The 72,089-nt window shown below is 35.7% G+C and overlaps 1 protein-coding gene across 1 annotated transcript; it reads left to right on the top strand.

Annotated features, from left to right (window-relative positions):
* Positions 1 to 59,299: 59,299 nt before the first annotated feature.
* Positions 59,300 to 70,807, top strand: Lrfn5 (leucine rich repeat and fibronectin type III domain containing 5). Its single transcript, XM_035445875.1, has 3 exons — positions 59,300 to 60,684; positions 63,228 to 63,940; positions 70,701 to 70,807. The coding sequence occupies exons 1-3, from the start codon at positions 59,300 to 59,302 to the stop codon at positions 70,805 to 70,807; spliced, it is 2,205 nt and encodes a 734-aa protein (XP_035301766.1).
* The last annotated feature ends 1,282 nt before the right edge of the window (positions 70,808 to 72,089 follow it).

The following is a 72,089-nucleotide window of genomic DNA, read 5'->3' as shown; positions in this document are numbered from 1 at the left end:
ATGTGCACTAAAGTCAAATGTCAACAGCCAAATCCAATTCAACTTACTTTCCAGGCATATCATAACCAAGTGCTTGAAGTTTAAATGTGAGTAGATGCCACTCAAAGCAGCAAGAAAAAAAAAAACTAAGAAACAACTCAAAGGTTTCCCAATTCATCTGGCATCAAATGGCTCTGAGAAATTATTACAGGGAAAGAGAGACTCATGTGAGATTTTCAAGAAAGAATCATAGTACATAAGGGAAAAATACAAACCTCCCAGCAACTTTGCTCACAGGAACTGTCCTTATGCATGAAAGAAAGATATCATGGTGTCCAAATGAACTAAAGTGGGGAGAATATAGCACATCAGACCTGTCCAATAAGAAATTTTAAGGCAGTTATTTAATTGTTTTATTTGGATTGTTAAAAAATATTTATACAGATAAAGCCAGGAAGTAATAAATCCATAAACACTGTACATATGACATTCACATCTTTAATATTAAGACTGAAATAACTATGTTAAAATACTAAAAGATTAATAACAGAAGAGAAAAATGGGGCATCAAAATGTCAGAATGAAGGCGGGGATACCCTCCTTCATTGATTAAAAAGCTTATTGTATAAGCCAAGGACCAAAATTTTGATTCGAAGGGTTCATGAGTAGCCATAGCCAATGTCCTGCATCTATGATCCCATCACTGTACTGTAGACACATGAATGCAGTCACACTCTCAGATACAAACATACATACACACACACACACACACACACACACACACACACACACACACACACACACACACACAAAGACACACATGAAAACAATGCTTTTAAGTATCAAAACAAGCTAAAGACAAGGTTAAACATAACATTTTATTTTAATTGATATTGTTTGAATGTATATGCTCTCTGCATTTCTGTGTTAAACCAAACACTTGGTCTCCAACAAGTAACCCTAATTTGAAAGGTTCAATAACTTCTGGGAAGGGAGACATGGCTTTTGGAGGAGGATTTCTTGAGACAGGGTTTTCATTGTTATAGCCTAGCAGCCATATTTCTTATTAGAACTCTCAACTTTCTGATCTGCCAAGATCAAAAAAAATATTCCTAAAGCCCCATCTGTTATTTGGATGACCTGTTTCTACTCCCTCACCTTCCTTAAAACTGAAGTAAATATCTAAAAATGTACATAGTTTACAACAAAATCACTTGTAATCTGAGGCATTTAGGCTGAAAGAAAAAAACATGAAAAAAAGCAGACCACAGACAAAATAATAAAGGAAAGTAGGAATTATCACATTATGCCACATATAAAAGGTTTAATCAAAATAATTAAATACGAAGGCAGTAAGGAAAATCATTTTATCATGACACAGGCATCAATTCTTCAAGACAACAGCACTGTCACTATTATAGGAAGGCTTACATAAGTAAGTAAATATGACTAGAATAGAGACCATGGTGTACTAATATTAGGTAAATTGTTGTTTAGCCTTTGTCGGTGAACTGATATCCAAAAAATCTAACAAAAAAAAACTAATAGTTGTTTCAAATTCAATGGCATCCTAAATCATTCCAAAAATTGAAGAACTAAAAGAAATTCTTCATAAGCATTTCTAAAAGGCAAACCAAAGGAGATTTCCCTCATATTTTTCATATGGTCAATATTTCACTGGTTAAAAAAAAAAAAACTAAACAAGTGCAAAAACATAAGTGGAAAATTTTTAAAGTGAAAAGTAAATGTGCCTAGTACATTATCCACAGAAAAAGCAACTAGAAAATTACAAATGTAATTAGCTAAGATTCAACCCAAAGAAGAATGATGGTTCATATGCAAATGTATATTTATGGTATATTGACAGATTGAGGTACAAATAACATAATCATGTTGTTTGATGAAATTCAATGTCCCATCATGATAAAATTCTCTGTGTGAAACCCATCCAGGAGGAAGACACTTGGTAAAATTAGTGAAGAAAAGAAGAAACATTCTTCTCTAATGTCTCTGACAAGTCAAGAAAGTTCACTTTCAGCACAGCTTTTCAACATAGCACTTGAAAATGGAGGTCAATAGAAAGAACTGAAGGACATCCTAGAGAGACAGGCAGAAATCAAACAGTCACAGGTTATAGATGAGATGATCTCATCTGTAAAATGTCCAAAAGCCTTCATTATCAACTGTGAAGTCATATTTGATGAAGCTTTGTGGACAAAATAAAAAGGGACAATAATTTTCAATAAATAATGATAATTACATTGATAGTTACTGGTAGAAGAAATTTCATCTTATATGAAAGCAAACTAAATATAAATTAAATGTTTTAAAGTAAGATCTGAACTTAGAAACTAAGTTTAGAACTTAGAACTAATAAAACATGAAAAATAATTTAGGAAGACTTTTTTTGAAAATACTTCTAAAATCTACAATATGGTAATAACAAAGACAAATGAAATTACTAATAAAGTAAAAGTTTATGTGCAAATAAGGGAAAAATAATGGACAGAGTGTCAAGTCATATTACGGAATGGAAGATCACCCATGTAAACTATAAGCCTGATAAGAAAGTGATTATCTAGAAAGTTTAAGAAACTCAACTCAATGTCAAAAACATTCTAAAATATTTGAAAAAAAATTTCATTTTATTACATGTGTCTCCAAGGAAAAGTTCTTAATAGGTACTGTTTAAAATATTTGTCTTCATTAATTGTTTTGAAAATGAAAATCAAAACTAAAAGGAGCTGTTGCCTCACTCCACCTACAATTGTGAAAAAAAAAGATAAATAATAACACTGTTTGTAGAGGATATGAAGAAAAAGACATTGTTCCACATTGAAATTTTTCAACTGTGGGTGGTAAAGTGAATTAATATAACCATTTTGGGAAATACAAATGTTTCCCTAACTTTGAGAGCCCATCCCACGTGAAGGGTTACACTCTGGCCCTGGACACATGGGGAAGGGCCCAGGCCAGCATAGGAAGACTTGGTGGACTTTGCAGAGCCCCCGTTGAGGGCCCTATCCTGCCTGGGGAGTGGTGGGTGGATGGGGTGGGGGGTAGGCTGGGGGTGGGGAGGAGGGTTGGGGGTGAGGGGAGGGAGAGGGAGAAGGGACTTGAAATAAGCTTGTTCCCTAACTAAAACTAATAAAATAAAATAAAAAAAGAAAAGAAAACAAATGTTTCACTAAAAGTAAGAATATAAATATTAGATTATTATATTAATCACTTAGTACACACACACACACACACACACACATACATACATACATACATATATATATATATATATATATGTCTATCAGAAATCCCTAGTAGTTAGATTTATATTTTAATTACACACATAACACAGATATATATATATATATATATATATATATATATATATATCTTCAGTTATTCCAACTGCTTAGTATTGCCAAAGGAAATGAAATTGGTGCATTGAATAAAATCTGAATTATCAATTTTATTGTAGCACTATGACTTCATAATGAAAATTATGTATGTATCTGTCAGCTAATGAGTAGGTTGACACAAGTGGAACACACATTAAATACAGTCTACTTAGTCATCATCAAAATCTTATTTGCAATGAGGTATATGGAATTGGATAGTATTTTATTGAGAGAATGTGCAAGGCACAGAAAGGCAAACATTGCATATCTCAGTGATGTGGTTTCTAATGAAGTTGTTATCATAAATGTTGGTAGAATGATAGATAAAGGACTAGAAATGGAACACTGAAGTGATTTATCTAGAGATTTCAAGTAGCAGCCACTAAATTATAGTTTTATGAGAGAAAAGTATTCTGGTATATTTTGCATATTAAGGAGAATAAAGATAAGAAAAACATCTGTATAATATATGTCATATCATTTATACTTTTTTAATAATCACTACAGGAAAATGATATATACATAGATATAATATATAAACATTATATATTAACTTAAAATGTTTATGGAGATAAATACATTTTTCCTGATTTGAACATCATTGATGTTTATATGTATAAAAACATGTTAATTTTCCTCATTGCAGTATAAATTTTAATGTGTCAATTAAAAATGTCAGTGTAGAAATGTAAAAATCTCCAGTAGTTAAATTTATTTTATGATTACTTTCAGACATGCTATTCCTAAATGACATTTGGCACCAGAGCTATGAAATGTCTTCTGTTATTATTTAATCATATCTTTTAAATATTTCAGTATAGCATGCACAAAATCTCAAAATTAAAGATGTAGAATGTAAAATCTTTTACTGGAGCTTAAGTGCAATTTAAAATAGCCCTTAACAATTATAAGGCCTCTGGTACAGCACTCCCGGGCATAAATATTTTCTGTGCTCATAAATAATGAATACTGTTTTCCATCCTCATTCCCTAAGTAGCAAAATTTGTAACACTGCCATTGCATTATCGTATACCCCAGTGGAGAGAGCCAAAAGAGCCATTTCTAGGGCTGGAAGGCAAATTAAATATTTCTTAGTGAAAAACCCTGTTCTTTTATTTTACACAATTAGCTCTTATTGGTATTAAATGTTGTAATACTATGGAGTTTATTTGATTTATTAAGCCTGAGGTAGAATGATCTGGGATTCAATTAAAAAGCGATTTTGAATTATAATATGAACAGGATAAAATGTTTAGTTTACTTATTTAGCATTAAGGTCTATATTGTATTTAAAATTATTGTTACTTAGAATATCTGTTAACATGGTACAGAGACAACCTAAAGAATAGGAGAATATAGGGCTACACTATATTTCTAGCAATAGGTTCATGCCTAAAACACATGAGAAACACCAAGAATGAAACAGAAAAAATAAGCAAATAAAAAAAATGGTTTAGTTTTAAAGTGGGCAATTGGGAGATTTCTAAATAGAAATATGTTTTTTGGATTATCCATTACAGCCTCTAAACTGTAATATTAAGCCAACAATATGGAAATAAGGCATTTTCCTTCACAGTGACAAATAGGTAACTTCTTAAATAATAAATAATCATGCAGCAATGAATAAGTAAAGGAAGCAAAAGCAAAATAAATAAGTCTATTCCTGAAATCTGATATTTTTGTTAAATGCTAGAGAAAGTTTACAACAATGCTATACCATCGTGCCCATATTGAAAAGCTAACCTGAATGTTTTACTCCTGGAAACACAGTTACCTATTGCATAAGTGCCATGGTCACTGATGCAAACAACTCAGGATACTGTTAGGACTCTAGAGAGGAATCACTTCACTTCTCCTTTCCAGATTTTTTATCAGTATGCACATGTGATTATGTCCTTAGAGTGTTTGAACATTTATATGTTTTGCTTCTTCCAGTCATGAAATATTTTAAGTATATATTCATATTTTCAACAGACCAGTAATTCATTTTATATAGTTGTATTGATATACAGCTAGTACTAATACATATAATTTAATGATATGAATATAGCTTACAAACCATTCCTCTTCATAATATTGAACATTTTTACTGTACTGGCCTTTAGGAAGTCTTGTACTTCTCTTTTTAGAGATGTGGATTCTTTTCTGGTGATTTTTGAAAGAGTAAACTTTCTAATTATGTAGCACAGAAGTGAGTTGGAGCAATGTTAGTTAATCAACTTAGGCTATTTCTGTATCTTTGTTTGTATGTTGTTCTTTTGTTAAATAGTCAGTTTTTAAAAAGTCACATTGTATAGATGTAGTCTTAACAATAATAAAACAACTGAAATAAATCCTAAGAGCCATTACACTTTATTTTATTATCTACACTGGTGTGGTTACTTATATCATTTGCCATGAAACAATAGAAATGTAACATAAAAAATGTGCTGTTTGGGCTAGAAAGGCTGCTCAACATTTAGTAATACCGGCTGACCCTAGTTCAAATCTTAGAAACCATGTCACACAGACGTCAGCCATCTGTTACTCAAGCTCCAGGGATTGGAGTTTGACCTCTGACCTGCAAGGCACTTCTTTCCAAGTGCACAAACACACTACTAGATGCGTGTATCTACATACAATTCAAACAATAACTTTACATGTGCTATTGAAACTTATTTCAAGTGTATTTTCACTGATATCACAATTAATATGAAATCACCCTGGTTTTATTTTTTAGTCATCTATATCAGTAAACATTGATAAACATAAATCCTCTATTATTTGGTGTTTTTGTTTGACTAGACTTAAATAGAAAGACATTATGTTGCCGATTAAAGCCAAATGTGTAGCATATTGTATATGGTTGTGGTAAAATATTATTTTTAGTTGTGTGACTTTTGTTTATGCTGTATTTCTTTCACTCAGTGAAGCTATGTTTCTTTTTGTATCTAAAACAACTGATGGCTTAATAAAGATCTGGATGGTCAATAGTGAGGCAGGAGCAAAGATAGGTGTGGCTGGTGGGCACAGAGTATAAATAGAAGGATAAACAAGAAAGAAGGAAAGAGCAAGAGAAGAAGGAGAGGAGGGCATCAGGGGCCAGCCACCCAGCCACCCAGCCACCCAGCCACCCAGCCACCCAGCCACCCAGCCACCCAGACACCCAGACACTCAGACACCCAGACACCCAAGACACCCAGCCAGCCAATGAATAAGAAGGAAAGTAAGATGGACAGAATACAGGAAAATAAAAGCCCAGAGGCAAAATGTAGTCTGGATAATTTGAGAAATGCTGGCTAGCAACAAGCCCAAGCTAAGGCCAGACATTCATAAGTAATAATAGTACTCTGTGTGTGATTTATTTGGAAGCTGGGTAGTGGAGCCCTCAAAAGGGCAGAGAGTAAAAAGACTAAAACTTCACAACACATATAATGAAACACTAAAATCTGGGCAAATATCTTCCAATTTGAAAAAGAGTGTTTTGTGAGTCAGTGCATACACTGTTCAGACAATTGAAAAGTGATGATGTACATCCTCATTTCATTTTCTATTTTTTACATCAGTTCCTTATATTTTTTTATGATGTTGTCAAAAATAGTGCTCATTCCAAATTCTGGAAATTTTATATGATTTCTTCTTAGGTTATGGTCCAACATTAAATATTTCACTTATTTTTAGTTTTTTTTTTTCAAAGAGAGAGAGATGTATGTTTCATTTTCTTCTAATACTTGTACAAAGGTGATTTTCCCATCAATGTTTACTGAAAGCACTTCCTTTGTTTGAAGTATATTCTTGGCACTTCAGTTGAAATATAGTTTTTGTAGATCTACTTTCTACTTCTGGGCTCTTCATTCTATTTTTTCATTTATATATTTTAATTTATCCCAGCCCTACACTATATTATTGCTACAGTTTAGAAGCAAGTCTTTAGGTCAAGTACTGTGATGTCTCCTACTTTGCTCTTAGCTGTTAGTTGTTTATTTTTATTTCTATTCAATTCAAGTTTTAAGATTGTTTCTAATTCAAGTTTCTTAAATATTGTATGTATGATTTCACTTTAGATGATATACATTTTGTAAATATTTTCAAGTCTATAGCCTGTTACAACTTCTGATGATGTATTTGACAGGCCAAAATGTTGATTATGATAAAATTTGATTTGTCACTTGTATATCTCACAAAGAGTTAACTTTTGCATCTTGTTTGTATCTTTGTGCTTCTATCATAAATACCCTGTTTGGGATGCTTTGCACCCTGCAGAGGCGCTCCATGTATGCTTCACTTTAAATCACTGCTTATATATGTTATTGGGGATAATGGATATTCATATTTGGACATATTAACACCCTGTTGTTAAGTATTGTCTATTGCAAAAACCTTCATTTCAGCTGTAGTAGGAGTTGTTTAACTTTCTTTTTTCTTCACTTACATCCTCTATATGATCCTCTCAATCTCACTGCTCACATTTGGTGTTGGGCAAGACAGTTCAGACTTTTAGACCATTTAAGAAAATTAATTTAAGTGTATCAAATTGATTAAGATAAATATACAATATGTAGAAGAAGTTTCTTTCAGCCTGGTCACACAGTCTTTCAGCCCCAAATAAACAAACAGATATTATATAAATTATATCCATTTTGGCTGATGGCTTAGGCTTCTTACTGGCTGCCTCTCTCTTAATTATTAACCCATAACTACTAATCTATGTATCACAACATGACTTTATTTTACTGGAGAATGCACAAGCATCTTACTTTCCCAAGAGTACAGGGCATCTTCCTTGCAGCTTCTCTCTTCATCCTCTCCCCAGAATTCTCCTCATCTGGTAGCCCTGCCTATACCTCCTGCCTGGTTAATCGCCAATCAGTTTTTTGTTGATCAACCAATAAAAGAAACATACATATAGAGTGACATCCTTCATCATCTCCTCTTTTCTGTCTAAATAAAAAGAAATATTTTAACTTTAATATAGTTAAATTGTATATAAAAGCATTTATCAAGTAAGAATCAGTTAACAATATTTAGTCGATTAACATTTGGCAAATTTAAAGAAAATATTCTATCATCTATCCTATCTTTGTGAGTCTAAAATTTTATGTGTAAGTTATCTTCTATCATAACCAAGGAAAAACATAACAATAACTGCCTGTCTTCAACTCCATCAAAGACCTCAGAAGGATAATATATAAACTCTAGAATTGACAGAGACATCTCATTTCCTTTGCAGTCACCCAAAGTTCCTCTGTAAAGTTCAGGCATCCATCTTCAGCCTATAGGCCATAGGGTCTGGCATATTTCTTAGCGAAGCAGGTAATTTGAAACTGTTCCACCTGTTTCGGCAATTTTGTCAGACATTTTTCTCTGTGTCCTGTAGAATGTCTGGCAAACTCTTTCATGAAGCAGGAAACCTGAATGACTGTTCCATCTTGTTTTGACAAGTTCAGCAGTCCACTCTCCTGTGGGTGCCTCATGCCACTTAATACAGCATACAGTCAAACTGTCTAAGCAAGAGCAGTTTCTTGCCCAAATGTCTAGTCTTACCACGTCCAAGGCAAACTCCATAGTGAGTTTCTTAAATGCCAATCTTCCTCTCTGACTTAATTGGTGTTTCCATGAGTAGTTGTGTCTCTTTGTTATGAAAAACCCTATTAAAACACTTTAAAGGTTTTGAAGACTATGTATCCATGTGAAATATATCTCAGTATATCTAGAAAATCTAACTAACATAAATTTTGACCATGATAGGTGACTATTTATCATTTGTATTTAATTGCACATTACACTTTAAAGACCTGTATAAACACAAAACCTAAACAAGAGTAAAAATATACATATAAGAAGATTGACCTTAAATTTTTATCAATAAACCAAAATCCATACCAATGCAAAGTATACATTTCTATATCAAATATCCCTTTGTTCCTTTAAAAAGAGTTTGGCTGTGATCATTAACCATTTATAACCAACACCATTTAAATAAAAAATATTATAAACAATATTTGAGAATTTAGGCATCCTTTTCTCCAAACTGCTGCCTGGTATTTGGAGGGTGCTGTCAATCCCAAGGGGATCCTGAGAACACACAGAATCCTGGCAAACTCCTGGCTGTAGTTGTCTGCAAGGCTGCATTGCCCCAGATGTCTTAGATGTTAGATCATCTGGGTCACTGCTTCAGGGGGTCTTGTTTGATAAAAACCATATTAGTCTGGAAGGAATCCACAGCTTTTTGTCATCAGTGGAAACAAAAACAGAACATATTTTTCCAAAGTAACATGTACTTAGACTTAAATTTTGAAGTCCAGGCATTTTCAAAATATATATGTTGGATTAATCTAGGAACATTTATAATCAAATGTATTTTAGCAGCTGTTTCTCCTTTCTCAGCAGTCAAACAATTCAAAGATAATAACATATAATATCCAGACTCTGTGTGTATTTTTCATCTTTATGTGTCTTTTCTTATTACTCTATTTCATTCACTTTTTAATTTTTTTTGAGACAGGGTTTCTCTGTGTATTTTTGACTATCCTAGATTTTACTCTGTAAATCAGCCTGGCCTTTAAATTACAGAGATCTGCCTGCCTCTGCCTCCAGAGTTCTGGGATTAAATGCATGTACCACCACACCTAGCTACTCTATTTTTAAGGACATTTTCTGTCCTTTTTCTTTTCTCTTCCAAGCTGACATATATTTTTAAGCACTTTTTTTTGTTTTGTTTTTTTGTTTTCGGGACAGGGTTTCTCTTTATAGCTTTGGAGCCTATCCTGGCACTCACAGAGATCCGCCTGCCTCTGCCTCCTGAGTGCTGGGATTAAAGGCATGTGCCACCAATGTCCAGCCGCCTACATATATTTTTAAAACACACTGTAAATCATTCAAATTTTTTTGTTGTTGTTGTTTTGATTTTATCCTTAAGCTGTCTTTACTGTATATCTCTATCTTTTTCTGACAATGACTATTTTATCTTCTAAACAGCATGTCTAAGATTGAAGTGTCTGGTCCTGTCCTATTCCTTGGCTTTCTGAAAGTAGCTACATGGCAGAGTACTGGTGGGAGCCATATTTATTGCCATGTAATTTCTAGGTCCATGCCACCACTAGGAAGCATGCCTCCAAGTGCTGGTAAACACGATTTAATTGTTTGCTAGCAGGGCCTCTTAAAGGAGCCATGCAGTTTTTTGCTGAGACTCTGCTTGTCTCTAGCACATAGAGTCCATCTGAGAAAATTCTGCTACCAAGAAGCCATGCTTGATTTTGTTCTTTTGTTTTTAAAATGCATTTTTAAGCTTTCGTCAGGTTTTACATGGAAATTCTTGCCCCACCTTGAGGGCTGCATTCTGTAGATGGAATTTCTTTCTGCCAAGCCCCAAATAAACATACAGAAACTTGTGTTGATTATAAATTGTTTGTTCAAAGCTTAGACTTCTTACTAGCTATTTAGAACTCTTTATATCTGATTAAATTTTGGATTTGGATTTTGCGTACTTGAATCCATATAGCATATTATGAGGAATTAAGTCAAAGACAAAAAAGAGAAAATCAGGTGTTGAAATATAGTCACAAGATGTGGTGAATTAAGAGAAACCTCAGCAAGTTTCATGATACAAACAGCATGTTTTAAAGTACTAAAACAAAATGAGGCCCCTGTCTAGACAGAGCAATGTGGTGAATTCATATTTCCTAAGGGAGAACAGATGATAATCTCAGGAAAATATGTCATTCATTCTCACAATTAGGAAAAGTGCTGACTACTGGTGTCACAACTCACCATTCAAATTACTGAATATTTTACAATATATAATTCAAAATGACTTTAATGTTCTGATTAAGTTAAATACCTTTATAAATATTTAAAGATAGTGAATAATATCAACACACTATCATTTATTCATAAACTACATGACCGCTAATTACACAAAACCATAGGCTACTAATGTGACTCTGAAAAAGAAAATAAAGCCCCAAATTCAGCATTTGCAAATAACTCTCAATTAAGTAATATTATCATGAACAATTCCAAGCTACTAATACCTAAATAACTCATACATTAAATTTCAGCTATGATTCTCACAGGCTAACAGAAGACAGAATAAGAATCCAATTTCATGTAAACATATTTTGTTTTATGTACATTTTAAATCACAGTAAATAAATAAAGATTAAAATCTGGATTTTAAAACAAAATTAATTACATTGGAAAAGAAATAATCCTAGATATTCTTTTTTCTCTACAATTAGAATATGAAATTGATAAACTTTTGCTTTAAGAAGTTCAGTATATAAGTAGAGAATTTAAAAAAACAAAAATATGATTATGTCCTAACACAGTAATTTGGCTTCTAGAAATTTATCCAAGAAAATTAAAGTAGTGGTACACAGATTTTATCTAATGTTACCATTCATAAGCCAAATATATAATGATAATTATTGTCATTCAGTTATGATGAATGTAGATGATATTTTGAAGACTATAGACCTCCTTGTATGCAATATACATACATATATATCCAAACATATAGCAGTTATATTTTATTATATAATATTTTATTTACTTAACTGACCATATCTTCATTAACTTACAAATGTAAAATTTTATTGAGGCAAATACTTACGACATGATCCAGGCTGTCTTCATATTCTCTATGTAGCCAAGACCTATTTCAAACTCAACTTTTTCATGTGAAAATTATTTACATATTCTATATAAACAGTTTATATTTTCACTTTTCAATATATGCATATGTGCTATACATATTAAACTGAAGAAAATATCCATCATATTAAAACTTATCATTTCTGTTTTTTCTTGTTTCATCCTCATTCCATATAACTTTATAATTTTCAATGTATTATATTCTAAATATCTGATATCAAATTTGACACAGAAATTCGAGGAATGACTCTTGTTCTGTTTAAGTTTGCCAGCAATGGAATTTCAAGTCCCAGCATTATTCAGTGTGCATAGCAGTAGATAGTTTGGAATAGTTGTTAATGACAAAGGAAACTTTCAAAATATTAAAAGCACACACACAAAAAGAGAGACAGAAACAGGCAAGCCAGAGAGAGCGAGAGAGCGAGAGAGCGAGAGAGAGAGCGAGAGAGCGAGCGAGAGAGAGAGCGAGAGAGCGAGAGACAGAGAGAGAGAGAGAGAGAGAGAGAGAGAGAGAGAGAGAGAGAGAGAGAGAGAGAGAACCGTAGTTATTATGATTAAAATGTTTTCTTAAATTCTGGTCTTCCAACCTTTCTGATTTTTTTAATAAAGGATATACCTAAACCAATTTATTAATGTGTATATAAACCAACGTAATCAGTTTCTTTTATTTTCAGCCACTTTGCAAATTACTGTTAAGTAATGAGAAATATTATGTCTACAGGTTTAAAAGTTAAAAGTACCAAAGCATTTGAGTCTCAGAGATATTACATTTTTAGCAGTACTGATTCTGTAAGATCATGTATTTGCAATTTGTTTAGCATCCCTTACATAAATTAATATGCTAACAAATTCTGAAGATGGACTTGTGTTTGATCTTCATGAATCACTGACTTGACACTATACAATTTTGAAAACTACCAAGATCCAAACCATAGTTACATACTACCAAATAGTGGACAAACTGATAAACGAATACTACAGGACTGCTTTTATTATTATCAAAATTTGAGTGTGTCTACACACACATTTACAAACATAAAAGCAAACAAATTAAACATTGATGACCCTTGCTGAAAATTGAGAAAAGGAAGTCAAATTCAAAAGAAAGTTAACTGTATGCCATAAATATAAATTCAAAATTTGATTATATAAATTATTCTAAAGATTAAGATATTATGTGCAAATAGAAGAGGTAATATCTATAGTTTGATCCTTATGCAGGCAACAACAGTTGTCGAAGTGGAAATGCATCAAGTAGCAAAATTAAATTTAATCTATGTATCCTTATAGATTATTCTGTAAGTGATTAAATCATTTTCGTTTCAAGATTTTTGTCTTTATCATGGGCTCTAGGAAAAAATTAATCTTCCTGTTGATTTAGACAGTTGATAAAAATCTGTTTCTTAAGGCTATAGGACTAAAATCATCATTTTTTTCTGTATGTCAAGTGATTGCCACTCCAGCTCCTGGGGCAACTTGTATTCGTATTTTATGATCCTCTACTTCCATCTTTAAATTCAGTGTGGTTGTGATACCTCATGTGTCCCACCTCTCCTGGTACTTCCTGCAATGTCACAGCTGTTGCTGGTCTATCCAATCTTTTAGATCTTTTAAGAGCATGAGATTCTATTAATCTCATGAACACCATAAACCTTAATCTATTTTAAAGTCTACATTTTAATTTTATTTCTAATTTCCTTTTGTCCTATAAAGTAATGAGTTTATGGATTTAAACAAGTAATCTATGCCATTTTTAGGAGTATTGTTATTCTCTCTATTGCTATATTATTCTTTAAATTAAAAAGTTTCCATGAAATTTTTTAAAAGCACATCCATCCAGAATATAGTCAAAAGAAGGTTCTTTTAATTAGCACTTTTCCTAGCACCATATATTTACCTTCTTATTCCCTGGAAAGGATAAACTACCTAAGCCTACTCACAATTCCCATTAAAACTATCTCAGGAATTCCCTATGCATATACTGAATGTAGTTCAAGAAACCCGGTTTACTTCCAAGGAAGTAAAATTTCAAATTAACATTGAAAGGTTCTGAGACATTCTCCAATAATGAAGTTTACATAATTCAATTATTTTGCACTAGCCCAATGTTTTCTAAATATGCCTGAACATGAATGTTAAAGAAACTAGTATCCTGTAAAATCTGTTAACATCATTCATTAATGGTTTTTCATGGTGTATGTATTAAATATAACATGTGTCAAATTGTTTCCTATCATATTTGTTCTCTAATGCCTTACATTCTTCTACTTTATTGAAAAATATTATTGGGGTGAAAATAGTTAAACACAGTTGGGGGCTAAACAGTTAAATACAATGACTGCTCTTGAATAGGATTGAGGTTCAGTTCTCAGCATTTAAATGGTGGTTTAAACCATCTGTCATTCTGTTTCTAGGGATCTGATGCCAAGTTATGGCTTCCACAGACGTTAAGCACACATATGATGCAATATATAAATGTAGGTAAAACAACTATGCATATAAGATATTTTTTAAAACTAATATCACTGCCACTTTCCTTAGGAATTTCTAGAGGGAAACAGTAGAGTGAATCCACATACATCACACACACACACACACACACACACACACACACACACACACACACACACACACACACATATATATATATATATATATATATATATATATATATATACATATATATATAGGACATCCCAGGTCTCATGTTAACTGAGTGGCCCATCATCAAACATTCAGTTTCCGCTAAATTCTAATAACATAAGAGCTATGTTGTGAGATAATCTTTTCGTACACAGTAAAGATGTATCTCTGCCAAGGCACCTTCTGAATGGTTTAATAAAGAACTGCAACTACCTATGAACTAAAGGATAGAAGACACTACCAGGAAGATATAGGAACTCTTGGAATAAGAGACAAGATAATCACCAGCAAGACATAGAGGAAATGGGACACATGGTACTGAGCAGAAGTAATGAGTTATGTGGCAGAATGTAGATTAATATGGATGTGTTTATTTAAGTGTGAAGAACTAGTTGGTAACAACCCTAAGCTAAGGCCAAGTTTGCATACATAATAAGAAGTCTCTATACCACCATTTAGGAACTGGTAGTAAATACAAAGACTGACGGCAAAGCTGTCTCTCAAAGGGAGACTAGTTATCTGTAGAAGATATGGCCATGCTCAAAAGCCCAAAGGACGTTCACGATGATTTTCTTAATGAATCCTGTCATAGACTACAAACAATATCCCTATATGCCACTGATACCTAGAGTACCATGAAGTCAGCTGAATCACTTGGCCCAAGTGGCAGAACAGGCTGTATGTCAATCTGGAACACTGTTCCAGGCACCTCTTAAATCTATTACAATTCTGGATCACTTGTATATGGGCCAGATCCAAAGTGAGGAATGTGCTGCTTCCAAAAATCCAAGTAGGCCCAATGAACATTGAGATTATTTCCTTATGATGGTATGGACCAGAAACAAAACTTACTCTCCACTTTGAAATGAATATTTCTACATTTCTCATGCCACTGTACTGCTAGCAATGCCCCCAAACTAGAAGGTCATGTAATTCTGATTGGGTTTTTTCATATCATCCTGTGATACACATGTAATTTATTAACAAGATGAGAGTGTCTTCAACCCTTGCTCACTTGGCCTACCCAGCATTTCATTAATATGATGGACTAGTGTCGAACTTTGTGGAAGATCTAGATAACCAAGATCCCTTCCAATCACTTTTGACACAAGGGTGAGAAATTCATATGTGCCTTAAGTAAAAATGTTAAGCTATACTGGTCACCTTGTTAGCTAAAGTGAATGTCCTTCTATGGTCCCTATAAATGGGTTTTGAGGGGGGGAAAAACATTTGTGAGATTAATAGTAGAGTTTAAGGTATCAGGAAATGTGTTAATCTTTTCTAGTATGGAAACAACAACTGAAACAACAGTTGTAATTGGATTCACTACTTGATTAAGTTTGTGATAACCAACTTCCACTCTCCCTGGTCTGTCCCTCTCCATAAACCAAATAAGAGGACAAAACAGGGAAGTGATAAGAACCATCAACTCCTTCCCTTTATCTTTCTGATAAAACAGTTTTGCATATTCTTTCCATTCTACATAGGCCAAAAGAAGCACTTAACAGAAATGTGGTGAGAACCTTCAACTACTGCCCCACATCTTTCATGTCCTTGGTTGTGGTAATGATTTTTTGTAAACCTTTTAAGGATGATGATTGATATTCAGGGATCATGATTTTTCCCTAGGTGAGTCAATTTCAGTTTCTTCCATTTGTTCTTCCTCATAATAATCTTCACTACACAGGTCCAGGATATAAATGTGAGGATTTTATGAATTCTATTTTTTTTCTAATTATAGGATGAGTTTGGGACCCACAGGACCCACAATGTACCAGACTAGCCAAAATGCCATTGATCACCTGACCCTGGAGAAGCCCCTATTTTAATTGGAAGGAAACAATGCTTTAAGCAGTCTCTCCTGGAATCAGAGTCAATTTAGAATTAGTGTCAAATAGGCCCCAGAAATTGTGATTATTTCATTTTCCAAAATGTACAATTTTTCAGCCAAAAGTCATAGGTCCTTCTGGGATGTGATGGAAGACAGGTTGATAGTAAAGCTATTGTAGCATGTACTTCCTAAAAGGGACTTGGTCTTTCCTTCATTCGAGTTCTGAATCTGTAACCTGGATCAAATCTCAAAATTGGTTGATGGTCCATTATTCTCTGTTGTTGTGATGAAATGCAAGTTTGATTTACTGCAGAGATTTTTTGCATATGATGATCAAAGAGAAACTTACAGTGCTTCTGATCTATTTCTATTTCTTTCTAGCAACACTATCCTTACTTATCAGGTATCAGAGTCAGGCTATTATTTATGTTGCTTCCCTGTGATACCCATTAGGATAACTGTGTTCTTCCAGCCTTTGATATTTCCTTGCTATCACTTGTCCCCCACTATTCAGAGAACAATTTAAAACCATTAGATTTAGTTCATCCAACTCAACAGTTGTATATCCCATCCGAAGGTCTGTGACAAGGTAAAAAAAAAATAGCTTTTCAGATGTTTTGGTGCCCTCTCTTCCATTTTGTGTTTAATAAAGAGCATTTCTTCTGTACCCTTGCTTTGGGGAGGATTGGGTTTTAATCAGGGAGTGCACTCCAGCACTTCAATCTCCCTGATCGATAAAATCCCTTCATCAAGTCTAAGCCAAGGGATAGCATCCTCTCCGTCTTCTCCTCAAAAGCCCGTATTTTGACAAATACTTCATCCAACCAAATAAATGCTAGGTATCCTTACCTTTGTTAACTCTGGAAACTTCAATATTAAAATTAAAATCTCTCCTTAGTAGTTGTATATCAATAGATGCAGTCTGACCCCGTTTTATGTTTCCTCAACATCATCCCACACCCTTAAAATCAATTTCCACACACCATCCCCAGAATTCTACTTAAATTAATTTGAAGGGAACTTTAGTTCTTCAGAGGTATAACTTGCCTTCTCCTAGACCTCACTTTCTACTTTATTATATGGGGCTTGCCTAGGATTGAGGCAAGTTGCAGGTCTAGAAACAATGTGTGGTCTCTAAAGGAAATCAACATTATCTAGTATGATATCTTTTTCAGAGAGAGACTTTGACAGCTCTACAGACAAAGCAGGATCAATATTCACAGGTCAGGTGGATAGGACAAGATTGCATTATATGGGAGTGCATCTTTTATTAAGGGAGAGGACACTATTTCTTCATAGGTATTGCTCTTGGAATCTAAGAACTCAATGCTCTCAACCTTCTTTGTGAACCCTCACAGATCTGCATCCTAAGATATAAGGTCCCATCTTTTTCCCATCAGTGTCTTCACTTTAACTGCGGATACCCTTCAAGGTTGGAAATTAAATTTGCTTTGCAAGTCAGCTAATAAGGTAACAAGGGCCTACTTAGGCTTGTTTTTTCTACAACTTGAGCTTTGTAGCTGCTGGGCAAAAGATTTTCTTCAGGGCACATTTAGAAACCTTTAAATTATTTACATGCATCTGGAGCTACTCAGTTTTATCACTAAATTCATTCCCTCCTGTTATTTTGTCCAAAGATGCTAAAAGGAACCATCCAGCATCATTATTTTCCTATAAAGTTTCAATGAATGTAGAGATTGTCCAGTTTCCTTCCTCCTCAGTAGAAGTGAATCAGGATTACCAAGTGCATTTATCTTGGTAAAATTTTTATAGTTTACTCTATAGATATTTTTAATGCTCTTTCGTAACAGTGGAGTTTTTATTAGCCACAGGTTTCAGTTGGTTGGAAAACTAGCGTAAGATATCACCAAGTCTATCGTGTGTGTGTATGCATGTGTGTGTGTGTGTGTGTGTGTGTGTGTGTGTGTGTGTGTGTGTGTGTGTGTGTGAGTGTGTGTGTGTGTGTGTGCATGTATGTGCAGGTGCATTAGAAAAAAGAACATTTATATCAGATGATATGATTGAAATTTTTATTCTATTATTTGAAACATAAAAAGCATTAAGATCATAAAAATATCATATTCTACTTATAGTGTAACATTCTGAACTAGGACTCCATTTATGACAACTACCAAAAATGAAATAATTGACAAAAATGTTGAGCTGACTGAGAGACATAAGGGACATGGTATAATTACAACCATATGTAAGTAAGAAAGTGACATAAAAACACATAATAAAAAGTAAGAAACAGAGAATTAAACTACAAGTGTCATGTATAATTTAATGGTAGGTTTTTTTTTTCATATAGTGATGGAAAGAATGTTGTTTGTGAACAAGCATTCCTAGACAAAAGTTAACACAATATGCAAAGGTCAAGTTACCAGTCCCTAAGTGCTTCTGTTAGTTGATCAGAAACATAACTACACTGTAACAATAATAGTCACTGAAGTGATTTTTTTCTTTTCTATTTCTTTTTATTGATTCTGTGACCTCAGTTCATAGAATAATACTCTATGAACTGAATGGGTCTATATTTCTCAACTAAATTTCTTTGGAAATTCCCTTATAAACTTAACCAGAAATGTGTTTCCTAGGTGACTCAGCATTCAAATTTACAATAGAATTAACATTCAGATTTATTTACTGATCCGGTAGGCAATTTAGTTTATGTAAATATACTCCACGATTTATGCATAATATATGCATAATGAAAATATATTTTAAATGATTTATTCAGTTAGTTCACATGATATGGTGGACATAGTCCAACAGCAGTTCATTTCTGAGAAACTGACAACCAAGGACCCATTAATTGTTCAGTCTGTGAGTATAGGTATCCAAGCAGTCATAGCCTAGTATAAAGGTCCAGAGTGTTCCAGGAAAGCCATTGGTCTTCAATTTATGTTGGAAGTTCAGGAAAGCTGTTTCTAATTACAGGAGAGGCATCAGCAGCAGCAGCAGCAGCAGCAAACAATGTAAATTAAATTAACTCTGCAGCAAGAGGGGAGGCCAAGTCAGCAAAATGGCAAATAATTGTCATTATTTGGTACTTTTTGTTAAACTGTGGTCTGCTACCAGAATTTAAGACCCACAAAATTTGGTTGGGTCTTCTAGTTTTGATTAAGGCATTCACTTCTATTTCTCCTAGATTTTTCACAAGGCAACCTAACCTATTAAAAAAGAAATCCAGAATTCAGGCTGCCTGCCCAGATGATTCTATGTTACGGCATTTCAAACCAATCATCACAGCAACTTTATCTCTTTTTACTGCCACTAAACCATAGAGATTGACACTTTTCACAGATGGGAAATCCTAGGTAAATGAATGTTTCCCAAGCTAGTAGTTGATCTAGAACCCTAAACCTTGTTGTAGATATTCCCTCATAAAACCAAGATTTGGTTTTCCTACTTAAACTTTTTCCTAAGTTTTTCTTGACTGCTCAATGTCACTGAGATTTGTTCAGTTATTTGAAAATAAGTCATTCTGAAAGTTCTCTTCCCTCTGAGTATCCACGAGGTTACACCTTGTTTCTCCTTGAGAATAGTGGTTTGCCAACCAAATTCTGAAACCCCAGTTATCTTTGTATGCTGGCTTTCTTTTCTCTATCATTGGCTGAAGCACTATTCATTTTAAAGAATCCCTAGAATCCTTTCAGATACTTTACCCACTTCTTGCTATTTTCCAGACAGGTCTCATTCCCCTATCAGTGTGTGTGTGTGTGTGTGTGTGTGTGTGTGTGTGTGTGTGTGTGTGTGTGTGTGTATTTCAGTTGCTCCCAGAGAATTATTTTGTGTATGCTAGAATCCTTAACCCATCCTATCAATAAACTCTATACTACATTACTTACTTACTATGGACCACTAAACTTGAAGTTACTTTTAGCTAAAGTGATAAAGAATTTCCTTTGTCTAACTGTCACCCAAGTTTTTTTAAAAGAATAGTTTATTGAAATGATCATTTATCCTGTTCACTTTGCAGTTATTTTTAATGCACTTTCATGGGTTATGGAGTTTCCTGGGGGTGAGCAGAGAAACAATGAGTAAGTGAATGCCTTCATCTTAGATCCCAGGAGTCTAAACAAAATTGGTGACTACAATGGAGATAGGGTTTACGTGTTGAGAGTGAATCTGGCAACAAAACTAGGTTCCTGAACTAAAGATTTTTTTAAATAAAAAAACAAACAAGCAACAACAATAACAACAACAAAATATTACAGCAAGAAAAATACTGTAAGTTAAATAATTTTTATTTAAGGTCTATGTATTCTTATTTCTATAGGGATATTAGTGTCTTTATGACAGAGAATGCTCTTGTACTGTTTGCTACATGATATGCCTATTCTTGTTTAGAACAAAAAGATAAAATTGAGTGACAAATTACTATCATTTGACTCTTCTATGACTCATAGTCACTTCCATTACTAAGATGAAAGACCTAAGGTATTTGGAAAGGGGGAATTGAGACAATGTCTTTAGGGAAAATAAATGCATTGCTTTGGGACACTAGAGAGGTGCCAGGATGCATAGAAAAGCAAAGTCACACAATGAGCCAGGAATCAAAGAAGGTAGAAACCAAGTTTTCAAATTCTCCTTCAAGAGTGTGCATGCAGTGACTCAAGAGCTTCCCTTATCTCTACCTGCTAATGGTCCTACTATATCCCAACAGCCTTGCCTTGATTCATAAGTTTTTAGTGAATAGACCCTAAAAAGACAATTCTTGAAATCATGACATTCTTTTCTGTTCCCTAAAGGTTTAGCTCTGTCTCATATTTCATGATGCAATTGGTTCATCCTCAAGAGTCTCCAAAAATTTATCTTCTCTCAGCGCTACTCAAAAGTTCAAGCACAAAGTTTCCTCTATCAAAGAAAACTCATCTCTGAGATGTTATAACCATCAAATGTTGTATATTTCTGAGATGCAATGTGGAGTGAAATGTAGGTTCAACATTCCTATCTCAAAAGAAAAACAGTAACCCAGAATGGAGAGACACCAAAAGTGCAATCAGAACCCAGCAAGGCAAACAATAAAAGATAAAGCTGTCTATAACTTTCCCTGATGAGTATTACACGTTCCTGGCATCTCTCCTTTCCTTGGGTCTCCACTGAAGCTTTACTTTTAATCTCACATCCACCCCCTCACTTCATGCTGTTGGGAGCTATCTATAGAGATTATAACATGTAACACAGTATCTGGCCACCTTAGCTTTCCTATGAAATCCAAGAGGAAGGCACTGTGATCCCATAACTCTCGCATTCTGCATGATTACAAAACAACACCCTATGCATGATAATAAGATCTTTGACCAATGTGAGCTATCTTGAAGTATGTGGACTTGTTAGTCTTTCATTGTTATTACAAAATATATAATAACATGGAAATGATTTATTTTTAGAGTTTCAGGGATTATAGCCTAACACAGCTAGTTTATATTTCAGTTGTGTTTGTTTCTCACTACTCACTAACTCAGATGTTGTTTAGGTATTTGTGAATACTATAGAACTTTTATCAATTCAGAGGCCCCCAAAGGTGCTCTGAGACTGATTCTGGGAATTTTGTTCTTTGAATTAAAAAAAAAATCATGTACAATAAAAGAGGTCTCTCATGGTGCAATAAGCATTGAATTTCTAGTCTGGGAGTTTTTAAAGGACTGGTGAAGAGGCTAAAATGAGGGATCAAGAAAGTGATGAGCTAGTTAATCCAGCCAACAGGAAAGTAGGAGTCCAGTAATTCCTATCCATTACATTCATGTTGCTACCTATATCTTCCAGGTTAGAAATAATAAAGAATTATTTTTAGCATTCCTGACCTCCAGCAAGGACCTTCTAAGAACTGTTGCATTGCCAACTGTGCTCTACTGACCAGTTTCTAGTTCTATTTCTCATTTCCATCAGCATCATGATGGAAGGACCTGTGTGATCAAGACACCTTGTCCTAGCAAATGCCCTCAGTTACCACTTCCTCCAGCTTTACCACCCTCTCAATCTCTCCAATTCCCAATGTTCCATTAAAATTCAATTGAATTGTATATCCTACACATGCAAGTTGGTAAGGATGAACATAGACTAAAATTTCAAATCCTTTAATGGGTTAAACATTCATGAAGGCAAACATTTCTTGATCTATTTATCAGTAGAAAGACCCTCACATATATGTCCAGAGGTTTATTTTGTGTGTCTGTGAATCCAATCCAGTTGACAATTAAGGTTAAGTATCACATCGTGACAAACATGGCTTCTGTGGGCCTTACAATCTAAATAAAATTGAGCAGTCTTGTGAATTTCAGGCTTGCAGATCTCTCTTTTATATAACTAACTGAAATACTTTTTCTCTGCATCTATCTTTGAGTCTCATTACAAATTGACTAAAATTAGCCAGCAATACCCATTCCACAGATGTAATGTTATGCTATTATGAAATTTTCTCTATCAGAATAATTATTTTTCATGGTTTTTTTTGGTGTGGTATGGTGCTGTGTGTGTGTGTGTGTGTGTGTGTGTGTGTGTGTGTGTGTGTGTGTGTGTACATGTGTGTCTTTTCTGATTCTTTTTTCCAGAAAGAGATCATGCTATGTAAACTTGACTGACTTGATACTCATACTCACAGTGCTGTCCAAGTTGCCCTTTGTCCTCATTCCCAGCTTCTGAAGTCTGGGATCATAGGAATACACTACCATATTTAGCTTAGTTCTTTCTAATTTTAAGTATCTCACAAGGTCTCAGACACACTATAGTTAAATATTTGCCTTGGTGACACAAAAATGTCCCTTGCTGTTCCAAGCAATATCTTCATTTCCTTCTGAAAGCCCAAAACTATTACATTTAATGTATATATTTTTACATTCTTAGTAATGTACTGGCCTTCTTAATCCTCATAATTTCAATATAGTAACCCCCTCTTACAATATTTACAGAGTTTTTTTAATCTCCCCCTGGAATACAATTTAAAAGGTTCTTGGCAAGATAGCAAATTGTACAACAACCTGGTATAGTTTTCTACTTGCTGGTACTACAATAAGATACTTGAAATAATGTTGTTATAAATAAATGATATTGACTCCAATAATTACATTTCCATCTGAGGATGTCAGATGGCATTGATAGAGATTGTATGGCAGAGTAAAAAATTTATATGACAAACCAGGCAGCAAAAATGGAACAGACCAGGGTTCTACAATTCCCTTAAAAGGTAAAGACCTTTCGACCTAACTACACCTAATTAGGCTGTACTTCCCAGTTTCCACCCCTTGGGGCAACCCTATGCTGCAAATCATTCAATAGAAAATGGACCTTTGTAGGGGACACATCACTACATGCCAGCTCAAAGTGCCCTCTTTGTTAGCTGGAATTATTCAACGGAATATTTTCAGTCTCATTATCTTCATGCTCTTTCACTGTTATGTCATCCCTTGGTCCCTGTGTTTGCAGTACAATGTTAAAAAAAATGTTCTCTGACTTTGGAAAATGCCCTCTCCACACAAGAGACCATTTTCCAAATTATTGTTTCATCTCTGAAAACAATTCATAACTCTGTTTCTCCTATATTGCAATGTTACCATTTCAGAAGGAAAAAGAGCCAAATATGAGCTACTAAAATATTTTGGGATAACAATAGATACTACTTCCATCTCGCAAAAAAACGTGGGTTAAAAAACTATTTATTACTACTACACTTAGTAATAGTGAATAACTTACTAAAATTTGTGTATAATGAGAACTTTTTTTTCTTATCCAAACCCAATTACTGTAATTCAAGTAACTGTGCAATTTCATAAATAACAATATTGTAATCCACAATGTTTACTACTCTAAGGAAACATTATCCTGATGCATAGCACACTGCTGTTCTTACTGACTGTAATTAAACTGTGAAAATTGGCACCTGTGTACAGATGCTATCAAACTGTATAAAACAATACAATTAAAGAACTGTTCTTGCCAGGGACGTTTCAAAGCAGGCTGAGAATATTAGCATATGAATTACAGTCTGGAAAACTTACATTCAGTTTATATGGAAAGTGTGTTAAATATGCTTACTGTAAAAGTGGCATACATAACTGATTTTAAAGCCAAATTTCATTTTAAACATAGCAGTGTGAAGCTGGGCTTTGGATGACACTACATATGGTGTTTGGATCTATGCTTAAAATGCTCCTACAAGGTTCTTCAGTGAGGAAACACAACTTGTTAAAAAATAAAAAATGGAAAGCAAGTAGGAGGTAGTTCTTTACATCAGTAAGTTTAAATTAAAGATGCAAGTACATTTGTTTCTCATGGAAATTCATGGTGTTTGTTTCCTTTTTGGAAGCTGTTTAAAACAAGTGTTATTTAATAAAAATACTGCAGTTTTAATTTTAATTAAATTTTTGCATACAAATTGGGTGCTGTAACAAAACTGATTTCAAAAATGTAATTCCATTACATGGGCAGTTTATTAGAATTTTATACTTTAATCCAAACATTTTAGTCTCAGGCCTTGAACAAGTACAAATTAACCAACCTTGATTGGTCTGTTGTAGTTGAAAAAAGTCAGAAGTCGGGTTATTTTATTAATAATTGGGTTTCAACATGATAACCAATACTTAATTTTCTGGATACTCTCTAACAGTGGGCATCATGTTAGTTATTCTGTAAGTGACTGCAGTAGAGAAAGAGAGTCTTGTGAAAGTCATATATCTTTTCACTCCAGCATAATTTGTACTACATTTTATCTATCAGTAAACATAGTATCTCTATATGTAATCTCTTAAACTGCCTCTTATTCTGAATGGTAATAATTGGTATGTCATTCTATCTACTTCTCTTTATATATCTTTGCCACTGTAATCCTGTTATAAATACACTCTAAGCAATAACAAGTTCAGCCTCTGAGGTAGACTATTGATACTGTGATTAAAAGAATCAGTCACTATTTTATGTTCAAGTCATCAGTACCATCAAAAGGCATGCAAACTTTTAATGATTAATTGGAAACAATTTTAAACTAAGTCATGAATATATAAGCTTCTCAGTTTCTGGAGGTCCCATGTATTAATTGTTGATCTCAGTGTCTGTGCTACAGGCGTAATGTTCAGGAAGCTGTCTCCTGTACCAATTTGTTCAAGGGTACTTCGCACTTGTTCTTCTAAGACATTCAGTGTGGCTGGATTTATGTTAAGGTATTTGATCCACTTGGACTTAAGTTTTGTGAATGGCAATAGACATGGATCTATCTGTAGTCGTCTACATGCCAGCATCCAGTTATGCCAGCACCATTTGTTGAAGATGCTTTCTTTATTCCATTGTATATCTTTAGTTTCTTTGTCAAATATCAGGTGTTCATAGGTGTATCTCTATAATAGAGCTTGAAGTCAGGGATGGTGATGCCTCTGGAAGTTCCTTTACTGTATAGGGTTGTTTTTGGCTATCGGGGACATTTGTTTCTCCATATAAAGTTGAGTATTGTTCTTTCAAGGTCTGTGAAGAATTGTGCTTGGATTTTGATGGGGATTGCATTGAATCTGTAGATTGCTTTTGGCAAGATTGCAATTTTTTCTGTGTTGATCCTACCTATCCAAGATCATGGGAGATCTTTCCATTTTCTGTTATCTTCTTTAATTTCTTTCTTTAAAGACTCAAAGCTCTTGCTGTATAGGTCTTTCACTTGTTTGGTTAGTGTTACCCCAAGATATTTTACATTGTTTGTGGCTATTGTAAAAGGCGATGTTTCTCTGCTTTTTTCCCTCAGCCCTCTAATCATCTGTATATAGTAGGGCTACTGATTTTTTTTAGTTAATCTTGTATCCTGACTCTTTGCTGAAAGTGTTTACCAGTTTTAGGAGTTCCCTGGTAGAGTTTTTCAGGTCACTTATGCAAATTATCATAACATCTGCAAACAGTGAAAGTTTGACTTTTTCCTGTCCAATTTGAATCCCATTGATCTCCTTTTGTTGTCTTATTGCTCTAGCTAACACTTCAAGTATGATATTGGAGAGATATGGAGAGAGTGGACAGCCTTGTCTTATCCCTGATTTTATGCACTCACTCATGTATGGATTTTACACGTAGAGCAAAGGATTACCAGCTTATAATCCATACCACCAGAGAAGCTAGGCAACAAGGAGGACTCTAAAAGAGACATACATGGTCCCCTGGAGAAGGGGAAAGGGATAAGATCTCCTGAGCAAATTGGGAGCATGTGGGAAGGGGAGAGGGACCTAGGAGAATGAGAATGGAAGAAGAAGAGTGGTGAATGTTAGAAATTACTAATTTTATGAAGAGACATGAGAAAGGTTCATAGTGCAATGCTGTCTCTTAAATGAACACTTTAATGCCTTGATACCAATTGACAGATTGTGAATTACCATTTTGTTGGGTTGTATGAGGCTTCAATTTGAATAAGTGATATTTATAATACCTACTAACAATCCTACTATCTTACAGGTGCCAAGAAACCATAGAAATATTAATGGTTATCTGAGGTTGAAATGATGGGTCACTTGTTAGAAATACATACAGCAGGAACTTTGAAAAGGAAATTCCTTTCCTAGAACCTGTATATGCAGCTTACAGTTGTCCTAAACTCCAGTTTAGGACATCTAGCACTCCTTTTGGGCCTTTGTGGTCACCTCTACTCATGCGCAAATACCCATATATAAACACATACACAATTAAAAATAAATCACTTAAAATCTGGAGGTCATTGTGGAAATGGGCACAAGAAATAAATGTGAAGGGAGTTTTGTTTTAAACTTGGAGGAATCTTGAGATTTTAGGTAAAATGTAAATAAGCAACAGTAGAAACGCTTGGAGCACAGGCGCTGCAGCTCACATGGGTAACAAAATAGAGCCAACCTTGCTGGCAGAGGTGTGTTTGATCCAGCCCTGAAGTTGTAAGTGTGGAAGAGCCTACCCTAAGGCTGTAAAAATCGGAGAACTGGCACCACGCCTTGCTCATTGCTGGTAAATGCCACAGGAAAATGCTAGAGAGATACCCTGATGGAGAGAACAGGGGGAACTGGCTGGCAGACCAAGCCTACAACTTCCCAGTCCCAGAACCAAGGTTATGACTTGACCTGACCTGCCCCAAAGTCCACCCATTTGTTATCTGCTGGAACACATGAAAAAAAAATACTGACATGCAGACCCAAAACTGCAGGTTCTCCACAACACAGGGCAACAGCAGGATATCCGAGAGGAGACCTAGTGAGGGCCCAATGTCAATAGTGTAGTAGAAACCAGAGGCCTAGAACCAGACCAATGACTATTTGCAATGGACATTTTCAAGTAAAGATGTTTGAACAAATGGGATTACTGTATGCCTCATTGTGTCACACTGCAGCTTCCATGATGAGATTTTAAATGCCCTCTTTTCCCCCATTTTTTCTCTTAAATTTTGTTTTATTTTTGTGGGGGGTGCAGGGGGATGTGAAGGAATGGTGAAATGAATGGAATCAAGATACATGATGTAAAAGATGTACATAATAAATAAAAAGGAAGAATAAAGTTGTGACAGAGATGCTGACGTAAGGCTCTTCACAGTTGATGACTTCTAGAAGCGTTGTGGGTGGGGAAGAACTCAGTTTTCTCAAAGGGACTGGCCACTGTGTGTTTGACCATGCTCCACGGAGTATATGGACAACGCAGATTAGCCTTTTTTTTCTTCTTTTCTTTTAGGGAGTTCACAAGGTGGAGGTGGGGGAGTGATGTGATCTAGGTGAAACTTCAAAATAGTCAATAAAAAATAATACTTTGGAAAAGAAAAGCCATACACTTGAGAAGGTAAACTGAAAGAAAATCCAATTCCAGTCTTCAGTAGAACAGTTTAGAATCTGAGAACATTAGTATTGTTGTGGGGAATAGATGAGTTTGTGAGTAGGAGGATGAACAATTCCTTTATACTGGCTTCGGTTTGTTGTTGCTGTTATTTTCATGGAGGAAGTCAAAGAGCATCCATTTGATGAAAGGAACCTGATTATCACATAATCTTCAGCTACTGCTTTTACCAAGTCACCTTTCCAGTCAACCAGGTAAAAGCTTTTGAGTAACATACATCCATATCTATCTGGGCCCTCCATATAAGTTAGTTAAATGGGACAGGTAAAAGTGATAGAATTCTATAAAGTTTCAAAAGTTCTAAATTTAAACCCAATGATCATGAAAAGTTTCATAGAGGACACATTTCTGCTGACACTCCTAGAGTGAATGGGATTTTGATGGACAAAATTTTACAAAAGGTATTCGAGATGGGGGTGGCAGCTTGAGGAAAGGTGTGATCAGAAGTTCTAAAACTGATGGGAGTAAAGTATATGGTAGGATATGATTTACACAAAATCTTAGGGGCATGTTGTCAAGGGCCTTGAATTCCAAGCTATGTCTAGATATATTCTGCAATAATATTAGTCATGCAGAAATTGAGAAGCAATAGAATGACCAAAACTATATTTGGAAAGAGATAATAAGCCTTGCTGTATTATAGCTGAGACTGTCTTTTTAGTAACAAAAGCTACCCTTTACACTGAAACAGTATTTACTTCTCTAGTCTTTTATGTTTTAAGACATGGGCAACATATTAGGACAGTGGTCCTTTGCAAGTTTATGGGTATGTCCTCAATACAATTTTTAAAGGGTGTAAACTACATTAGAGCAAATTTGGTTTTTATTTTGTCTTTCCTTTTTTTACTTAATATTTTTCATTTTACATACCAACCCCAGTTCCTACCCACTGCTTCTCTAGCCCTCCCACATCTGCCCTTCCCACCCTCCATCCATTCCTCAGAGGGGGTAAGGCCTTCCTTGGGGAGTCAATGAATTCTGGCATTCCAAGTTGAGGCAGGACTAAGCACCTCCCACCCACCCCCACATCAAGTCTGAGCAAGGTATCCCACCATAAATAATGGGCTCCAAAAAAACAATTCATGCTCTGAGATACTGAGATAAGTCCTGGTGCCCCCCATCCCAGATATCATGCCAAATAATTGTCACCCCCCACATTCAGAGGATATAGATGGTCCAATGCAGGATGCCCAGCTGTCAATACATAGTCAGTGAGCTCAGGTCAGCTGTTTCTGTGGTTTTCCCCATCATGATCTTGACCACCTGTTGCTCATATGATCCTTCCACCCTCTCTTCATCTGAACTCCAGGAGCTTAGCCCTTGGCTTTGGATCACTGCATCTGCTTCCATCAGTTACTAGATGATGGTTCTATGATGATAACTAGGGTAGTCACTAATCTGATTAAAGGGAAAGGCCCTTTAGGGTACCCTCTCCACTATTGCTAGGAGTCTTAGCTGAGGTCATCCTTGTGGATTCCTGAGAGTTTCTCCAGCACCATGTTTCTCCCTCACCCTATAATGGCTCGCTCTATCATGATATCTCTTTCATTGCTCTTTCCACTGTCTCTTGCCCCAACTCAGCCTACTCTATCCCTCATATCCCCATCCCCCCATCCTCTCCCTTCTATGCCCTCCCAGTTTACCCAGGAGATCTTAATTATAGCAATTCACTTTAACCATTTAGCATTCTTCAGAAATTTCCAGTTTAAAATATGTCACTCCAAAATGATTCTTGTTTTCTAAGAAAGCTCTTGCCTACTGCTAGAAACTATAGGAATGAAAAAAAAATCATTCCTATAAATGTTAAAATAATATTTAGTTTCACCTGTCACATTTCAAACAAAAGTTCAGTATAACAGATATCTGCACTATAAAGCCATTCTACTTTTAAGGTTGTAATCAACAACATACTTATTTTCTGAATGTGTGTCAGTATAGACATTTTCACAGAACACGGTGACCTGGGAAATAAAACTAAGAAATTGCTTTCTATTAGCAATAGTTTACATATAAAATCTTATCCTCTGCCCCATCTTTTGCCATCCTGTTTACATATGTCTAAATAATTCATTCTGCTCATAGTGGAGTTTCTCTTCACATCAAATATTAAACTGTGTATTAATATTGGACTTACCTTTTAATATAAGTGAAAAATCAAACGATATTTCAGGAGAGGAATGTAGTAGATGTGCATGAAGGTATGATAGATGTCATCTTTTTGTAACAAATTACTAAAAATATTTTCCTATAAATGTATTATCAAAATTTAGATACTGAATGTGCAATTTAATTTTATACAGCAAACACACAATTCTTTTATTTGTTTATTTTTTATTAGTTCAAATTAGGAACAAGCTTGCTTCACATGTCAATCCCTTCTCATTCTCCCTCGCCCCCCTGCCCCTAAAACGTCCCCCCCAAAACCTCCCAACTATCCCCCACCCCATCCACACTCCACTCCCCAGGCAGGGTGGGGCCCTCGATGGGGGCTCCCCAAAGACCACGACATCAACCTGGGCAGGTCCTAGGCCCTCCCCCATGTGTTCAGGCGGAGAGTGCATTCCTTGACTTGGGATGGGATATCAAAGTCCCTTCTTAGACCAGGGAAAAAAACAAATTCACTACCAGGGGCCCCCTAGAGTGTGGAGGCCTCCTAATTGACATCCATGTTCAGGTGTCTGGATCAGTCCTGTGCTGGCCTCCCAGACAGCAGTCTGGAGTCCATGTGCTTCCCTTGTTCAGGCCAGCTGTTTCTGTGGGTTTCACCAGCCTGGTACCACCCCTTTGATCTTCATTATTCCCTCTCTGCAAATAGGTTCCAGAGTTCAGTTCAGTGTATACCTGTGGCTGTCTGCCTCTGCTTCCATCAGCCACTGGATGAGGGCTCTAGGATGGCATAAAAAGTAGTCATCAGTCTCATTATAGGGGAAGGGCATTTAGGTTATCCTATCCACCATTGCCTAGATTGTCAGTTCGTTTCATCCTTGTAGATCTCTGGAAATCTCCCTAGTGCCAGATCTTTCATTGAGCCTGTAATGGCTCCCTCTGATATGGTACCTGTCATCCCTCTCTCCTCTATTCTTTTTTTATTTCTTCCTCAAACCAGGAATGGTGTAATTGGGTGTTATTCAATTTCTACAAGTTTGTAGGTTTTCTGCAATTGGTATTACTGTTGAATTCTAGCTTTAAAGCATGGTGATCTGATAAGATACAGGGGGTTATTTCAATTCTTTATATCTGTGGAGATTTGTTTTGTTGCCAACTATGTGGTCAATTTTAGAGAAGATTCCATGTGGTGCTGAGAATAAGATATATTCTTTTGTGCTTGGATGAAATGTTCTATAGATACCTTTTAAACCCAGTTGGGTCATAACTTCTGTTAGATCCTTTGTTTCTTTGTAAGTTTCTGTCTGCTGGTCTTGTCTAGTGGTGAAAGCAGGGTGTTGTGTGTGTGGTTTTATGTGTGGTTTGAGCTTTAGTAATGTTTCTTTTACAAATGTGGGTGCCTTCGTATTTGGGGCAGAGATGTTCAGGATTGAGACTTCATCTTGATGGACTTTTCCTGTGATGAGCATGAAATGCCCTTCTTCATCTCTTTTGATTGATTTTAGTGTGAAGTCTAATTTGTTAGATATTAAGATTGCTACACCAGCTTGTTTCTTGGACCCATTTTATGGGAAAATCTTTTCCCAACCCTTTACTCTGAGGTAACACCTGTCTTTGAAGTTGAGGTGTGTTTCTTGTATACAGCAGAAGGATGGATTCTGTCTTTATATCCATTCTGTCTACCTGTATCTTTTTATTGGCAGGATAAGACAATTGACATCGAGGGATATTAATTTCCATTGTGTTTTGGTTCTTATTGTTGATGGTGACATTGTGTGTTTATTTCACCTTCCTGTGTCTTTTCGTGTTTGGTAAAATTGGATTATCTATTGTCTATTGTTTTTGTGAGTGTAGTTATCTTCGTTGGGTTGGAGTTTTCCTTCCAGAAGTTTCTGCAGTTCTGGATTTGTGGATTTGTATTTTTTATGTCTGCTTTTGTCATGGAATATCTTACTTTCTCCATCTATATTGATTGAAAATTTTGCTGCGTACAGTAATCTGGTTTGGCATCCATGCTCCCTTAATGTTTGTAGGATATCTATCCAGGACCTTCTGGCTTTCAAAGTTTCCACTGAGATCTTGGGTGTGATTCTGATAGGTCTGCCTTTATATGATACTTGGCCATTTTCCTTTGCTGCTCTTAATATTTTCTCTTTATTCTGTAGGTTTGGTGCTTTGATTATTATGTGTTGGGGGGCGGCACTTCTTTTTGTGGTCCAGTCTGCAAGCTTCTTGTACTTGCATAGGCATATCCTTCTGTAGGTTGGGGAAGTTTTCTTCTATTATTTTGTTGAATATGTTTTCTGTACTTTGAGCTGTATTTCTTCACCTTCTTCTATACCTATTATTCTTAGGTTTGGCCTTTTCACTGTGTCCCAAATTTCCTGGATAATTTGTGTTAGGGAGTTTTTGGATTTGAGATTTTCTTTGGTATATGACTGTATATCCCCTAGCAAGTCTTCAACAACTGAGATTCTCTCTTCCATTTCTTGAATTTTATTGGTTATACTCACATCTTTGGTTCCTGATTGTCCATTCAGCCTTTCTATTTCCAGCATCCATTCTGTTTTCTTTATTGTGTCTATTTCAGCTTTCATACCTTGAGCTGTTTCCAGTGCTTCCTTCACTTGTTTTTTTTTGGGGGGGGGTTCTTTAGATTCTTTAAGAGAATTGTTTATTTCTTGAATTTTTTGGTTTGTCTTTTCCTCCATTTCATCTAATTTTTTGATTTTTTCTTCTATTTGTTTAACGGATTTTCTTGATTCCTCTTTAAAGGTCTCTATCATCTTCCTAAGATAATGTTTGAAGTCCATCTTTTCTTCATCCTCTGTGTTGGTCTTTTCAGATCTTGCTGGTGTGGAGTCCCTAGATTCTAGTTGTGTCATATTGGTCTTTCTGATTTGAGTGTGTTCTTATTCTGTCTTCAATGTCTGCAGCTCTGGATGGTCTTGATTCTCCAGGTAGTCTTGGTAGTCTCCTTACTTGGTAGGGGTTGGGCCTGGGTAGGGATCAGACCAGCGGAAGGGAATGAAGAGTGAGGTGTTTCCAGACTCAGGGAGCTCCTCCCTGGCTGGGTGGGTCCTCTCTAAGCAGGCTCAGGCCCAGAGAGATCCAGGGTGAATGAAACTTTGGGCAAGAGACAGGCAAGGGCAGAGGGTACACCCACCTTGGAAGGGGTCAGGCCGGTGGTGGAGCGGGAGGAACAACACACAATTTTTGAACATGTTTTATCCACCACATACTGCAGCAGTTACCAGAGATAAAATTTTAGTTACCATTTTTTTCCTTTCCTTCAAAGAACTAAAACTTTCACAGAGATACTATTAGAAGATTTTCGGCCTTAGGAAGTGTGTGACCCTTGTATATATCTTTTCTAACTCATTTTATGAACAAAATTTGAATAATTAGCATGATGAGTCAGTAACCTTTCCTAGCTCTGCTAATGGATATTCTAAATATTCTGAAAATCCAAATTATTTAATGAACTTCTAGAGGTGACTTGAGCTGGAGCCTAGACCTTATGCATGTCATGCTTATAATCCATCACCAAGCTACCCATCACACTCTTTGCAATGGCTAATAATAGTTAGGCTTAATGCATGCTCACTATGTTTAAAGTCCTATAGAAGGACTCCCTGAACTAACTGCTTTCATAATTTATCACATACAGTTTCCTATCCTCCTTAAATTAAAAGAGGAAAGATGGTAGACATGCCCAATGCCCCTTAGCTTTTTTTCAATACAGCTCAATTAATGGATCTTATAATCTACAGTTTGAACTAATTTAATTATACTGTTTCCTTGGAAACAGAATCATGACAGATGGCGTTGTTCTTACTTTCAATGAGGTTAAAGACTTGGGAAAGTAGAAACATGCCATCATGTAACTACTGTCTTTATGGATATGCTCTTGATGTATATGTAATATTTATTTGATGTCAAAACAATTTCTATTTGGTAGCACTATTCTTTATAATTCTAATACTTCTGCATGTAGAATGAACTGATAGTATTTTTCTAGTTCACCTCAACAGAACTAGTTTCTTCTTAATTGTTAAATCCAGCTAAACATCATCACTTTTCACAAATAATGCAAAGGTTTCACCTTAGTGATTTGTTATCATGCCTGATTCTTCAGCCTCTGTTGACCAGTGATATACTTTCTGAAATCAAACCATCAAGTGGCACAATGGAGTCTCCACGAAACTCACAAAATTCCCTCTGAAACATCACAATCCAGGCCTTCATCATTGCACTATTTTCAGTATTAATTTTCAAGTTCCCACATAACAGCCAATTAAGATTAACAAACAATGGCCTTTCTAACCTGAAGTTCCAAAACCCTTCTATAATTCACACATAAAACACTAACATTAGATTGGTCACTGCAATAGTTTACTCTCTGTTATCAATTTCTATGTTAGTTAGGATATGTATTGTTGTGATAAAACACATTGGCCAGCAGCAACTTGAGGAAGAAAGGGTTTATTTCATCTTACAATTCTCAGGACATACTTCATTGCTGAGGGAAGTCATGACAGAAACTCAAGCAGGGTGGGACCTTGAAGACAGGAATTGAATAAGAAATCATTAGCACCCTATTTAGTGTTCTGTAGGCTTACAATCTACACCACCATAGAAGCTAGGCAACAAGGAAGACTCTAAGAGAGTCCTCCAGGGAAAGGGAAAGGGACAAGATCTCCTGAGCAACTTGGGATCATGGGGGGAAGGGAAAGGGAGTTAGGAGAATGAGAAGGGGAGAAGAGGGGTGAGGAGTACATAAGGGAGCAGGAAGGTTGTGTAGGTGGAAGAATAGAGGAGAGCAAAATAAGAGACACCATCAGATAGGAAGACATTACAGGTTTAAAGAAAATTCAGGCATTAGGGTAATGTCTAGCGATCAACAAGGATGACACCAACTAACCATCTAAGCAACAGTGGAGAGGCTACCTTAAATGCCCTCCCCTGATAATGAGATTGATGACTAACATATATGCCACCCTAGAGCCTTCATCTAGCAGCTGATGGAAGTAGAAACAGATGCCCCGAACTTCACTGGAATCCAGCTGCAGAGAAGGAGGGGTGATAAACAAAGGGGTGAAGACCATTGTAGTGAAACCCACAGAAACAGCTGACCTAAACAAGGGGGAGCCCTTGGTCCCCAGACTGATCACTGGGAAAAGAGTATGGAACTGATCCAGACCCCATGAATGTGGGTGTCAGTGAGGAAGCCTCAGGAATCTATGGGGTGTCTTCTAGTAGATCAGTATTTATCCCTCGGATAGGAATGGACTTTGGGAGCCCATTTCACATAGAGGGATACTACCTCAACCTAGACACCTGAGGGAGGGGCTGGGCCCTATCCCAAAGGATATGACAAATTCTGAAGTCCATCCCCAATGGAAGACCTCACTCCTCACTCTCCCTGGGGAGCAGAAATAGTATGGGATAGGTAGGGTGTTAGTTGGAGGCAGAGGAGTAGGGGAGGGAGAGGCAACTGGGATTGACATGTGAAAGAATCTTGTTTCTTATTTAAATAAAAAATGAAGAAAAATAAAAGAAGCCTTAACAGAGTGCTTCACACTGACTTATTCTCCATAACATGCTCAACCTGCTATCTGATACCATTCAGGACAACCAGCCCAGTGAGCTGAGCCCCACAGGTCAAACATTAATCAAGAAGATGCACTATAAACTTGCCTACAGATAAGTTTTGTGAAGCGATTTTCTCAATGGAGGTTCCCTCTTCTCAAATAACTAACCCTTGTCAAGCAGACAACAATAACAACAATGGGAATTCTTTTCTTATTCTCTTGTCCATCATTTCCTCTTTTCTTTTGCTTCAAAACTTCATCTTACAGTGTACCCAAGGCTGACTTGGAACTCACCATGAAGTCCCTACTGTTTACAAACAATCCTCCTACTGCAAAATCACCACTGCTGAGGTTGCAGGTGTGGCCCACCAATGCTAGGCACAAACATAATTTTAATGGTTATTCCTGAGTGGTGTTTACTGGATGCTGTTAAATTATTGTTATTTAATAGCCTTATGGTTATCATAAGGCTAAAAGTATCCCCTTCTTGATATTTATCTTAAATTATTTTAACACATAATCAAGCACTTATTAATTAAATATTTACAATAATTTCCATATTAGAAAAGTTACTTACCCAATTATTTTTCTGCTTTGTTTATCTACCTTTCTTCAAATACCAAGTAAATTATTCCCTTAAGCACCTTTAGGTTGTCTTTATTCATTTCTTTTTCTTGTTTTGCCTTTTTATTTTTATTTTTTTCAACTATTTTTTATTTGAATTAGAAACAGGATTGTTTTACATGACAATCCCAGTTCCCTTCTGCCTCCCATCTTCCCCTAACAACCCCCCCAAATAAAACCCTATCACACACATATCCTTTCTGCTCCCCTTGAGGATAAGGCCTTCCATAGCGTGTCATCAGAGTCTATTGTATCCTTTGGGATAGGGCCTAGGCCCACTGATGTGTGTCTTGGCTCAGGGAGTATTCCTCTATATGGATTGGGCCCCCAAAGTCCACACCTATACTAGGGATAAGTAAGTACTGAACTTCTATAGGAGGTCCCATAGATTTCCAAGGTTTCCTCACAGAAACCCATGTTCCTGGGGTTCTGGATCAGTCCCATGCTGGTATTCTAGCTATCAGTCTGGGGAGCAAGAGTTCCCCGATGTTCAGGTCAGCTGTTTCTGTTGGTTTCACCAGCCTGATCTGGACCTTTTTGCTCTTCACTATTCCTTCTCTGCTTCTGGGTTCCAGTTCAGTTTGGTGATTAGTTGTGGGTGTCAGTTTCTACTTCCACCAGCTGCTGGATGAAGGGTATAGGATGGCATATAAATTAGTCATCAATCTCATTATCAGGGGAGGGCATTTAAGGTAGCTTCTCCTCTGTTTCTTAGATTGTTAGCTGGTGTCAACTTTGTAGGTCTCCAGACATTTCCCTAGTGCCTGATTTCTCTGTAAACCAAAAATGTCTGCCTCTATTATGGTATCTCCATTCTTGTTATCTTCTATTCTTCCCCTGACTCAACCTTTCTGCTCCCTCATGTGCTCTGCATCCCTCCTCTTCTTCCCTTCTCATTTTCCTAGCTCCCTCCCCCCTCTTCCCTTGATCCCAATGTTCTCAGGAGATCTTGACCCTTTCCCCATTTCCAGGGGACTATATATGTCTCTCTTAGGGTCCTCCTTATTTATTAGTTTCTTTGGCAGTGAGTATTGTAGGCTGTTAATCCTTTACTCTATGTCTAAAATCCACATATGAGTGAGTACATACTATGTTTATCTTTTTGTGTTTGGCTTACCTTGCTCAGAATGGGTTCTTCTAGTTCCATCCATTTTCCTGCAAATTTCAAGATTCCATTGTTTTTTTTTCCCTATCCACTCTTCAGTTGAGGGGCATCTAGGCTGCTTCCAGTTTCTGGCTATTACAAATAGTGCTACTATGAACATCGTTGAACAGATGTCCATGTATGAATGTGCTTCCTTTGGGTATATGCCTAAGAGTGGAATTGCTGCATCTTGTGTTAGACTGATTCCCATTTTCTTGAGGAGTTGCCATGCTGACTGACAAAGTAGCTGTACAAGTTGCCACTCCCACGAGTAGTGAAGAAGTGTTCCCCTTTCTCCACATCCTCTCCAGCATGAACTGTTATTGGTGTTTTTGATTTTAGCCATTCTGACAGGAGTAAGATGGTATCTCAGAGTTGTTTTGATTTGCACTTCCCTGATGGCTAAGGATATTGAACACTTTCTTATATGTCTTTCAGCCATTTTATTTTCCTCTATTGAGAATTGTCTATTTAGTTCTGTACCCCACTTTGTAATTGCATTGTTTGGTGTTTTCGAGACTAGCTTCTTGAGTTCTTTGTATATTTTGGAGATAAGCCCTCTATGAGATGTGGGCTTGGTGAATATCTTTTCCCAGTCTATGGGCTGCTGTTTTGTCTTGCTGACTGTGTCCTTTGCCTTACAGAAGCTTCTCAGTTTCAGGAGGTCCCATTTATCAATTGTTGACCTCAGTGTCTGTGCTACTGGTGTAATGTTTAGGAAGTGGTCTCCTGTACCAATTAATTCAAGGGTATTTCCCACTTTGTCTCCTAATAGGTTCAGGATACAAGATTAACTCACAAAAATCTGTAGCCCTACTATATACCGATGGCACATTGGTGGAGAAAGAAATCAGAGAAACATCACTCTTTATAATTGCCGCTAACAACATAAACTATCTTGGGGTAACACTAATCAAAAATGTGAAAGACCTGTACCATAAGAATTTTGAGTCTCTAAAGAAAGAAATTAAAGAATATGCCAGAAAATGGAAAGATCTCCCATGCTCTTGGATAGGATCAACTTAGTAAAAATGTCAATCTTGCCAAAAGCAATCTACAGATTCAATGCAATCCCCATCACAATCCCAACAAAATTCTTCACAGACCTTGAAAGAACAATTCTTAACTTTATATGGAGAAATGAAAGACCTAGAATAACCAAAACAACCCTGTACAATAAAGCAACTTCTGGAGGCATCACCATCCCTGACTTCAAGCTCTATTACAGAGTTATAGTCCTGAAAACAGCTTGGTATTGGCACAAAAATAGACAGGTAGACCAATGGAATAGATTTGAAAACCCTGATATTAACCCCCACACCCATGAACACCTGATTTTTGATAAACAATCCAAATTTATACAATGGAACCAAGAGAACACCTTCAACAAATGTTGCTGGCATAACTGGTTGCGGATATGTAGAAGATTGCAGTTAGACCCAAACCTATCGCCTTGCACAAAACTTAAATCAAAATGGATCAAGACCTCAACATAAATCCACATACACTGAATCTTTATTCATTTCAATTAGTAATGATGTACGTATTTCTATTTTGTTCAACACACAATAAGCATGAGCAATCATACATCTAGATGTACAGATCACATAAAAGATACTTTAAGGAACATAGTTCTAATGAAATTCATTTCAGCAAATAGATTGTATATTTGTGTCTTTGTCAGAGCTCTTTGAGAGAGAATACTCTCAAAGAGCAGATACTTGTGTGTTTCAGCACCAGGCATCCAGCATCTTACAGAGAATTGGAATTAAAGTGCCGATATGCAAATACTTAAGTGGCTTTTCATGTTTGTTTTTGAAAATCAAATATGCAATTGTTTGTGTTCAGGATTTTTCCCTTTAACACTTCAAACCTAAAATTTGTCATATATTAATTATAGACAGTACTATATACCTATAACACAATTAATTATAGAGAATATTATATGCATATAAAACAGTTTAAGCATATTCATCTCACTTACCTGATCCTCATTTTTCTGGTCTAATTACTCAGAGTTCCCTTTTTATATTCATAATGTTTTCTGAACTACTGCAGCAATTTATTTTATTTTTCTTCCTTTTTTACTTGGCTTGCACCAGGTATAAAGCATTTCTGTTATTACAACTGGTAACTTCAATAATATCTTAGGCCTTTGTAAAATTTGCATATAATCATAATTTTATATTTCATATATATGTATGTATGTACAAATAGTACTTTATGTTCTGTCTTTCTATGACTCCAACATCATGTTCATTTGGAAGAATATTTTCTTTCTGTTTTCTCAAGAAGATTCTTTGACTACATCTTACTGTGAAGAGGCACCATGACCATTAAAATTCTTATAAAAGAATACATTTGATTTTGGTGTCTAGCTTACAGTTCAGAGGTTCATCATGGTGGGACATACTGGCATGCAGGCAGATATGATGCTGATAAAGTAGCTGTTACAAATTGACATGCAGGCAACAGGAAGTGGTCAGAGTCACTGGGCATGGCTTGAGCATATATGACACCCAAGAATTCACAGTGACACACTTACTCTAACATGACCACACCTACTCTAACAAGACCACAACTCCTAATAGTGCCACTCCATTTGGGTGCCATGTTTTCAAACCACAACACATTGTTTCACCATAAAAATCATTCATACCCATTATTATTTTGGTCATTTTATTCTTCTTCTGCATAGTTTTTTCTTTAAAAAACTGAATGTCAAATTTTATTGAACTGTATTTCTATATCCTTTGAGCTAGTCATGTATTTTTGTTTCTTTGCTGAAAATTACACTAATCTGTTATATTATTTTGTTGAAATTAAACAAGTAATTTTCATCTAATATAAAGTGGTATTTATTTATTTATTTGAGACAGGGTTTCTTTGTAGACTTGGAGCCTATTCTGGAACTTGCTTTGTAGACCAGGATGGCTCAATCTTACAGAGTTTCACCTGTCTCTGCCTCCTCAGTGCTGGCATTAAAGGTGTGTACCACTACCACCCAGAATATGTGTACTTATTTTTATAATATAAATATTTATTGAATCTTTGGGAATTTCACATCATGCACTCAAATCCTTCTTATATCCCAGTCCATCCATATCTGGCAATCACTTTTGCAGCATCCTTCCCCAAAGAAACCCCTCCAAAATTAATCTAAACAAAAACAACAACAAAAAAACCTCACTCCTTCATCTTTTCCATCTCTCCAACAACTCTATTAATCCTAGTTCCATTGAGAGTGGTGCTGTGTCACACAGCATACCTTTTTGTGCAATCAGCCTCACCCACAAATGTTCATTGCATTGAGCACACCATCATCACTGGACCCTCATGAAACTCCTCTCTGATATCCTATCGTTCCCCTAATCATGGAGATTCTGCTGTTATCATTCCTCAGGACCAGTCCCTTCATGTACTCCATGGGTTAGATGTTATTGTGGGCTAACCTCAGGCTCAGAATGTGGGTCTGAGTGGTAGCAGATGTGATCATTTTTGGCCACTGAGACCTCCTCTCCCTCAGGTGATGGGCAGAACCAGCTCTTTTAAGCCCATGCCATCTTTCCCATGTCAATGGTGAGGGATGGGGCCATCTCTCCTGAGAACAGGGACCAGCACCCCCATGAGGACTGGGGCCAGCACTTCCACTGCAGTGTCCAGCAAAGGGCAGAGCAAATCACCCCAAGGCCAATTAAGGGTAGTGATGGCTCAGTAGGGTGCTCAGATTTCAACGTGCATGTTTTCTATAACCCCATATAGTAACATGGACTATGTACATGAACACAGACCCCAGTTGCAACTGGTACAGTCATATCTTCATCCAAGATGTCACCATGGCCCCTGTGGAAGCACAGGTCACCAAGAACAGGATGGTCCCAGCTGCAGCATGGCCATTGAACACCAAGATGGTTTCAGATGGCTCACCAAACCAAGGTCATCCTCACAGCCTCCAATGGAAATAGGAACCAAGGACAGCAACTCAAATCCTGGCAGCTGTAGGGTCAGGAACCCATATATGGCCCTCAGCAGGCCAGGCTAGATGATCACATAATCCCACGTGGCAGTGCAGGCCACTCAGATCAGCATGGCCCTGGTGCTAGCATGGCCCCCAAACACCAAAATGGTCACATGTTGAGGCACTGACCACAGGCATCTAAGTGGTCATTGGTGGCAATATGGGCATGGCCATTAGCAAAGATCCTGGCTGTGGTAGAGCCATGGACCCAGATATGGTCCTTGGCATAAAGCAGAATTAGACTTAATAATAATGAGCTAATTGATTGTAGTTCTATTTCTTACTAATATTATTTTATAAAGTTCCTTCTTATACAATTATCAACAGTATTTAGTGTTATATTAATTTATAATATGGCTACAGAATGATCTCTTTTACCATTTAAATTTGGGTAAGTTTAATGTTATATCATCTTTATGTAGTTTGAAACAATCAGAAAGTATATGTGGTTGAAGATGTGTAGTGATATTTAATAATATATCCTATTTTATTAATAAATATGAGTAATTAAATTTTATATTTTGTGTCAGATTTTATAATTATGTCTTGACAAATAGTTGTCAATGTTACATAAATTTTCAGATTAATTTAGTCTCAATTATTCTAGTAGTTTCATTATTTTTTTTAATTAAGTATCCTTTACAAATGAAACTTAACAGGGCTGGAAAGATGGCTTGGAAGTTAAGACAGCAGCTATTCTTCTAGAGGACCCTAATTCAAAACCCAGCACCCATATGGCAGCTCACAGCTGTCAGAAAACTCCAGTTTTAGGATATCCAACACTGTTACACAGACAAACATGCAAGCAAAAACACTAATGCATATAAAAAATAAAAATGAACCATTAAAAAATGAAACTTGTCTTCCTTTTTTGATTATTTGAAAAAGTAGGTCATTAATTTTATTGGTTACTTACTTAGATGACACATTTATTTCTTTCCTATATTTAAAACATTTCTCTTTTCAAAATATATCTTTAGAATGCATTTGTTTTTTATGACTATATTAATGCACTATATAGTTTGATATAGTTTGCATTATATTTTGCTTATTATGATGTATTATGGCCAATGTACTATTTATAGAATACATTATTAAGATCTGTAAATATGTAGAATATATATATATGTGTGTGTGTGTGTGTGTGTGTGTGTGTGTGTGTGTGTGTGTGTGAGTGTGTGTGTGTGTATGTGTAGCTTCTAGCTAAATCATAATGATGTTTGATTTGCAGTCCTACCAATAATGCAGGAGTGTTTCCCTTGCTCTATATCCTCTGCAGCAAGAGCTGTCACTTGTGGTTTTAAATTTAGCTGTTCTGACATGTGTAAGATGGAATCTTAGAGTCATTTTGATTTGCATTTCTCTGATGGCAAAGGATTTTGAACATTTCTTTAAGTATTTTTCAACCATTTGTTTCTCATCTTCTGTTGAGAATTCTCTGTTTAAAGCTGTACCCCATTTTTGTTTGGATTATTTAGTTTGTTGAAAAATAGTTTCTTGAGTTCTCTCTATATATTTGATATTTGACTTTTGTTGGATGTGGAGTTGGTGAAAATCTTTTCTCATTTTGACTGCTACTGTTTAGACATATTGATGGTGTCCTTTGCCTTACAGAAGCGTTTCAGGTACATTTATAAATTGTTGATCTTAGTGCTGCCTGTGCCTGTTCTCTTCAGGAAAGTGTCTCCTGTACCAATGTATTTAATTCCATTTCCCACTCTCTCATCTATCAGGCTAAGTGTATCTGGTTTTATGTTGAGGTCTTTTATCTATTTGGAATTGAGTTTTGCAGGGTGATATATATGTTTCTATCTGAAGAAATCATAAATATTTGGATTAAAGAATCCTATCAACCACAAGGTACTTGAAAGTTTTGAAAATTTAAAAATTAAAGGATTTTACAGAAAAAATATGTATATCCACATATAATATATACACTTAAGTACTACATGAGTAATTGTTTAGATACTGTCCTCATAAAGCATCTCTTCAATTGTATACCATGATAGTCCTGTCAGAGTCTATTTATAAGATGTTGAAAATATGTGATCAGTTCCTTTGGTCATATACATCTATCAGACCTTTACAATATTCAGGCATCTGTACTGCCCTGTCCTTGGGGTGCTGACAGGACATGCCTTCAGCTTCAGCCACTAAGTGCACCACCAGTGAACATTCACCATGTTCCCTTTTAAAAGGGTCCTGCCAACCTCCCATTTTTTCCTCTCTGCTTCTCTGCTCTTCTCTCTGTCTCTCTGTCTCTGTCTCTCTCTCCCTCTGCCTCTCTTTTCTCTTTTGCTGCTCCTGTCCCTAGAGGCCAGTCTCCCCTCTTCCCTCCTCTCTGTTCCCATTCAATTTCCCCCAACACAATACCCATTTACCCAAGCTCTGTCACATGGCATTTTTCTCTCATGCACTGCTTTTTTAAAATTACAGCAACTTGAATTATTTTATTTAATAGTTGTAAATATAATCTTTTCAATTATATTTTATTCTTGAAAGCATTATGTATATAAAATGAAATATAAATGCATCCAACTCCATTCCCGTCTCCAATTTTTTTCACAATCATCCCTAACATGTCCCACTTTCCACTGTATGTCTTCCTATTCTTTTTGTGATAAGCCAAGGAGTCCAGCGAGTGCTAACCTTGCAACCATGCATGTGGGTCCATATAAACTAGTACAGGGATTATACCCATTTTACCACCATCAAAATGACTGGTTTCTTCTGTCCTTGAATCTGTCACCTGATAATAACTCTTCATTAAGTGATATGTCATGGTGATTTGCTCTTATAGTATTTCCTTATGAAAATATTTTTCAATTTACCAACTTACACATCCTTTCACTCTGCTTTGAGTAGACTGTCTCTAGCTTGGGGTCCTTACAAACAACGCTCCTGATATAAATGTCTCTATGTCTCCTATGCATCATCATAGGTTTGTTTTGAATTCTCTAATCTCATCAACAGAAAAAGTTTGCCAAAGAAATTATCCTTGAGAAGTGAAACCATAGGTATAATGGGGTCTTACATTTCTTAGATGTTAAATAGATAGGCTTAATTGTGTTAACTTCATGCAGAATTTTAAATTATTTCCATTCCCATTTCATTCAACTTAAAGGAGGATCTAAATTATCTTGTACAATCAGAGTAAACTTCTGTAGTATACTTAATATTAACTTTTATGTAAGTCATACACACACACCTACACACACACAAACACACAGGTATGTGCATGCTTGGGCACACACATATACTTCTTATACATGCTCATTTGTGATGATAGTAAAAGGAATATGACAAAACTTTTTTGTTTTAATATTTTATGTAAGGTTTCCATTGATGTCGAAATTAGCAAAAAATTAATAGGTTATCCAATACATACACACACACACACACACACACACACACACACACACACACACACACACACATCTAAAGGTCCTTGTAGATTAATAGTGTACCTACAAGCTAGTGGGGTTTTCTAGTCTAAATTTCAAGAAGGGTGTTGGACTAGTTGAATACTTATCTGAGTACTTGAATTGGTACAAACTGATTCCCAAGCCTCCTGGGAGTATTGGTAAAATGTACTTCCTCAGGGTAGTATAATGAAAATTAGCAGTGGGAACAGGAAATAGCATTCTATGATGTCTATGGCCAAGTAAATACCTTTCTATGACGTCTACTGCCAGGGAAAGCTTAAGCCTTCTTTGAAATGCCTCAGTTGATGGATAATACCCTCGGGGTAACCATATTTGGATTCAAAGTCAAATTAGTGGTTTCACTTGGTTCTGTAACGTTCTTCTACTCTTGTTATATTTATCAGTTAAACAAGGATGCACCATGTACCTTCAATTGGAGAGAATTAAACACTAGAAAGTAGCATGATAAGAACATTTATGATTAAATCAAACACATAACACATTTTCTTATCAATTTTAACTAAACTGACTTTTTGTGATAGTCATATTCCAACATTAACTCTGCTGTCATTCTAAATAAACATCTGGGCTGTATATGTTCAGGTTTGAAGTTTGAAAAGCTGGGAGTTCACTTTCTTACTTATAAGTCAATGATTTATAGACCTTGGAACAGGATGAATACTGGGAACAGGACTTATACTAGATAAAGTGCCTGGCTTACTTTTCTAATCCCTGGAGACAAATAATGGATATTAGTTTTATCTTACCTAAAACCACGTGTCTCAAAAGCCTTGCCACATGACAACTAAAAAAATACAGTCATTTACTTAAAAGTGGCCATTACTTTATGCAGTAACAAATAACTGTGAAAATGCTTCCAAATTTAGATAACAGAGGCTGTCAAGAAACCTAAAGTAACTATTTTGTTGTCGGAAAATCAACCATGTCCTTCCTGTCCTTCCGTGTTTACACTCCCATTGACTTTCATATCAGTCAGTAACTATTTAATTTTGTCTCCAGCTGTCAAACACTAACATTCCTTGAAGATAGTGTACCCCCACCTAACTCAACATCTTCTGTAAGGCTCAAAACTTTTTTCTACATACTAATTAATTTCATTCCATTGATTAATTGAACAAAGCTTAAATTAAGTAAGATCACTAAATCTTCTGAGTACCTTGAATATTTTTGATGAAATCAGAAATCTTTCTCTTCTTTTTATCATTATTCTCCCATAGTCAGAGAATATCTGTTCTTAAAACAAAGAGTAATTTTTATAAAACTTTCCTTCTTAAGCTAAAATAACTAATAGATTTCCTAACTAACTTATCAAAAAGTGCCCAAAGGTGTTTGCTTAGTATGCTTACGTATTTCAATATCATAAAATATTTGTTTCTTTGCAATTGAATTGTAGCCCAGAGCAATAACTGTCAAAAACTTGTCAATTAATACACAATTTTCACATTTGTAACTTTAAGCTATCATTGATGAATTAGTATTAAAAATAAGCTGTTTTTAACTTTGAAACTTATTGGAAAATATGTTCTTATACATACATATTTGGAGACTATGTAGCTATATAAATTTGTACTTTATATAACCATTTGTTGTCAATTTAGTTTTTTATATATGGCATTCTAATACTTTCTTTTATTAAATAGATGTTTTAATTATTATTAGAAACAACCTTCTTTTACATATAAATCCCAGTTCCCTCTCCCTCGCCTCCCCTCCTCCCATGATCCCCCCATCCCAACCTCTTTCTGCTCCCCAGGGAGGGTGAGGCCTCCATGGGGGAATCTTCAAAGTTTGTCATCTCACTTAGAGCAGGGCCTAGATCCTCCCCCTTGTGTCTAGGCTGAGAGAGTATCTCTCTATGTGGAGAGAGCTCCCAAAGTTCATTCATATACTAGGGATAAATACTGATCCACTACCAGAGGCCCCATATATTGCCTAGACCTCCAAACTGACATCCTCACTCAGGGGTTCAGGAACAGTCCTATGCTGGTTTCCCAACTATCAGTCTGGGGTTCATGAGCAACGCCTGGTTCAGGTCAGTGTAGTCAATATGGCCTACCTTGTACATGAGTAGACTATTTTTAAAAATAATAGTTTAAATAATTTTCAAGAAAATTAAGGTTGCTAGAACAACTTCCCAACAAAATGGAATGCTTTTTTTCTAGCCATGTGGGTGGTACATTTGCAACCTCTTCATTCTGGACATTAAGCCAATAGTTTGGGACTTTAGGGCAAGCCTGGGCTATTTAGAGAAACTCTTTAAGAAGAAATGAAAGAAGGAATAAAGGAATGAAGGAAAAAAAGAGAAGGAAGTAAACAGAAACAGCTTCCTTTTAACTTTGACACTCAAGGTCACCTCTGTGTCCAAAGTGGCTGCTGAAGTTTCAGATACTATATCCAACAGAGAAAGTATAGGCAGGGTGTCTCATGTCTCCATTATCTCTCTAAAAGACATCTCTGAACTTCCCAACATTTTTTCTTAAACATTATTGGAGGTAGTGTTTTGCATGGCTGTACCTATCTACCAAAGTATAAAGTAGGCTGGAAACAGTGATCTATGCAGCTGAAGAAGTTAGGAATGGAGTTTGGAATGGAACTCAGCACTTCCTGTGCTCACAGATATATGTTTACACATATACAGTAGGTATATATGTAGACTTATATGAAAATAGGTACATGATTACCTGCTTCCTCTCTAAGTCTCTCATAAACAAATATGTTACAGCTTCAATGAAATTTTACAAGAGAAGCAGCAGACTCCATCCTCACTTTAGCAGGGCAGATACAGCTGCAGCATCTGCCACAAATAGAGCATCCCAGCCTGGGTAAATATGGTCTAAGTAATAGCTCAAGTGCATGCTGCACACATAAAGATATCTCTATTCTTCATTTCCATCCTGGGTTAGTGGACTATTTGATTTCAAGGACACAAACATTCCAGTATCAGTTCCAGACATATACAAATCATACAGAAAAAAAGCATCCTGCACCAAATACAGCATAATATCCTAAATGTCCTTAATATTTGAGAGGTTGCAGGGAGAGAGGGAGGGAGGGAAGGGGAGAGAGAGAGAGAGGAGAGAGAGAGAGAGAGAGAGAGAGAGAGAGAGAGAGAGAGAGAGAGTTAGCACATTGCCATTAGTGCTATGAAAGCTTCCATATGGTGTTAGTTTGTAAAAATATTTCTGTAGGCGTCCTGCCGGAACTTTCTGCCCACACATGCATTTAGTTAAGCCATCAGTAATTCCACTGATTTCTTTAAGGTGTGTGCATCTTTCTTTTCTACCCCATCCTTTTTTAATTATCACATTAGATGGTCCCTTCTTGTCCATTAGTTTCAATTGGAAGTATCCAGGCTACTACAATGCCTATAATTTTATCAAGTGGCAGCTTAAATTCCCTGTATTTTTCTGAATAATTATCTATATTTCTAGTTATCCAAATTCTATCATACAATGTCTGCCTGATTAAATTCTTTCTGTGCTGCTCTGAATCTGTACTTCTATAATTGCTTTAGCAACCGCACAACAAAGCCACCATTACCCAGGGACCCTAGTTTGAAGAAATTCTAACCAGCACAGGGAATGGAGTTTGTGGAATCACAGCACATCAGAAATGCTCAGACATTTAATTATTATAATGCCAAAAAAGTAGGTAGTTATTCACTGTTATTAATAGATATGATAAGGTAACAATTTAATTTACTGTTGTATATTAAAGTTTATTTTAATTCAAATTTCAAAAACTTTTTAAAACTGGGTTCCATCTTATTTTGATATGTATGTCATACCTGTCTTCTCAAACATCATTTCTTTGTGTTTATAACTTGGGATATAGAGAGATGGCCATCAGTTAAGAATAATGTTTCTGCAGAGAACCCAAGATCTTTTCTGGGATGACCCATCAGGTATCTCATGGCTACATATAACCCGAGCTAATGGAGATCCCCCATCTGCTCAACTCCTCAGACATGGCACCCAGGTGCATAACCCAACACATAGAAACATGGGTACAAAGGTAATCGCCTCATTCAGTCTTGATATAAGGGTATGTTCCTTGTCTTATTGCAACTTGTTATGTCAAATTCAGTTGGGATCACTGAGAGGCCCGTTCTCTTCTAATGGCAAATATAGGAGCAGTGGATTTTGGAGAGAGGGGAGGTATGGGGTCAGTGCTCAAATGATGGGGAGGCTGATGTAATGCATGAGAGAAGAAACAAATAAAATACTAAACTAAAGTAAACTAAACTAAATTAAACTAAAAACATTGAAAACCCCTACTTTTGAAATATACTGTAGTAACACCATAATTTGTTTCTCTTTATAATTATATAGTGTTTGCAGTTTTCCCCCATCTTTAAAACCTTACAACAATGTATACCCGACTTCTCCTTACAATGTTTTTACTTGTTTGGTGGAGGAGGGACAATTTTTATCAGTTCTTTGAGAATTTCATACCATGGATTTTGATCATATTCATTCTCCCAACTGTCCCCCACAAGCCTATCCTACCTCCACAAATTTGTGTTCACTTCCTTTCCTTCAACTCCGATTTGTGCAGTCCAAAGACACTTAGATGTGTAGCCTTCAACTGAAGCTTAGGTGGTCCTAACATGGGTCACACCCTTAAAGAAACTAACCCTTCCTTTTCCAGCAGTTATCAATTACCACTAATTCCTGCTAAGGGTGTTAGTTTCTGCCTACCTCCTCTCTCCATGCTGGGATCTTGTTTTGCCTGAGCATGCATAGGTTTTGTCAGACTGTTCTAACTACTATGAGTCCATATGCTCAACTTCCCTGCTGTGTCTAGAAAACACTATTTCCCTGTAGTTAGTTACCAACAGCTCTGTTTCATATCTTTTTGCCTCCTCTTGCTCAATGATCCCTAAGATTTCAGAGGAAGAGGTGTGATGAAAATATCCCACTTGGGACTGATCAATTCACAGTTTCTTATCTTCTGCACTTTTATCAGTTATGTGTATCTCTGAGAATAGTCATATATTGAAGCTTCTCTCATGAGGGATGAGAAAAGCAATAATCTGTGGTTATAATGGTAATTTATTGGGAGTCAGTTTAATATTAGGTCCTCTTAAGAGAATAATAATGGTAGGTTCTCTTCTACAGTCTATTTATTTCTTTTGATTTTTTGTCATAGGCTCTTGGCACAGGTAAAGCTATCAGAATTCATCTTACACCAATCAGAATGGGTAAGATCAAAAAAACTAATGATGACAAATACTGATATGGATGGGGAATTTATTCAATGATGGTGAGTGAGCAAAACTAATTAGGCCACTACTAAATCAGTATGGAGTTTCCCCTAAGACAGACATAGCTACATTACTCAGCATCACTTTGGAATAAACCCAAAGGACTCTATATCTTTCTATAGAGATAGCTCCTCATCCATGTTTATTGTTACTGTATTCATAATACATAGGATATGGCCACAACTCACAGATCCATTAGTTGATGAATGGATAATCAAAATGTGGTATGTATACACAATGGAACATTCATTATATAGTTATTACAATGGAAAGTATGACATTTGTAAACAAATGAATATTGTTAGAAATAATCATTCTTCTGTTGATACCTTCTATAATATTTTAAATTTTATTTAGTATATTTGCAGCTGAAGGATTCTGATGAGGGAAGTTCTTCTGTGTATATGTTTGTCTTATTGGTTGATAAATAAAGCACTGTTTGGTCAATAGGAAGCAAGATAGGTGGGACTAGGAGGGGGATTCTGGGAAATATAGTAAAGGGAAGTCTTGAGATACAGGCAGAAAGTGACATAGCAGGCAGACTCAGATTATAAGCAGGAACAAGCTGGAAATTGCTCTCTTCGTCCTCCTCTCTTCTCTGTGGATTCTTGATGTGAACCCAGCAACAGGACACTAGCCACCAGTGTCCTCAATCAGATAAGTCTTTATAAAGTATACAGATTAATGGCTATGTTTGGTAATTAAGACTGAGCTAGCAGATAAGAAATCCTAGTCATTGGACATAAGCATTGTACTTAATATTAATCTCTGTGTGTTATTTTGGGCACCCATTTGGCAGTGTGCCTCCGGTGGCTTGGTAGATAGATTTATCATTACAGGATTCTGTTTGATTTTTAAAACTGCTTTCATCTTTCTGTTAATTGTCCCAGTTAAAATGCTGAATAATTCCTTTGAGTTCTAAAAGTTTATTGAGTTACTTAAAGAGGTAATTTATGTTTTCTAACCAAGATTTGCAAGTGCTGGCTCTTTGTGGCATGTTTCTAATTTCTTTGTTTGACCATTAGGTGAGACCATGGTTCCTTGTACATTCTTGATGATTCTTGGTGTGCAACATTATCTAGATATGAAAAGAACAATATTTATTTACATCTTGATCTTGCTTTTGATACACCCATCTTTCCAGAAATTCTTATCCAACTGCTAAGTCTATAGTCACTTTACTTAATTTGGCACTAGATGGCACCCTAAGTCCAAGTCTATAATAATGTATGTTGACAACTGTCCAACACTGGAGGGTAAACCAAGTGCCTATGTGCTTAAAATTCTGCAGTTGAGGTGCTTGTCATGAAATGGATGGATATCTAAAGAGCACTGTCCATCCCGTTAAGCTTCTCCCTGGCTCCATATGCCTTGGCTCATTCACCTATATTTCAGTCAGATATGTAGACTTCTAATAATTTGTAGAATCGTTGTTGAAGGACCAGCTTCAGGCTCTTAGGCCTTTCCTATAGCTACCAGGGTTACAAATACACAATTCTGCTCTATGCAATGAGTCCAGACTTTGTCAAGATCAACAGAGCTCTGAGGTAGTATAGTACCAAGATCTACAAGGCTACCTGTTATTAGAGTCACCTGGCCAACATCATTGCAAACAGCAACAGGTGATGTTGCACAGAGAAGTTTAAGAACCACATGTCTCTGGCAATATAAAAGATTTTTTGTTATTTTCATGGACCTGTACAGGGAAAGTACAAGACTGTACTCAGTTTAAAATTGCAACAGCCTAACACTGAGTCCTGAAGCAAAGTTTTTTTTTTTTTTTTTCCATGTTCCACCTCTAAGTAAACATGCTCTCATATAATCCTTTCTTATTAAAATTGTGAGAGGTATGAATGAATGCAGAGAGTTAATTTGAGATTTGTAGATACAATGTCCTTTATAGTTTTTGGAAGGCTTAATCTACTCCAGCGCTGAAAATTATGTTGGATGAAACATGGGCCTGACAATGGCGCACACTCCCCACTTGGTATGAGTGGACATTCAAAGGTTCTGTGTACAAGGTTGTACCTTCTTCCCTGGTGTGACTGTCACTAATGGCCCAGAATTAACTTCAAAATGTCACAAACTTGTAGTGATTCTTGTGTTTATTGTGTTCATTTCTCCCTGTGATTGGAGAAATTGTGCAATTTCAGTATGGATAATACCTGGAAAATGCTTCTCAAGTGACTCAAGCCTGGGTTTCTGTGTTAGGCTTGCCACTAGCTTCACCTCTGAGAAAAATCCTCTTATTTTGCAAAGCTAAAAGCATCACTGTAGATGCTTGGAGTTTTATTCAAGGTTTATGAAAACAGCCATTTCCTGTTTACTCCTTCAATATGATTTACTATTTTACTAAACCAGTAACTCTTGCTTCTCATCCATCTTTCTTTGCTCTTATCAGGGTAGTTTGGTGGTGACTAGTTACACAAATTGGTATATTTGTAAGGAGACAATTGGTAGAGAATCATAATCCAGATTCCATCTTTACTGCATTGTAACTCTTACTTGAAAATGTAAATAACAGATACAGTTTTGCTCATTATGTACAATATTATGTTTTTCAATTACATTAAGAAATGTTTAAATATAACTATATATCAAATTCAATACTCTAGGTATTGATCAATTTTTATGTGAATATTTAGGAATCAATCTGTTTTTCAAAACTATATTATCACGTGAATATTAGAGTCATTATATTCTATATGTATTTCTTCAAATTCTTTAGCATTTTATGCCCTCTCATGTTGTCCTAACCAAGGTCACTTCTATGTACTGAACTTCTATATTCTAGAAACTGGAAATGACACAAAGGCGATGGCATGGATATTTAATTGAAATACATTTTTTTCATGTTGTTTTCAGATGGATCCTCCTGTATCCTGCATCCATTGATAACTTATTATCCAGTATATTAATGCAGTAGAAAGTTATTAAATGTCAGCTGTAACCTTAGGTATCCAATTATGTGCTTAGTTCTTCCCAGAGACAAATGCATCATTCTATAAGAAAGAACCCAAGTTCTTTTGACTCTGTTGTTTCTTGAAAGACACTGGTAATTGGAAAAAAAGTATCTTCAGAGTTTTATATGAATGGAGAGACAGTATCTACTAATATCAGAGGCAAATAGATGTTCTCCTAGTATCCTAGTTACCACCACTTCCTCATCTGAAGACCACCTGTGAACAATTTACAGGATAGTTTTCTCTTCCTTCTCTTTTATCCTTTCTTTGCCCACATTTCATTTTTATTTACATACAAGAAAAATATGACTTTCCCTTATCTCACGATAACATTTAAAGTCTATAAATTGGGAAATGCAAATTATTTACAAATTATCAAATTATGTAAATATCCATCTTTGCACACATTATTTATACTGAGACACTGCTTTCTTAACAACTACAAGTTTGAAGTATAATATTCTTTTTTTCAACACACATCAACTCTTTTACACACTACTTCTCATTTATTTCTGAACATCCATGTGCAGCGCTTACAGTCCATAGAAATTAAATTTAAGGAAACACTTGAAACATGTTCCAGTTGACTGCTGTTACTATTCCAAATTACTGATATCATAGCACTGTTGGGAATCTTTAACTGTTCTGTGCTAGGCTGCCCTTTTCCAAGACAATTTTTCTGTAGAAAGCACACTCATCTCAGTTACTGGTGGCATTTCTCAAGATTCATAGATTTCTGATGATATCATAAATTCTCAGTAAGGGACAAATTTCCAAGTAAGTAAAAGGGACACCTGATCACTCAGAGAACAGTGGGGGATACTTTGGTACAGAAACCAGTCTCAGCTTTACTAGTTAATTTATATATTCTTTAAGTAATACATAGCATTCAAGATAAAAGCATTTGGAGGATGACAGGAATATTTTATAATGAAAAATTATAAATGTTATTTAAGCACACAATTTGTATAGCTATACAAATAGCTTTTAAGTCCATCATGAATACAACATACAAAGAGATCTGGAAAATATGTGAAGAAACTATGTTAAAAATTTAAAGAACCATAAAAATCAGTATCCTTTTCCACAGTCATCAAAACAGCTTCAAGATAATATTGAATACTTCTAACATGCTAGGTGTGACATTAGTTTTGAAAATAACCTAAATTTTGTTTGCCTCTTCTTTGTTTACTTATATGACCTGGATAAGAAATAATTACTATTTCTACTTTTGAGTTTATTTTTTGAAGTGAAAGTATGCACTTTATGTGTCATCATATAAGGATTAAAAAGCGTTTGGAAAAACTCTGTGTGTGCCAGAAGAAAAATAAAGATATCAATAATACCCAGCTTCATCATCCTGCACTAGGTGACATGTTAGAACTCTCCTGAAAGGAGTCACACAGCTACAGGGAAATGCAACAATTTAACTGCTGCCGTATTGGTTTCTCCAGTCACTGTATTGTAGTCTGTGCTTCTTGTAACTTCTGAATTTTCTCTGATATCCACAGTAGTGGCCAAATAAAAACTAGCTCTTGAGCATATGTTATCTAACAGCCACAGAGAGATTATGAAAAGTCATTTGTCAATATGTGCAGCAGTATATTTGCATATATGACTAACTTTGTGTCTGAGAAGAGTTTGCTCGAAAGAACATGCAATGCAGAGATGTGCAGAATTTATCTACAGTGCTACATGCCTTCTAAAATTATTAACAAACCTTGTTTGTGTAATTTACATTTTGCTATTTCTAGGGAGCAAAAGACAGATTTTTGTAAGGTTTATTTATGAGATTATATACCAGTGTGTTGGCAATATTTATGACTTTTAAAACCATTATTAGAGCAAAGCTCTAATAATTATTATTAGAGGGGATGAGTAGTGACATCCCCATTTCATTCCTCTACAGGGCTATCTATTGGTGTAATGATAATATTAATTAAATATTAGTCATGGACATGATGAGTAGATGAAACTGTCTCCTTACAGGAGTCCTAGTCTTATTTATTTTGAAAACTAGATGTTTGCCTTGTGATAATCACATTGGGATACTCAAGACAATTCATTTTTATCAGTACTTAGAAATGTTAGAAATGAAAGGCACTGGTTGGCGAATTTTCATGTCTATGCTAGATTTACTCTGATGTTTTAAACAATCAAAACATCAGAGTGCTTGTCTATGTTGTTGCTTGATACAACAGAAAGTCATGCTGTGAATTAGGAAGCAAAATATCAGACATAGGACAGAACTAAGGAAATACATCTTTAAAAATCACTACTCAATTCTTATTAAACGACAGTGTACCATTGCACAGACTATTCATCAGTGTAGTTCTAAAAAGTTGCAATAATTGCATGAAGAGTTTCTGTGTGGCTTTAACCAAGTCTCAAAAATCTCCCCATTAGCGCACACCCCCACACAAGACTCTATTTCCCTATATGATCATATATAATCTCTTAAATATTTAAATTATGATTCTTGACTTGATCTGCAGTGTGACATAGGATAATTTTGTGGTGTTTTGAATAGAGCTTGTCCTTACAATGTGATATTTTCAGGTGGGCTTTCTCAGTATATTATATTTTATTATGAAATTTTCCTTTTATTTAAGTTGTCACAGTTACTGGAATTATATAACCCATTAAATTAATTTGTCTTTCAAAATCCTTTTAGTTTATCTTGGTATTTCCTTAATGTTCCCTTTATGTGGAATCTTCCTTTGTTTTAGTTTTCACAGTGGCAAATTTATATCAATTCTACAGTACTTTCCAAAAACTTACTTTAATTTTTTTTTCTACTTTTCTAATTTGGTATTTGTTCTCTTATATGAATCATTTCCTTTTCTTTCTCTTTACTTTTTGTCTTTTTTTCCTTATCTGAATTTTATATTTCATATTAAAGTCATAGATTTTAATTGTGCTTTCTGTCTGAGATATACAACCTATTCTACTGTAGTTATCTAAGTAGAAGCAGACACCCACAACTAATCACCGAACTGAACTGAAACCCAGATTCAGAGAAGGACAAGTGAAGTGCATAGGGGTCCAGACCAGGCTGGTGAAACCCACAGAAACAGCTGACCTGAACATCGGGGAACTCTAGCTCCCCGGACTGATAGCTGGAATACCAGCATGGGACTGATCCAGACCCCAGGAAACCTCGGAAATCTACGGGACCTCCTGTAGAAGTTCAGTACTTATCCCTAGCATAGGTGTGAACTTTGGGAGCCCATTCCATATAGAGGAATACTCCCTGAGCCAAGACACACGGTGGTGGGCCTAGGCCCTATCCCAAAGGATACAACAGACACTGATGACACCCTATGGAAGGCCTCATTTTCCAGGGGGAGCAGAAAGGATATGTGATAGATAGGGTTTTAGTTGTAGGGGGTAGTGGTGGTAGGGGAGGACGGGTGGGAGAAGGGAACTGGCATTGTCATGTAAATCAATCCTTTTTCTAATTCAAATAAAAAATAGTTGAAAAAAGAATTCTAAGAAAAGAGAGAATATAAAAATAAATAAATAAATAAATAAATAAATAAACACATGAGTTAAATTACTTTGTTTCTCTATAATTGCCACATTATGATGCTGTTATCTTACAGTGAGCTTTCTATCTCTTGGTAGTCGGGGAGGCAATGGTGGTTTCTTTTCAGTTTTTTTTAAAAATATCTTCACTATTGCTATATGTTACAAAGATACTTTGTTCTTACCCAGAAATGCATCATATCTGTGGTTTTCCAATCATTTTATAAAGGTTCAAGTTCCTGATGTTAGACACAATTTTCCTCCATTCTAAGAGAATATCCTGACTATCTTCTTACAGATAATGTTCTTGTTTGTTGGGGAGAAATCTATCTTTCCCTGATGATTATTTTCTTCATTTTTATGTTTTGCAGAAACATTACTTCACCCAAGTTAAAATGTTTCCCTCTTTATTAGAGCCCTTTGGAAGCATTTTCATTACTCCTCATCCTTTATTTATGTAGAGGGGTTACTGACCAGTCATTATTGTTTTTATGCTTGCTTCACAATAGGTAATATATTTTATTTCTAGGAAGGCTTTTAAGGTTTTTTCCCCTATTCTCTGGTTATTTACAGCTAGATTATATTTTCTCTTGTTATGATTTCTTCATGCTCAGCTCAGGCTGACACATTTTAAAAATAACCTTTAAAAACTGGCTTACCTATGTTTCTTCAACTGTATTGCAGCCTCCCCCTCTTCTGCTGAGCTCCACTTATACTTGCTTTGTGCTGTATTGTTCCACACATCACTTGAGTTTTGTTTACATTATCAGAGACCTCTTTGTGATCCACTTTGCATGATGCTGCATGTCTGCCCCTGGCCAGGCTGTATACCAATCAGGAGCTCTTTATTTGGCCCCTCCCCCTCCTGGACTGCTCATGAGCCAATAGCTCTATTTTCCCCATGCTGTGGTTTCGATGATGTCTCCTAGAGAAATCAGAGTTCACTTTTTAAATTTACTCCTTCACTTATCAGAACTTCATGTGTAATGATTTGCAGTCTCAGAAAATTGTGGGTTCTGTTTTCTTTTTTGTATTCTTAAACTGCCCCCCCTTTAGAAAGGACAATTCAGTATTAATAATTATTAAGAAAATAAGACTCTATCAGTTGAGAATAGTAATTGTTATCAAGTACATTCATGTTTTATAGTACACAAATGATGGAATATTATGACATAATATTTTTAGAAAAATGTAATGCTTCTAGAAAAATCTACATATCTTATTTACATTCCATTAAAATTGGGGTGATATGCTACAGCTATTTTATATCTCCTCTTGTGTGAAATTTTCCCTCTCACTCTGTCTCTTTATCTCTCCATATATATGTGTGTGTGTACATATACATTGTATATGTGTGTGTGTGAAATTATAATCACAATTATGTTGCTAGTTTACTTTCTTTATTCATTTCAAGCCATATACTCAAGGTAAAAATGTGAAGGGAAAGAAAATGACTTATCTTTTGGATCCAGTCTTTATTATTTTAATAACTGTTTTTTTCAAATAGTTTTTCTTCAAATCCATATTCATAGGTAATCCAATATTTTATAGTGTAAGGAGTTAGAGATTTTATGATACATCTTCAGCCTCCTTACTTTTGAGAATAAGATCCTGATTTGTGGCCAGAATGTGAAATTTCAACAATGTACCATAAGTTTGTAATAATAAATATAAAGTAACTAATAATTTCCTTTAAGTGTTTGCTACAAAGGAATTCAACAGTAAACATTCCACTCCTCTTTCTGCACCAGACAGGAAGTGAATATGTTCACATATTTTGAACTCACTTGTGTAAATGAGACTTTTCAGAATTCAGATTATTTTTTTCTGAATGCCAAGCTTTTCAGTCCCCTTGATCTCCAATTGCTGCTTCAAATCTCTAGAATGATGGCAATCTTTTTGTGTGTGGGGGGTCGGTCGATACAGTGTTTCTCTGTGGCTTTGGAGGCTGTTCTGGAACTAGCTTTTGTAGACCAGGCTGGTCTTGAACTCACAGAGTTCAGCCTGCCTTTGCCTACCGAGTGCTGGGATTAAAGGCTTGTGCTACCACTGCCTGGCTGAATGATGGCAGTCTTTTGACACTTTTTTCCATTTCTCCTTAAATGCTGTGAAGAGTTTTATAATCCTTCCTCAGTGTACACCACAGGTTCTGCAAGACAAGGTGTACTTAATACTCACTATATATTCAATCAATACTACTGTTTCTCTATTCCCATCTATATAAACTATTCTGGTGTGTAAATGAAATATGCAATGATTGGATTTTGAACACTCCTTTATATCTTTCTTTGCAGGCTCTTAAACCTGATCTACAATGGAAAAATTCCTTTTTTACCTGTTTCTCATTGGCATAGCTGTGCGAGCTCAGATCTGTCCAAAGCGTTGTGTCTGTCAGATTTTGTCTCCTAATCTTGCAACCCTTTGTGCCAAGAAAGGGCTTCTATTTGTCCCACCAAACATTGACAGAAGAACTGTGGAACTACGGCTGGCAGACAATTTTGTTACAAATATCAAAAGGAAAGATTTTGCCAATATGACCAGCTTGGTGGACCTGACTCTGTCCAGGAATACAATAAGTTTTATTACACCCCATGCTTTTGCTGATCTACGAAATTTGAGAGCTTTGCATTTGAATAGCAACAGATTGACTAAAATTACAAATGATATGTTCAGTGGGCTTTCCAATCTTCATCATTTGATACTGAACAACAATCAGCTGACTTTAATCTCTTCCACAGCATTCGATGATGTTTTTGCTCTTGAGGAGCTGGACCTGTCCTATAATAATCTAGAAACAATCCCCTGGGATGCTGTAGAGAAGATGGTGAGTTTGCATACCCTGAGTTTGGATCACAACATGATTGACAACATTCCTAAGGGAACATTCTCCCACTTGCACAAGATGACTAGGTTAGATGTAACGTCAAATAAATTGCAGAAGCTGCCTCCTGACCCTCTCTTTCAGAGAGCACAGGTGCTGGCCACCTCAGGAATCATAAGCCCATCAACTTTTGCATTGAGTTTTGGTGGAAACCCCTTGCATTGCAATTGTGAGTTGTTGTGGCTGAGGAGATTGTCTAGAGAAGATGACCTTGAGACCTGTGCTTCTCCTGCACTCTTGACTGGTCGTTATTTTTGGTCAATTCCTGAGGAAGAGTTTTTGTGTGAGCCTCCACTCATTACTCGTCATACACATGAGATGAGAGTCTTGGAGGGTCAAAGGGCGACGCTGAGGTGCAAAGCTAGAGGAGACCCTGAGCCTGCAATTCACTGGATTTCTCCTGAAGGGAAGCTTATTTCAAATGCAACGAGATCTCTGGTGTATGATAATGGAACACTTGACATCCTTATAACAACTGTAAAAGATACAGGTGCTTTTACCTGTATTGCTTCCAATCCTGCAGGGGAAGCAACACAAACGGTGGATCTTCATATAATTAAACTCCCTCACCTACTAAACAGTACCAATCATATCCATGAGCCTGATCCTGGTTCTTCAGATATCTCCACTTCTACTAAGTCGGGTTCAAATGCAAGCAGTAGCAATGGTGATACTAAAATGAGTCAAGACAAAATTGTCGTGGCAGAAGCAACTTCTTCAACAGCACTACTTAAATTTAATTTTCAAAGAAATATTCCTGGAATCCGAATGTTTCAAATCCAGTACAATGGTACTTATGATGACACCCTTGTTTACAGGTAAGAAAGATACAGCCATCTTGAACCTTTGCTGAATATGGCAATGCAGGGTTTGAAAAGCACTACTGCCTTGTTTTGATTCTAAATTGGCACCACTACTCTGTGCTGTAATTATAGTCATCTGATTTTATGCTGGATAATGTAATATATGAAGTGGCAAATACATATGGGAAGTATTTTGAATGGCATTATTTTAAATAGTACACATTTATATTTAATTCTATGCTTTTTTTTTACCTCATATGAGGGATGTGACTATCATACAACAAGGCAGATTTAATTTAAAATTTCAAAAACATACCAGAATTTACACATCCACATGAGTGTTCTTTCCTTCAAGGAAGTCACGTTGGGAGGCTATCTCATTACCCCAATGATGCTGCCTTTGCTCAAAGCAGTTTTGGAATTATCTTTAGAACCTTCGGCATACTATTTTGAATATCCTCAGTGGTGGCAAATCTTCATCTTTTGAGGGTGAGTTTCAATTTTGGAAACAAGCCTTTTGGGGTCAAGTCTTGTGAATAAGGTGGGTGATCAAGTTGTGTACTGCCACTTTTGATCAAAACCATTGGTTGTAACTATAAAGTACTGAGACTGATTCTTTGGGTGACTGAGTTATGTGCATGTGTGCTATGTCATGTGCATTGGTTCTTAAGACACTTCCAAAGAGGACATATGACGAAATTTGAGCAGTGAAAGTATCACTTTAATTAAGTATGCAAATATGGGAACTGGACAGCAATGGAGCACTTGTATCTGCTAGTGATTTTCTGGTATGTTTTTCTGAAGTTCATCCTCATTGATTTATAGTCACATCTTACCCAATTATGAGCTGGAAATTCACATTTTTATCCACATAGTTTTACTCATGACCGATTATTATTACCTCTAGAAAATGATGTAAAGTCACAGTTTTGAAAAAAATAACCTTTTTTTAGATCAGTTTAGTTCCTATATACAGAAGTTAAATTCTTGAAAATAAATTGCTTTTCATTCATGTCTGAAAATGAGATTAATTTCTTAAAGTAAGTGAAGACCAGTGAGAGGAATTTACAAAAAAAAAAAAAAAAGCATCCTAGATAGCTATATAATCAATCCTGGACCAGGTTCTATCTGGTTGAGTTTTAATTTCCTCATTTTTAAAAGAACAATTAGGCTAAGTGGTTTCTAATATCCCTCTCATCAGTAAATGGATGTGGTGTCATACTGTGACATATGAGCATTAGTGAACTTAAGTTTACTCCTGTCTCCCACACACTTCACATAGTACACAGACGATATTCAATGACTGGTCCATGAGAGAAGCTGAGTTCACCAGATTTCCTTTACATTCTAACAGTTAACCCTTGATAAGCTGCATTTTGCTTTCAAAATCCCAAAGTTGTGTTCTTGTTCCGAGAAATAAATTCTGTGTGGTTCTAAGAACCTTGGTGAATTCATGAATGTGGTGATTGCCATCCTTAAATACTTACATCCATTCCATTGTGTCTTATAAAAAAATAGACATTGACATAATTAAATACTTACTGATATCCAACAGTTAGGATACACCCACTGAATGGCAGCCATGATTTTGGTTATGAGTACATGCTTTTGTGAGTTCCCTGGTACATTGAGAACATACTGTATAGCTTGTATCCCATTTTAGTTATGCCATGGTTTTATATTTCTATAACTCATTTTTAGGAGAAATTGCAGATGCAGACTTTCCAAATTAATGTTACTTTAAATTGTATTTGGTTACACCTTAGGGGAAAATTTAGCAACAAATAGGAATGTAGATTAGTCTTTACGGTGGAATGGATCCAGAGATATCTCTAAACCTAAAAACTGTTTCTTGATGGAGAATTTCATCTGAATATGGTGGTTGGATGAATTCACACCCTTATCAATAGCTTTGCTTCATCGTGTGTCCAGGTTATTACTCACACGTGCAAATCAGACTCATTAAAATGTACTGGGAGCTATGGAATAAGAAATCACAATGTCTGTAAATAAAATCTGTTCATCCTGGTAGCAGTAGAAGTTGTTACAGACAGCCTTAGAAGATACCATTCCATAGAAGCTTATTACTGATTTGGAAAGCCAATGCTCTGAATTGCTGTTCCATTCTGCTTGCTAATGTGATTGTCAGTGTTTTCTCTTTCTTCAAATTGCCTTTCAGTCATAGAGGTGTTGTAAGTGCTAAATGGATTTGTTTAGTAGTCAGATAATGTCACAGTCACACCTTTCCAAAGCAATTTGTCATAAATGATTTTTAGCAATGGCTTTTATTAGGAGTTCTGCTTTGCCAAGCAATGTAATTAGGAAGCTTGTCAAGGCATGATGCAGGCACCATTAATATAATGCAGACTGTAACAATGAGCTTTCAGCTATTCTAATTGGGTAAATACAACATTGGATCATTTTTCCACATTTCATATCTGTTATAAATGTGTTTATCTTGATGAGTACTGAAGGAGACAGAACTAAAGCCATGATGACTTTGTGTATATGTGTTTTGTTTTGTTTTTAATATTAACACATATTCCATTGTCCCTCAGAATGATACCTCCTACGAGCAAAACGTTTCTGGTCAATAATCTGGCTTCTGGAACTATGTATGACTTGTGTGTGTTGGCCATATATGACGATGGCATCACTTCCCTCACTGCCACAAGAGTCGTGGGTTGCATCCAGTTTACTACCGAACAGGATTATGTCCGTTGCCACTTTATGCAGTCCCAGTTTTTGGGCGGCACCATGATTATCATCATTGGTGGAATCATTGTTGCGTCCGTGTTGGTTTTCATCATCATATTAATGATCCGGTATAAGGTTTGTAACAATAATGGGCAACACAAGGTTACCAAGGTTAGCAACGTTTATTCTCAAACTAATGGGGCTCAGATGCAAGGCTGCAGTGTCACGCTGCCCCAGTCCATGTCCAAACAAGCCATGGGCCATGAAGAGAACGTCCAGTGCTGTAAAGTTGCCAGTGAGAGTGTGATTCAGTCTTCAGAAACATGTTCGAGTCAGGACTCCTCTACCACTACCTCTGCTTTGCCTCCTACCTGGACTTCAAGTGTGTCTGTGTCTCAAAAGCAGAAACGAAAGACTGGCACGAAGCCAAGTGCTGAGCCGCAGAGTGAAGCTGTCACAAATGTTGAGTCTCAAAACACTAACAGGAACAACTCAACTGCCTTGCAGTTAGCTAGCTGCCCTTCTGCTTCTGTCACAGAGGGTCCCACATCTCAAAGAGCACAAACCAAGCCAAGTAAGTTTCTCACCGTTCCTGTTGAGAGAGCTAGAGCCCGGCATGGGTCTTCTCTCTGTGTAGGATTAAAGGAATATTGTCACTATGGTAACTCACTGAGGTCATGTGAGCTGTCTCCTGAGAGACACATGTCTATGAGTGGGATTTGGACTCACCCCTGCATTTCTGATGTTTACTATGGAAATGTAACTATTTCAAATGTGCAGTCCATATAAGAGAGCATTTTGTAATCTATTACTTCTCTTTGAAAAATTACAGAGGAAATTTGAAATTCTTGTCTCTGATACTTAAACTTTGTGTTTTTATTATCCTTATAAGGAAGAGATAGGAAATATAATACCTTGATATATCTGCATGAAGGTCACATAAATAAGTTTGCAAGAGTGGTAACAGCAAGAGACAGTAGCAGTGCCTTCTCATACCCTATGGCTAGTATCAAGGCCCTATGAACACAGATCATATTTAAAAAGTGATCACAGGACCAAGAGCTCTCTCAACCTGTAAAGGCACCAAGCCAGCCAAGCCTGACCACTTAGAGAAAGAAACCCAAATGTGGAAGGAGAGGATGGACTTCTTCAAGTTGTCCTCTTACAGCCATGCTCGTGCCTCCCCCATCCACGCAGAATAAAGAACATTGTGTGTGTGTGTGTGTGTGTGTGTGTGTGTGTGTGTGTGTGTGTGTGTGTAACATCATCACAGGAAATGTCTTCCATAAAAATTAGAAATTTAAGGAGAGGTCTGTTTATACATAATTGACATTTTTAAATGAAGGCACTATATTGCTTCCAGTTGCAATTGTGTTGTTAAGAACCACTCAATGTTTAAATTTATTATTCAAGTTAAGCATTCCAAGGAAAGCTAAAGGAAGTAACCTTCTAAACAACAGTCTTCCTTTGACACTAAAGTTGTTCTAAGCTACTTCTTATTCATAACAAATTTTTAATGGAAAAATAATAAAATGAACTCATTTTACATTTATTGTATATACTAATCTATAGAAATATTTGGGTGATCACATTTATTCCACATACAACTGTTGAATGACTATGTTTTATATTTTCTTAATGCAAGTTAAAGAATAAGAACAAAATATTAGCCTGCTTTTACAAACAGGTGTTTTTCTTTGTCACCAAGTGAAATCAAAACTTCTAAATGAGGACTCATCACAATACCAAATGTAGAAAGTCATTATTCTTTATCATCTTCTTGACTATAATTCTGCTCATGAATGGTCTCTTAAATTAAATGCATTTGTTTCAAACCAAACAATATGGTAAATGTAATCATATCTCATTCAACATAGTGGGCATGCATTATCTTAAAGAATATAATACTAGTCATATGTTTCCTGGAAAAATATCAAATATTCATTGAAGTCATGATTCATACAGATTTAACTCTAAGATGTTGTTAAGAAATGATGTGCATTTTTCCCCTACTAGTTCTATTTTAGTTTGTTGTGAGGCTACATCTTATATAAAAACATGCACCATTTACTTGGCGTAAAACATAACATTTTAGCCATACTATAAGTTGGTACTTTCTATATGATAAAGAATCACAAGGAGTAAGCTTCACATAACATTTGATACTATTGGTTTGGGTTTTTGTTGTTGTTGTTGTTGCTTGTTTGCTTTCATATGACAGAGGGTATCACGTATGCCAAGCTGACCCCAGACCCACTGTTTAATTAAGATTACCTTGAAGTTCTCCCCATACTCATTGCACCACTGCCAAGGTGGTGATTACAAGTTTGCCCATCACATTTGGCTCAAAATGATAGCATTAACTCCCATGACTCAAACATCACTTAAAGCTAAACTTCAGATTTCAAATCATTAGCTTCATTTTTGCCTCCGTGCACTCAATTTATTTTCACTTGGCAGAGGTACAATTTATATATACTTTCTCTTGATGCTATTCAATGGGAGGTTAGACAGAAGCAATTGGAGATGACTTTAATGCCAGCCTTGAGAATCTTTTTTAGAGCTAGCCCAGTGAGCCTACTTAGGTTTTCTAAATTACATCTCTTCCTTGCTTTGCTTTTCACTAAGCCAAGCCTAATCCTCCTCCACTGCTCCTGTAGATAGCACCTTAGGGGACATATAAGGTCACCTGTGTGGTCTTACATCATGAAAGCAAAGCACCTTTCAAAGAAGCATGACTGTTTAGAACTGCTAAGAGTAGTAACGTATAATTCCAACTATATATTTTGAACTCACACTGGTAATGTTATTTTTAATGAGGTTCTGAATGGCAATAGCATATTAATCTTTCCATTCTGAGGTTTGCAAACATTATACTAAACTCTTGAATGGACAAAAGCTTCCTAGTCTTCATAAGAAAGTGGTTCCTGGAGGCCAAAAAGACCTGGAAATTATACGACATAAAGCAGACAAGCCGGCATGCCTGTTCTAAACTACTGGGAAACTTAGATTTTATAACTTCTTTGGTTTTAGAAATGATCATCTTGTTTATGCTTCTCCTGGAAACTTGAATGTGCATATTTCACTTCTCAAAGACATTTAAAAGTATATGACAGAAACATGTGAATTTTATTTTGAATAAAGTAAAAATAATTAATATTTTTAGTATTTTCATGATGCTTTTAAGGGAATATTTACCTCATGCTTGAATACTTAAAAATAATTATTTAACCCTATGTTTTAGCCTTTGTAAAAGTTCATATTTTGAGAGTTCAACAAAATGCTAGCCTATCAAGAAAGCAATAGGGTCTTCATGTGCATTTATATGACAGCACTTTTTCATATGGAGATAATTAATGCTACTTATTAAAATGACTGTCACAAAATAAATGCTTAGGTGACTGAATGAGTAAGTGGATAGATAAATACATGAATAACTGTAGAGATTGATATATTGTTATTAGCATAAGCAACAGTTTGCACTGATTGCATCTTGATGATTGTTGTCCAGAAATTATGTTACCACAGCAATCAGAGACGCTGTGTTCTCCTTGCTTTTCATTTTGTCACATAGTACACTGTTTACCTGACCTACCATATGTTGAACATACTGTTTTCCTTTTGTTATTTCTAACTACAAGCAAAATAGAAAAATTATATTTACTTCCTTTTTATTAATTATCTAACTTTCATTTTTAGCCATATAATGTTATCAACTTGTTATATGCAAAACAAATATATGTTCTCTTAATTATTAGAGTATTTTAAAAAGTTACTTACTCTGAATATTTCAACCAAGAATTAGGTTTCCATCTCTAAACTCTTTTCATTCTTTTTGGATAACTGTCCTTTCATTTAGAAATACCAAACCATAATTCAAGTGACGTCATAGAGGGGAAACACAGTCTTCCAAGTTTCACCAGATTTCTTGGAAATAACAGTTTATTTTGATGGCTGTTGTATTTGCAACTCCAAATTTATTATTACACAAATTAGTTGTATAAAATAATTTAGATGCAGGAATCAGAAATCCTGATACTGTCCAGTTTAGTTTTTATCAACTTTTCTCCAAAATTAAAGGAGGCAAAAAGTCTCACTAGCTAATAAATTAAGCCAATCGATTTTACCTACTTTTAAGACATAGTTTGACAAATTTTAAGACATATTCACTGACACAGAAATATATTCAGTAAAATATTTGTATGTCTCTAAATAATTCACTTTCAAAACTTTAATAAAATTAATTCTCGAACTTTTTGTGGAATATTTTAACTTCAATTTTCACCATAAATACAGTGATTGCTGACAATATAATTTTAGTTATTTTATTTACTTCCATTGCAAAAATGTAACTTTTATTTAGAAAATAAAACAAATAATCAGAAAATTCTTATCAATAAATTGCCACCTGTTTCTTAAATTTCAGTACTCCCTCTCTGCTTAAGTTCAGGTATAAACTTAAAACTTCTTTTAAAATGCAAATACTTAAAATTTCTGTAGAAATGAAAGACCCTGTACGTATCTTGTAAAAATAAACCACTACTTACAAAGAAGGGAGCAAATAAGAGCTTGTTGTTTTCTTAGCCTCAATGATTTGCAACTGCAGTTTATAATGCTAAGGAAAGCCTGGTCATTGCAGTCAGCCAGAGTGAGGGGCATTCCATCTCTTCCTCAGACCACTTTTGTCATGAGAGCAGCCCTTAGCATTGTGTGCTCCTATGTGAGCCTAGGGAATGTTTCAGGGAAAGTCTTTAGTAGAGCTGTGGGTTGGGTAAGAAAGAGCTGTGCTTTTCTTCTTGGGTTGTTAACTACTGTTAACTATTAGTTACAGCAGTTACAACTGTTACTACTATTACACTACTATTATTACTATAAAAATAATTGTATACCTTATAATGAAAGTGGCAAATGACATTCAAAGTCTTTTATGGATATGAAATATATCCTTAAAGGCCTGGAGAGACAGCTCAGTGCTTAATTTGCACTTACAGCTCTTTTAGATGAATTGTGTTCAGTTCCCAGTACCCACATGGTGGCTTATAACCTTCTGTAAAGTAACTTCTGTCATGGGGACTCAATGTCTCTTCTGACACATTGAGGTTCCTACATGCATCTGGTTCACATCCTTTCAAAAAGGTGCACCAATATATACATCAAATAAATAAAAATTTAAAGAACATGCAATTTCATAAAAATTCATAGAAGAAAGAGAAAAGGAATCAAAATCAACAAATTTGTTATATGATTTTCAAAGTCCAGCATGCAAAATTACTCAGTTCTAGACACAAAGACTAAAAAAATAAAAACAAGAAACCTCACTCAGCAGTAATATTATAAGCACCATGAGTTTTGTATTTCTTTTCATTGATTTCCAGAGGAAATGGCTGCCTTGTAACAAAATGAAGGCTAAACAAAATAAAAAGTATCATTAATATATTCATGTGTCTCAGCTATCCTAGCAATACAGTTTCATCACAAGCAAGACAGAAATTAATAGTTTATAGCTGGAAATGTATTAAAATATTAAATTCTCTCTTAGTGGTAATATAAATATCTTTAAAACTTCATTAAAATTTGCAACTTGTAATTGTAACAAAGGAATTGGTAATTGTTCTGACTGTGTTCAGCAGTTTAAAGTAAATACTGAATATATATGCACATTGTATATTTGTATAGGTCTAATTATGGATAGATATGCTCCTATATATACACTGAATTATAGATGAAATGAGCCAAGTAATTTTCATTTAATAGAAATGTAAAACTTTGCAATTACTTAAACATAATTAGAGTTCAAAGGCCTATCATAGAAAAGTTTCCAAATTTATTTTTTTATTTGGTTTTTGGAGGCAGGGTTTCTCTGTGGCTTTGGAGGCTGTCCTGGTGCTAGCTCTTGTAGACCAGGCTGGTCTGGAACTCACAGAGATACACCTGTTTCTGCCTGCTGAGTTCTGAGATTAAAGGCATGTGCCACACCTGCCCAGCCAAATGTTCCAAAATTATATTTACCATTTTAAGACAACAGTCAAATGCACATATTTTTATAATAGTACATATTTAGATTTTGAACTTTCTGATTCTATCCTCATTTAATCTTCTCAAAATTGTGAAATCTATGCTCACTAGCATTGTCTTAGCCATTATTGTCCCCTACATACCATCTTTAAAATTTTTATCCATTTTTATACATTTAAAAATGAAAGATAACATAGCTTTCCCCCTTCCCTTTCCTCCCTTCGGCCTCTCTCAAGTTTCCTGCTCCAACTTCTTCCATGTGCATTTTCTCAAACTGATAGACTCTTTCTCATTATTGTTACATATATATGTATGTATAAGTATGCATAAATATTTGAATATAGCCCCCCCCAAAAAAAACAAATGTCAAAATGAAAAAAAAGAAAAAACTTTACTTCTTATATCGTCCTGAGGAAGCCGTGAACCTGTTGTGGTTTTAAATGCACTTGTTTTGCAGTTACACATCTTGTCTCGTTGGACACATAAGTCATACAGTAGACACAATCCTGCTCTGCATCTTACCAAGTAAATGAATATTTGCATAGAGAAGGAATTATGAAATACATAGTTACTATATCATAATTCAATTCCCTAACCATTTTCTCTCTGTAACATTCATGAAAAATCTTAAACATTGGGGGTTATTACAATTCCATTTATGCTCAATGAGTTTATATACAAAAATCAATATGTCATCTTTTCTAACATATTTTCTAAAAGTTGATGACTATCCTTAGAGATTCTTAACTATTTTCATTCCCAAATAATTAATAATATTTTTCATATGAACACATTATTCAAAGAAATAGAATATTTCCAACCAGGGTTATATTATGAATTTTTACAGTCAAAAGTTATATATGGTTGGATATTCAAGTAGTTTCTTATTCTCACTCTTTTCCTTAGTAATGGATGACATAAGAGTAGTTCGAGATTAGGTATTAACTTATGGCTAATACTGTTTTTATATTTCCGTGGTAAGTATGGATGAATTCTGTTTCCGTCTTTGAACTCTAAGGTTTCCATGTTTACATACGCAGCCCTGTATTTGAAATGCTAATTCTGGCATAAATAGAACTAGAAACCTGACTGTCTTATTGAATTGCATTGATCCTAAATTAGTAGAAATTTTGTATATACTAGAAATATATGTATATAAATTGTTATGAAGTAAAAATATGAAATAGGACAATTGTAAAACTGTAAACACACAAGTGATGGTTCAGTTCATTAAACAAAGTAAGTAGAGTATTAGGACCAGATCTTAAGGAAGAAAACAAGTAAAGAACTGATCATGACATTGAAAATCTCGTTCCTAGATGCTTTGCTGACTAATGTTGACCAGAATGTCCAGGAAACACAGGTGAGGAGTTTATTCATTGCTATTTGCTTCAAAAACAAGAGAGATTTGCTATTGTACACATGAAATTTCTAATTGTTGTGTTAGTAGCCCATTTTGAGACTGTCCATTAAGTGCTTAGCAGACAAGCTGGAGTTCTCTTATGTTCAGTTAATTTTCAAAATATGTCTGTATCTACTCCTGATGAACTGGAATATTGTTGGGATGAAATACAGCTCTAATTATGCTGTTAGTGTGATCACTTTCAGAAACAGTTCTGTACACACAGCTATCTTTGTATGGATATACTGATCCATAGATACATTTATGGCCCATACCTAACACCCATTTCTGTAAGCACCTACCCAGCCATGCATCTCATCCTTGTCCTACTGCAGTTTGAGAAGATAAATTTTTGCTTTGTTGAAAAGATGAAGGTTTTCACTGATATGTAAAATGAATGAAGTCATTTGACAGTGAAGAGATGGGGTTACACATGTCCTATTTTTGACATTATTTTTATCAGTCAGCCAACAATTACTCTTCTTGAGAGCTTTGTTGTTATTTTTGTTTCAAATGAGAATATGATTCCTTCATTTTAATTGGATTAGAAAGGTGTTTCCAGAATGGAGGATCACTGAAGCAATCTGTTCAAAGAGCTGGAACTGTCAGCCATTTGCTGAGGTTTGGATTGGAGGAAGGTAGGGGGCAGTCTGTTTATAAATATTAAAAAAAAAAAAAGGAAACCAACTCCATGCTTTCATTGTTGAAGGTATTTTTGCCCCTTATAACATTATATACTTTAAAACAGTATTAATATTCTCAACATGGCATAGTCTTCCCTAGTAAATTCCATTGCTAAACCAGATCAAACATGTTCATGTATCATTCCTTCCCTGGCCTATATTGAGTATTAAGAACAGATAGTTCAATAGAAACCAAGACCAGCAAGTTTGGGTGCCATAGACAGAGCTAGCCTGCAGATGGCACCTTGCATCTCCACCTTGTTTCTCTCAGTTTAATTTCTTCTGCTCTTACACTCTGTCTTATTGTCTCTGCCTCTTCTTTTTTACCAGGTTCTCTCCTCCAGCTGCCCACATCCCCAAGTCTCCTCTCCTTAATTCTCTATTCTCCCTCTTGCTCTATTTATCTTCCTGTTTTTCTCTTACTTTTAAAAGCTCATTTATTGTTGGAGTTTGAGCATCTCACTGACATAAACATTAAGGTAGATTAAATAAGGGATTAGTTGCAGGTGATTGCTATATCAAAAATATTTCAAAATGACGCTCAATGTGATGCTACAGATAGAAGCAGAAGAGTGAAGACAAACTTATTAAAATTGCCATATACAAGTTCCAAACATATTAAA

This window comes from Cricetulus griseus, chromosome 5, assembly GCF_003668045.3.
Source record: "Cricetulus griseus strain 17A/GY chromosome 5, alternate assembly CriGri-PICRH-1.0, whole genome shotgun sequence".
Taxonomy (NCBI): domain Eukaryota; kingdom Metazoa; phylum Chordata; class Mammalia; order Rodentia; family Cricetidae; genus Cricetulus; species Cricetulus griseus.
This window is presented reverse-complemented; position numbering and strand designations above follow the sequence as displayed.

Excerpts from the sequence above, each read along its gene's own strand:
- Lrfn5 (XM_035445875.1), top strand. The coding sequence starts at position 59,300 with ATGGAAAAATTCCTTTTTTACCTGTTTCTCATTGGCATAGCTGTGCGA. Across the intron at positions 60,685-63,227 it reads GATGACACCCTTGTTTACAG|AATGATACCTCCTACGAGCA; the intron begins GTAAGAAAGATA and ends ATTGTCCCTCAG. Across the intron at positions 63,941-70,700 it reads AAGAGCACAAACCAAGCCAA|ATGCTTTGCTGACTAATGTT; the intron begins GTAAGTTTCTCA and ends TCTCGTTCCTAG.